Genomic DNA, 72,089 nt, shown 5'->3' with positions numbered 1-72,089 from the left:
GCAAGGATGGGAAAAAGCTTATGGAAGGCTCAGATTGCATGAGAGGAGAGCACATGGATTGTGCTTCCTTATAGCCAATCAAGGAGTGACACATGTCACATGGTGAGAGGATGGAGGAAAGGGCAAGGATGAGTCAACAAAGGAGGCTCAAGAGATAAAATCTTCATAAAGACCCTCATAATGACTTGTAAGAGCAATAAAAGGGCTTGTAAGAGTCATTTATGACCTAGTGGACTTCATAAAGTTTTATGGTTGAGATATTTTGAGGGTGATGAGAGCAAATTCGACTTGGACTTGATTAGAAATGTTTTAAGCTTGTTTAGGCTTGTGCAAATGATTAGAGGATGGATTAGGATGGTTTAGGATTAGCTTAAGGATAGGCAAGTGGATGGCATTTAATGAGGGTGGGTGAAAGAAGAGATATTTGTTAACTTTGGCTTGGGTTAGTAAGTTTTAACCCATGTTTAGGGAATGTGACAAGGTTAGGAGGGGATTAGGATTAGGTTTAAAGACATCTTCTAGAAGATTCTAGATTTTGGATGAGGATAAAGACTTTCTAGAATAGTCTAGAATTTCCTAGGATGAGGATGAAGACTTTCTAGAAGAGTCTAGAACTTCTTAAGGTGAGGATAAATTAGATTTTTAGGAAATAAATAAAGTTTTATTTATTTCAAGGGTTTGGGTTGAGGAGATATTTATTAAAACTTTTTTAATAAACACGAGGATTAATATTTAATTTTAATTAAATATTTTGAGTTGGGGTTAGGGGTAGGAAATGATGAGATTAGCCTTTAATCGAAATTAAAGAAGGATTAGAAGATTTTGGAAGAGGTTATTGGTCATAAGGAAATTGGCCAAGTTTGGGCAAAAAATAAATTTTTTATTTATTTTAGGATTTTTGGTCAATTTATTAATTAAATAATTAATAAATAAGGAAATAATGTTTAAATAAGATTTAAACATTTTTGGGAGGGATTCCTTAATTAAATATTTTTAATTAAGATAAAGGAATTTAATGGCATAAAAATTAATTAATTAATTAATTAATTAATTAATTAATAAATGATGATGTCATCAGGACTTTTTCAGAAAATAAAAATACTTTATTTTCTAAAGGTTTTTAGGTGTCTACATTTTTCCCCTCTTTGATGTGATGCCGCAAGTGGCATGACATCAAAGATAAGAAAATAAGATGCCCAAGGCTAGAGCAGAAGAGGAGAGAATGGACTGTGAGATGCCCCCTCAAGAAGGCAGCGGGGAGAGAAAGTGAGGCTCGATGGCTTCTTGAAAAGTACAAGAATATGGGATGAGCAAGGAGACTTAGATTGGCAAAGAGAAGGGGCTGAATTAGCTCAAACTCTCACTATGGGAGAATGATAAAGGAGAATCAGATGCACAAGAGGAAGCAAGCTTAAGACCTTAGGGAAGGTGGAGGATGAAGGAGCAGAGCGCTATAAAAAGGAATCCAGGATAGGGAGATGGATGAGGGGATTATAAAGCTGATGGAACAGGATTTCAAAGAGTTAGATTGGTGGAAGATGGGTTTCGGAGATCCCTAGGACTAGGATTGTGGATCTCGAAAGATGAGGCTTGGTGGGTTGATTTGGATTGGTGGATCCCTAAGACTAGGATTGTGGATCCCTAAAGCTAAGAGTGATGAGTGATTCAAAGAGATACTGATGCATCAGCTAGGGTAGGAGAGACAGATGCTGGATATGGGTGGGGGATAATGGAGATGAAGGAAAACCATTGAAGCTTTTTGAGCGGGGGGATACTTCAAAGAGAAGTACCACCATGTAGTTGAGCACTAGATTTGCTATAGGACTATTGGTTAATTGCCAAGGTTACCAAGAACATCAAGGCCTTTTCACCAACCGTCCAAAGGACTAACAAACTAACTCAAAACAAACACACAAGGATTGCCCCAGCATCACACATGAATCCTAGAGGAAGCAGCGTGGAAACGACACTGGAGAACCCACAAGCAGAAAAGAAAAACAAACGAAAGACCTGATCAAGACCTTACACTCTAATTGCCCCATTCGCAGCATACCATGATATGGAAGATCGTGGCAACCTTGAGGAGGGAACAAGGAGATTGCTTGGAAAAGATACTTCAAGACCCAAAAGGGGAGATTCCAAATCAAAAGAAAGTGAAAATCCAAAAGAGAGTTGTTTGCCAACGAGATGGGTAGGACGAGGTACTAACGGACCAAGATTAGACTTGAGGAAAGCTATATCCTGCAAGGACCTATCGGAGAGCACCTAAGTTGGTGGATCGGGATGAGTGGTGCGTCTGGCAAGCTGAACTAAGAAAGATAACACTTTGGTGACAGGAAATCTAGCTAAAGGATGCATTGGAATAGCTAACCAAGATGTGTGATGGGTGCAAGATGCTGATCAAGGAAAAACTGACATGAACGCTGGATAGATACAATGGTACTAAGTTAAAGAGGATGTACAAGCTGATGGACCAAGATATGTTACAAATGTACAAGTTTGTTCATGTTTTGGTTTTTGTGAGATGGAAATGTTTGTGAAGGATGGGATGTCTATAATAGGTGATAGGTGGATAGGTAGATGGTTTGCGAAAAGCTTAAGGAAAATGGAATTTTGTGTGTGCACGTGATAGTATACAAGCTAGGATACAGGATTATTTATAGGCTGGAATATGGTACAAACGTTGGACAAGATTTGGATAGACAAGGTATGGTACAAGATTTACAAGGTATAATACAAGCTTTGGTACAAGATTTACAAGCTGTACAGGAGGTATTTACAAGCTTCATCAGATTTTGGATATTTGGTTGGAACACCAAGGGAACAAGCAAGTGTGTCTTATGGGATGGTGGGTAAATGGATGAGGGATAGGATAGTGATAGATAATGGATTAGTCTTTAGTACACAAGGCGCCTGAATTACCAGGTTTTCACCAAGGTACCTATCCAAGGTGCTTGAATTGCCAAGTTTTCACCATTGGACGCTTATTTCTCTTTACTATTTTTTTCTTTTGTGTTTTTCAAAAGCTAGGTATACCAAGGATCTTCAAGCATAGAACTTCTTGAGATGAATGATGTTAGTAGGATCATTCAAGAGTTCTCCTTCTGGTGTAGATAGCTGATAAGCTCCAGAGCCAAAGGAAGCAGTGACAACATAAGGACCAAGCCATGTAGGTTCAAACTTGCCTTTCTTTTCTCGATCTACTTGGACTTTCATGTTTTCTTTGAGGACCATGTCACCTGGCTAAAAGTGTCGTGGAAGCACCTTCTTGTTGAAATTTCTTTTGAGACAAGTTTGATAGACTGTGAGATGATCATAGGCTTGTTGCCGCTTCTCGTCTAAGAGGTCTAGCTGGGTGAGTCGAGCTACTCTATATTCTTCATCTGATATTTGCCCTTGCAAAGATATGCGCAAGGAGGGAAGTTCAACCTCTATAGGTAGTACCGCTTCGGCACCATAGACTAGGGAGTATGGAGTTGTGCCTGTGGATGTATGGAAGGAAGTTCGATAGGCCCATAAGGCTGGATTTATTTGTAGGTGCCAATCACGGCCGGAATCATTGACAACTTTCTTTAGAATTTTGAGGAGGGTTTTGTTAGTTGCCTCTGCCTGGCCGTTACCTTGTGGGAAATATGGGCTAGAAAAGCAGTGATGGATGCGGAGGGAAGTGCATAATTCTTCCATGTTGAGATTTTCAAAGTTACCTCCGTGGTCGGTGAAGATGGTGGATGGGATGCCGAAGCGGCAAACAATGTGGTACAAGATGAACTTGGAGACCTGAACTCCTGTAGCTGAGACTAGGGGGACTGCTTCCACCCATTTAGTGAAATAGTCTGTAGCTGTTATTATCCATTTATGTCCATCAGATGAGAGGGGTGTGATAGTTCCAACTAGGTCAAGGCCCCAACAAGCGAAAGGCCAAGGTGGTGCAATAGGCTGTAGATCCTGTGCCGGAGCGTGCACAAGATTTGCATGCTGCTGACATGGGAGACACTTTCTGACAAAGTCACAAGAGTCTTCTTCAATGGTAGGCCAATAGTAGCCTGCTCTAAGGATTTGTCGCGCTAGGACAATACCACTCGTGTGGGCACCGCAAAGTCCAGAGTGTACTTCCTTTAACACCATCGCGGCCTCATTTTGGTCTAAACATCGAGAGAGAGTATCGTGATAACCCCGACGATATAGGGTATTGGCTATGATAACATAGCGGGATGATTTTTGGATGAGGTTCTGGCGTTGGGTACGTGTGAGGTGAGGGGATATGATACCATCGTTAAGGTAAGCATGAATCTCATGGTACCAAGGGGATTGGGGACCAACCAAGATACAAACACGGTTTGAATCCTCATTCGCATAAGCGGGTGTGAGGAGCTGCTCCACTAAAAACTCATATTGTGTAGCTGCTTGGGGAATTTCCAAGAGCGAGCCTATAGTAGCCATAGCATCTGCTGCTTTGTTCTGTATTCGAGGCACTTGTGTAAACTGAAGCTTTGTAAAATGTTGGGTTAGCTGATCAACTAGCTCTTTGTAGGGTAATAGCTTTTCATCTTTGGTTTGATATTCATTTAGGGATTGCTTGATGATGAGCTGAGAATCGCCAAAGATTTGTAGCTCAACAATGTTCCATTCTACAACTATCTTTAATCCTGCTATGAGGGCCTCATATTCAGCTATATTGTTGGTGCTAGGGAATTGTAGCTTGAAGGCTTTTGGAATGTAATCTCCTTGAGGTGTGACCAACAATATTCCTGCCCCTGATCCATGAGATGTGTATGAGCCATCAAAATAAAGTTTCCATGGGGGTTGTTCTTCAATTAGACAGATATGCTCATCTGGAAATTCTGTGATCAACGGATAAACATCTATTAGAGGTGCATCAGCTAGGTGATCTGCTATAGCTTGCCCTTTGATTGCCTTTCTATCCACATACTGGATGTCAAATTCACTAAGGAGCATAACCCATTTGGCCAATCGGCCTGTAAGTGCTGTTCTAGAGAGCATATACTTGAGAGGGTCAATCTTGGAGACTAGTTGGATGGTATGACTTAGCATGTAATGGCAAAGTTTTTGAGTTGAGAAAACAACTGCCAAACAAGCTTTTTCCATAGGAGTGTAATTGAGTTCATAACCAACTAGGGTTCTACTGATGTAGTAGATGGCTCTTTCTCTGTTGTAGTCATCAAGCTGTGCTAGAAGTGCCCCTAGAGCAGTAGGTGTTGCTGATATGTACAAAATCAGGGGACGACCAGGAACTGGTGGAACCAAGATAGGGGGATTGATGAGATATTGCTTGAGATGGTCGAAGCTGCGTTGACATAAAGGATCCCACTTGAAGTTCTCATCCTTCTTCAGTAAATGTGAAAATGGTGTACACTTATCTGCAAGCTGGGAGATGAAGCGCCGAACAGATTGGAGCTTTCCTTGAAGAGAGCGAAGCTGTCATAGTGTCTGGGGAGGAGGCATGTCTAAGATAGCCTTGACCTTCTTGGGGTCAATCTCTATACCTCGTTTAGAAACTATGAAACCTAGAAGCTTGCCAGATGTGACCCCAAAGACACATTTCTTGGGATTCAGCATGAGATGATATTTGGCTAACCTATCAAAGACTTTCTCTAGGTCAGCAAGATGATCCATGAAGGTATGAGACTTGACCAAGATATCATCCACATAATCCTCCAAAATGCTATGGATGAGATCATGAAAAATGGCTGTCATAGCTCTTTGATAGGTAGCCCCAGCATTCTTTAGGCCAAAAGGCATCATGTTGTAGCAAAAGGTTCCCCAAGGGGTAGTGAATGCTGTCTTATGCTGATCCTCTTCTGCAATCTTGATTTGATTATACCTAGAAAATCCATCCATGAGGGACAAAATTTCATGTCCAGCTGTAAGATCTACAATCATATCTATGTTGGGCAAGGGAAAATCATCTTTTGGACAAGCTTTGTTAAGATCTCTAAAATCAGTGCAGATTCTGATGTCACCAGAAGGTTTAGTGACAGGGACCATGTTGGAGATCCACTCTGAGTAGTCGATAGTTCGGATAACCTTAGCAGCTAGCATTCTTTCTAATTCAGCTTTGACCAATAATGCCACCTTGGGGTGCATTTTTCTAAGCTTTTGTCTGACGGGCTTGATCTTTGGATCAACTGCAAGATGATGAACTACAAGCTTTGGATCAAGTCCTGGCATGTCCTGATATGACCATGCAAATCGGCCAATATTCTCTCTTAAGACCTCAAAGAGGAGGTCAACTTGGTCTTGTGATAGGGATGCAGCAATGTGAACAAGTCTGGGGATCTCTGAAGAACCAATGTTGACTTCTCGAGTATCCTCAATTAGAATAGAAGACACCTCTGGTCGATTATCTTGAGGAGGCAATGCTAAATCCTCATGTTCTTCTTGTGGCTCTGGATTTTCTTGCTGAGGGGTTCTCTTCGTTGCCTTAGCTAGTCTCAGATTCACCTTAGTTCCAATTTTGGGTGTATCGGAACTAGGTTGGGGATTTTCTCCAAAATACCCCTTGGGATCTAGCTTGTAGATATAGGTAGAATCTGGCTTTGTTTTCTTGTGAGGAGTTTCAGCTCCCATGAATCTTAGAAGTGCCTCCTCTGATGTGAACTCATCGATGTGTATGACACTTGGTTGGTCCCAATCTATGAGTTGTGGATGGGCGAGTGGTAGGTCAATGAGGTGGATGGATAGTTCTTGGAGAACAGAGTCTCCGAGGGATATTTGGTCTAGGATATCGTCGTAGGCTCTCTTTTCAACTTCCTCAGGAATGTCTTCAATTTCGACAAGGTTGCGGTGAATGTTCGAAAAAGCGTGACCGTTCTCATTGGTGCCCCCAGTTGTGGATATGCCAAAGCTAAGACCTGACTTCGATTCCCACTTATGTGCATTGATGGGGCACTGCATGCCTCTTTCTTCTGGTCCTAGACCACCACCTTGATAGTTCCATTTGTCAGTGATGAGCTTATGTTCTTGGGGATACTTTTGGCTGAAGTGATCAAGGCGTGCTTGATTTCTTTGAGGTGCATCCTTATGTAACCATTTGTTGATATCTGGAGTGAGCTCCTCATGAAGAGGGATTTTTGAGGATACAAAGGTTGTTGGGCCAAACTGTTTGTATCGAGGAGGTGGAACCTCCTTAGTTTTGTGATATGTCGGTCGTCCATGGGCATGTGGATCAAGTGGGAGTGCCCCGACAACAAATGCATCTGACAGACTATACTCTCCACAACCTTTGTTATTGATCTTCACGGTAGACAGGGTAGAGGCGAGGATGGTTTCTGGGTCATTATAAGTGTGGGATGAGCTAGCGATGGATGTGCCAATATCAATTCCAGGGCAATGGTTTGTATATGAAGCTTCAACCGCATTGCAGTAAGCAAAGGGTTCTGGATCGGCATGGATGGTTACCTCAGTGCCTTGATGCGGAAATTTGATGCACTGATGGTAAGTGGATGGAACGGCTTTCATGGCATGAATCCATGGGCGACCAAGGAGGATGTTAAATGGTAGGTTTAGATCAATAACATGGCAGAGTGTCTCTTGGATGACTGGCCCAACCTTGATTGGCAGCAAAATAGTTCCTTCTGTGGTTCTTTCCAAGTTGTCATAAGCTTTGATGGTGATAACCTCACTGATGATATCTGCCTCAGTATACCCAGCTTGTTTTATGAATTTTAGGGTGCAAATATTCAAGGCTGATCCATTATCTATCATTACTCTTTTTACAGCAAAGTTGGATACCATGATGGCTATGCGAAGCGGAAGGGTGTGATCTGGCTCGACCACGGGTATGTCGGTGGGTTTGAATGATAGGGCACATGAGGATGAGAGGTGTCCAACAAGATTACGAAAATCAGTAGCATTGATATCAAAAGGGACACGAGATTCTATGAGAGCACTATCAAGGATGTTCTTGTACACAGGACTAGTGCGAAGAAGGTCTAAAATGGAGATTTGGGCTGGCATGTTCCCAAGGTGTTCCAAGATATTGTACTGGCTTTTTGATGGAGCTGATGGTGTTGGTGTAACAGGTGGGCCTGTGATGTTAAATCGCGCTCTTCGAGTGGTGACTGCACACTCATTGTTTGGTCCTTGGATATTGATAACATTGACGGCAGGCTCTTTCTCGGATATACAACCTATAAGGCTACCATAGTCTATATAGGATGAAGTGTGGTCATTGTTCTTCCCATGCTGTTGGTTTGGCTGACGGTTGTTGGTGTTGTTGTTGTTGGTTTGGATAGGTGCTTTTCCAGGATTTTGGTTGTGGTGTGGAGGAAAAGCATTTTGATAGATCTGTAAGCCTACATTGGGAGAGGTTTGGGCACCAACAGTGATTTCCTTCCGATCAATGAGGTCCTGCACATAGTCTTTTAGTTTCATGCATCTAAGGGTAGTGTGACCTTTTACCCTATGAAATTTGCAGTACTCATTATCTTTGTACCATGCAGCTTTGGATTGGCTTGGGTCAATTTGCTGGGTAAGAGGAAATTTGATGAGGTTTTCTTTGACTAATTTCTCAAAAATGACATCCAATGGTTCACCAAGGGGTGTATAGTTTCTAGGTGTAGGTTGGAATCTAGGCTTTTGTCCTGCAGCTACATTGATGGCATTAGCTTGATTGCTAGACCCTTGGAAGTTGGGTCTTGGATTGTGGTTTTGATAGCTTTGGTTATTCTGTTGTTGGTAGTTGATAGCTTGTTGATTTTTTGGTTGATATGGTGGGTTGGACTAGTTGTGAGAAGGACCAACAATATTCACATGTCTGGTGTCAGTGACGCCATCTGTTGCAACGTGCTTATTTTTGTTCCAATACCTAGACTTGTCATTGGAATGTGATTGATTTTGGTTGGCTTCCTTGTAAAGCTTGACCACACCATCTTTAATGAGTCCTTGCTCAAGGATCATTCCTTTCTCTTTGATATCTTTGTAGGTTTGCAAACAGTTCATGGTCATGTGGTGAGCCAAGCTAGGATGGGCATTATCAATAAACATTTTCACAACATGGCGTTCTGGCAAGGTGCAGGATATGCGGGTGGTAAGGGTTTGCCATCTTTGCAGGTATTCGGCAAGGCTTTCTCCACCTTTTTGCTTGGTGTGGACAAGATCAACTATTGATAGCTCTGTTTCAACAAGATGGGCATATTGGGCTACAAATGCCTCAGATAATTCAGCAAAGTTTTTAATTGTGCCATAGGGGATTCTATAAAACCATTCAAGAGCTGGTCCAGCTAAGCTTTTGGGAAAAAGGTGCAAGAGGAAGACATCATTGTATGCTACGTCTTGGCAGTGCATGTAAAATTCTTTGATATGTGTGACAGGGTCTCCTTTTCCTTTGAATTTGTCAAATTTGGGTACCTCAAAGTGTTTGGGAAATGGTGTCATGGTAATGGCTCTGTCAAATGGGTAAGGACACACATTCTCAAACTTGAATGTCTTCGGATCATTCCCTTCTTGGATGGCTTTCAGAGCTATCTTCATTTGCTCCCATTCTGAATTGATAGGTGATGGCTGGGGTGCCCCCAATGTAGGAGTGCCTTGAGGTAGGTATGTGCTGGATGGGGCCACTGAATATGGATGGCTATGAGGGATTTTTTGATAGGGATTGTACATTGTTTGGGCAGTTGCATGATGGATGACAGGTTGCTGAGGGGGAGGTGGCGCATATTGCTGCATGTGCTGGGAGGCTTGCTGTTGATATGGGATTTGAGGTTGGGATTGAGGAACATAAGCTGGCTGTGGGATAAATGGATTGCTTTGTGGAGGTAAGGTATAAGATGGTTGAGAGGCTTGGGGAAAGGATCGGGGGGCTTGTGGGGTTTGACCAATATATGTGGGTTGTGCCCCCATTTGGGATGGTATATGCAAATAATTGGGGGTTGGCTGGGGTGGTGGATTACCTCCTAGAAGTGGCATTGAAAAGTAGTTGGTAATTGGAGGTAATGGATTAGTTGGTGGTGGAGGTGGTGGGAATTGAAAGCTTGGGAATGGAACTGATGGGGTTTGATAGCTTTGTGGTTGGATTTGGAAGCTTGGTAGAGTGGTGGCAGGGGCTGGGGTCACTTGGGAGCTTGGTAGAAAATTGGTAGTAGCTTGTGGGATTTGATAGCTTTGTGGAGTGAGGGTAGTAGCTTGTAGATTTGTGGCTAATGGTATTGAGCTCCCAAGACCTAATGGAAATGATGGGATTGTGCTTTGGGCTGCAGTGAACAAGCTGGGGGTGATGAAAGGTTGATTACTTGGCCCCATGGGTGGCATCCCTGTTGTATATTGCTGAGGTTGGCCAAAGATGCTAGCACTGATTTGGGAGATGGGTGGATTTGGAAGGCTGGGTTGGGGAGCAGCAGCAGCAATAGTGAAGGGGGTGAACGGTGAGCTGTTTTGGGTAAAGGGGGTTTGGAGTGGAGAGGTATGAACTAAGGATGGAGTGGTGGTGGCTGGGTTGGCTTGCGGCATGGAGATTTCAACTTGGATGGATGATGGTATGTTTGGGTCTGTTGGATCATATGGATTGGCTGGAGGCTCTTCTTTTGGCATATATTGAGGATAATTTGGATCATAAGAGCCTATGGGTGGTGGTAGCTGCCCAAACAATGGGTGAGATGGATCTGATAATGGAGGGGGTCTTCCAAAGTCAAAGGTTCCTACATTTTCCCTTCGAAAATTAGCCATGATTGTCTCTTTGTTCTTGTCTATAATGGCATTTACCAATACTGCATTTCCTGGTTGGTTCATGAAAGCTTCAATGTCAGTACATGATGGCATAGCTTTCTCTGGGCTGAAGGATGGCTGAGTGCTCAAGGGGGGTGAGGTTGTTCGATCCAAATGATAGGGCTCCATTGTTTCTTTCTTCTTGGCTAAGCGAGTGACGGGTGGCATGAAAAATGCTCCTAGGGATGAGATGCAATAATGCTGATGGATGCAAAAGCGGGAAGGCTTCTCTATGCAAATGATTTCCTAGGTTAAGGCAAAGCTATATGACAAAACCTAAGGAGGATTGGGTTGGAGATTCAAACTTCAAAGATATGTTGCCAAAGCACGAAAGGTCTGCTTTCCTATGTGCAAGCTCGGTGGTGATTGTGTCAACTTAAGGATAGACTGATGATCCTTTAGGAAGAGCACGAGATTGACCACTTGTGGATCCCAACCTTTAGCTCAAGGTGATGAGGGATAACAAGTGACAAAGCTGGATTACCCTAGACAAAGCTCTGTCAAAGGGATAACCTTGGTGAGATTGATGGATTTGGAAGATTTTTAGGAGTGGCAAACTTTTGGCAAAAGTGACAACAATTTTTAAGGCTTGGATGTGAGGTTTTGATTGCTGGCTAGATGGTTTGATTCTAAATGATATGGATGAGCTAATAATGCTTAAGGGGATAACCTAAGATGGCTGGCTTTTCTACAAAAATGACTCTAAAGTGAAGCTTATCCAAGAAGATGTGGAGAAATAAGGGTGTCTAATCATAGAAATCATGCCTAGTTGGTAAGGCATAAGCAGGATTAACTCCTGGATGTTGGCTAAATTTGATGGTGCGCTCTAACCAGGCCTCTTGAAGTGCTTCGTCGGTAGCTTTTGCCTCTACTTTGTGGAGTTTGGCAATTCGTGGGCTTGGTGTTATTTCTTTTCTCTTGGCTGAAAGTTCTTGGTATGCTAGAGATGGTTTGAGTTTAACTTTGTGGAACTTTTGTTTGGGTTTGGGTTTCTCTGACATCAATTTCTGAATCTGCTTGGCTTTGAGAGATCTTGGTTGTTTTACCTCAACTCATTCAACTTCTGGAATAGGCAGTGACTACGCTAAGTATGCCCTAAGCTAGGATTGACCAAGTTTGGCAAATATTTATTCAACAAATAAAAGATCAAGCAATAGATAGAAACAACCAGATAGAAGTTTTTGATTCTCAGAAAGTGATACTTGCGCCAAGGAGTGTGTATGTTCTACAAATTTTTCGATCAGTCACCTCAAACACATTAACATCCTAGATGGTTGTCTACAGGGTTGACAGTTGGCTTAGCTAAGGAGTCCTCGATATACCCAAGGTACGTGAGGCCCAAATCCGTAGATGAGACCAAAAAGATGTCACACAGCCGAGAGGAGCGGTAACCCACTTCTCCTCTTTCACTTCTCAAGGGTATAAAGTTCCTTGAGGCTTAGCCCGAGTGACAAAATCTTGACCCCAAGAGAGGTGTCTTTCGATTCACCTTCCGATTCTTATACTCCGCCAGAACGCTGGAGTTGAGGTCGTCCAAGGGGTGATGAAATCCCCAAGCAGGCCTCCTAAAAAGAAACAAGGTCTTGGATCCTAATCTTATGCACCCAAGATGGCCTCGAAAGACGACAAGGGGAGAGAAGACTTGGATGACCTTGGGCTAAAAAACACACTTGTTTTTTTTTACCAACTGATGCTTAAGTTTTCTGATCTAGACTTTGCAAGCACTCATGTTTAAGATACAATGTTTATTCCAACTTGAAGCGCCAACAAAAGTAAATCGATCGAAGAATGAAAACAATAAGAAGAGTTAGGGTCAACAAAAGCAAACTCGCGCGCCCAGAGGCCCTCCACGTCAAGTATCGATTAATTTTCTTTAAGGCATTCAAGATTGAGTGTGAGTTTGTTTTAAGCCCAAAACAAAAGTGTGTGAGATTCGATTTCAAGCGCGCGCCCGGAGGCTCTCCACGTCAGTTGTTGTTCAATTTTAGTGCCCAAACTTGAAGTGTGATCGATTTAATCTAGAGTTTTGATCATTTAAGAATTTTGATAAAGTTAAAGCAAACATTCAAAGACCAAGTGAGTGAGTTAGATTGTGGAACATTTAACACCTTTTTCAAGTAGACCCATCCCCATAAATGGTGCTGAGATTGCAACCAATGGTTAATATTTGATGGGTGATTAGAAAAGAGGTGAGTCCAAGGAACTACTCAAATTGATTTTTGCAAATTTGTATTTTAACTTAACAAGGTTTCTTAAATGTCCAAAAATCAAACTTTACCTAGATTGCAAAAAGAGATTTGTTTTGTTCAATTTTTAGAAGCTCCAAATGAAGTGTTTGATATTGCAATGGTTAATTGATCCTTAGAATTCAAGATTGGATTTGTTGTTTTAATCATGCATTCAAGGAAAATTTGATTTTAATCCATGGCATTCAAGAGTGATTTTAGCAACATGCATTCAAAGACAAGTGGTTAAACATTCAAGTGTTTTCTTTTGAGCATTCAAGATTGAGATTTTGTGTGTTGTTTTAAGAACTTTGAAGTGCTTTGTTTTAACCTTAGATCATTCAAGATTTTGTTTTGGACTCAAAAGTGAAAATGACTCTTTGGACTTTGGTTTTCATTCAAAATTTTGTGTTCTAGTTTGCATGTTTTAAGCCCAAAAATGATATTCCTAGATTGTTTTGATGCATGAAAATCCTAAGAAACATTCAAGATTTTGCAATAAGACATTTGTTTGGAACAAATAAAAAAGCTTTTAGGACAATTTTTGGCAACCATTTAGGACTCTTAGTTTTCATGAAATTTTTTAAAAGAACTTTAGTGTGCACTTAGTGTTGATTTTGAACCTTTTGAAATAGAAACTTGAAGTTCTTTTTAAATTCCCAAAAATGAAGTGTTCCTAATTTTGCATGAATGCATCTAAAACCTTGATGTTGCAAGGATGCAAATGATTAGATTGGTTTAGTTTCCCTTGTTAAAAGATTTTTTCTTTTTTGCAAATTGTTAGTTTTTCAATGGATTTAAGTATGATTTGGGGGTTCATTTTAAGCACTAAAAAGAAGTGTGTATGATTTTGCTTCCTTAACAAAAAAAAGGCCAAGATCTCCCACAAGAAGAAGAAGAAGAAGTAGATGGAATAAGAAGAACATAGACAAGAAGAGGAAGAATAATCCCAAGTGCTTTCTTCACCTATAAGCTTGAAAAATCTGCAAACACTATGAGATTGACTATGAGTTCCTTTGTCTTCTTCATGCTCATGTAGACCTACAAAACCAATTTATACAATCCTACCAATCACAAAAACAAGAAAAATTAGCCAAAATCAGAAAATGACATACAAAACTTGACTAAAAAAGCTAATGAAGATGACCCATGCGGGGTCCCACCGGGCGTGCCAAAATGTATATGAGCAATGTTAGTATGCTAATAGAAACCAAATTTAAATAAAGCTTCTACAAACTAAACAAAATTCATAAACTTCAAGATAGACTAAGATGAGATCTCAATTGAAAATATGAGCCATTAATGGGCTCTCTCAATGAGAAGCTCTCTTGTTGAGTAGCTTTGTCTAAAAAGATAGGATGTATGCTCAATATGCTTCCAAAGGCTTCAATGGATGATTGTGGATTTTTGGTGTGGATAGATGGCTTTAGTATGGATTTGGCTCTCAAAATAGCATTATAACTTTACTTCATGGATTGTGTTATTTTGCAAAGGGGAAGGATCCAATTTATAGGCAAGAGGCTTGAGGGATTGAGGGCTAAGATGCAAGGATGGGAAAAAGCTTATGGAAGGCTCAGATTGCATGAGAGGAGAGCACATGGATTGTGCTTCCTTATAGCCAATCAAGGAGTGACACATGTCACATGGTGAGAGGATGGAGAAAAGGGCAAGGATGAGTCAACAAAGGAGGCTCAAGAGATAAAATCTTCATAAAGACCCTCATAATGACTTGTAAGAGCAATAAAAGGGCTTGTAAGAGTCATTTATGACCTAGTGGACTTCATAAAGTTTTATGGTTGAGATATTTTGAGGGTGATGAGAGAAAATTCGACTTGGACTTGATTAGAAATGTTTTAAGCTTGTTTAGGCTTGTGCAAATGATTAGAGGATGGATTAGGATGGTTTAGGATTAGCTTAAGGATAGGCAAGTGGATGGCATTTAATGAGGGTGGGTGAAAGAAGAGATATTTGTTAACTTTGGCTTGGGTTAGTAAGTTTTAACCCATGTTTAGGGAATGTGACAAGGTTAGGAGGGGATTAGGATTAGGTTTAAAGACATCTTCTAGAAGATTCTAGATTTTGGATGAGGATAAAGACTTTCTAGAATAGTCTAGAATTTCCTAGGATGAGGATGAAGACTTTCTAGAAGAGTCTAGAACTTCTTAAGGTGAGGATAAATTAGATTTTTAGGAAATAAATAAAGTTTTATTTATTTCAAGGGTTTGGGTTGAGGAGATATTTATTAAAACTTTTTTAATAAACATGAGGATTAATATTTAATTTTAATTAAATATTTTGAGTTGGGGTTAGGGGTAGGAAATGATGAGATTAGCCTTTAATCGAAATTAAAGAAGGATTAGAAGATTTTGGAAGAGGTTATTGGTCATAAGGAAATTGGCCAAGTTTGGGCAAAAAATAAATTTTTTATTTATTTTAGGATTTTTGGTCAATTTATTAATTAAATAATTAATAAATAAGGAAATAATGTTTAAATAAGATTTAAACATTTTTGGGAGGGATTCCTTAATTAAATATTTTTAATTAAGATAAAGGAATTTAATGGCATAAAAATTAATTAATTAATTAATTAATTAATTAATTAATAAATGATGATGTCATTAGGACTTTTTCAGAAAATAAAAATACTTTATTTTCTAAAGGTTTTTAGGTGTCTACAGTCATATGACAAGTAAAATCCATATACTCTTGCAATGATAAAAGATTACTTTCTTACTGAAAAAGGGTATGGGATATATTGGATGACTTTGAAGCCTTAAACATCAAATCCATTCCAAGAAGAAAGAATATGGTAGCAAACACTCTCGCTATCTCAACAAGTGCTTTATAGCTAGATGAAAGAACCAAGTTGAAAAGATTTTTAGTAGAATTAGTTTCTATTCCATCCATTCCTAAAAATATCACAAACTTTTAGGTGTTTCAAGATGGCCAACATATACTCAAGTTTATCATGTGTAGTCACCATTTTGAGGGACAAGAGATTGATGATGCACCAGATGATAGACCTGAAGATGATGGGCTTGAAGATGAAGATGGAATTCTTAATTTGAAAACCATAACTATTCTAACAGGAATGGTTGAGCTAGAATGCATCTTTGACCATGATGAATCAACACTCAATAGAAGGGAAACCTAGGAAAAGGGGATCGAAGAATGTGACTCGTACAATTTGGGTACTTATGAAGAACCAAGAATGGTCCAAATAGGAAAAGAATGCAACTCAAAAGAAAGGGAGGACATGCTCAAATTACTCACTGAGTATACAGATGTCATTGCTTGGAGCTATGAAGAATTAAAGACTTATGATCCTAAGATTATCACACATGATATCCCTTTGAATCCTTATGCCAAACCATTCTGACAAAGACAAAGATCGATGGATCCTCCACTGATGATGAAGGAAGTAAAGAAGCTACTAGATGCTAAGATCATATTTCCAATCCACCATTCCAGATGGGTGGAAAATTTGGTTCCTATGCAAAAGAAGACTGGAGAGATTCATCTTTGTGTTGACTTTCACAACTTGAACCTAGCATCCCAAAAAGATAATTATCCTCTACCCTCACTTTATGAGGTCCTACAAATTGTAAATGGTTTAAAAATGATGTCTTTCTTAGATGGATATTTAGAATATAATCAGGTGATGGTGTATGGAGAAGATAGGTCAAAAATGGCTTTCACGATGAAGTGGGGAACTTTTTCCTATAGAAGAATGCCCTTCAGACTAATTAATGTAGGAGCTACATTTCAATGAGTGATGGATGAAGGTTTCAAAGGATTGATTAATAGATGTATAGTCATCTATATGGATGACTTAAATATCTTTTCAAAAGATCAAGGTACCCACATTGCTGATTTGAGATAGGTATTCAATAGATATCATAAATATGGCATATCTCTCAATCCTAAGAAATGCTCATTTGGAATCACTAAAGAAAAGCTCCTAGGACATGTTATTTATGAAGATAGTATCTCCATTGATCTAGATGGAGTTGAATCCATTCTAAAGTTAGCACCTTCACACAATCAGAAGGAGTTGATGTCTTTCTTTGGAAACATAAACTTTGTGCAAAAATTCATAAGTGGATTTGTAGAGATAGTTCATCCCCTTAATGATTTACTCAAAAAGGGAGCTAAAATAGAGTGGTCTCTAGAGATAAAGAAATCATTTGAGGATATTAAGGTTTCCATTTCCATGGCCCTAGTTTTGGTGAGTCCAGATTACAAGTTATCTTTTTAAGATTTATTCCTTTGCTTCTGAACATTCTTGTGCAGGCATCTTGAGACAGAGAAGGGAGAAGGGAGATGAGAGACCAATTGCTTTTATGAGTTGTCCTTTGAAGAATGCAGAGTTGAATTATTCAAACCTTGATAAACAATCATTTGTGTTAATCAAGGCAATAAAGAAGTTTCATCATTACATAATAAGAAGTAAGGTGTATGCAATTGTACTTGATCTAGTAGTAAAGATGCTTTTGATGCAAAATGAACTTGGTGAAAGGAGAGGAAAGTGGATGACTATACTTCAAGAATTTGATCTCAAAAATCAATCTATGAGAGTAGTTAGAGGTCAAGGGTTGTCAAAAATGATAGCTAATAACCAAGATGGAAATGAAAAGGAATTTATGTTTGATGATGAAATGGATAAGGATGAATAGAAGAAGATAGTCATATCATAAGTTGATATTAATCAGGGAGTGGTGATGAATGTTTCATATCAAGACATTGTTTATTATCTCCTACAAGACCAATGCCCAAAGTGGATGAACAGTACACAACGTAGGGGACTTAAAATGAAGTTTGAATCTTACATGTTGCATGACAACAAATTGTACAAGAGAAACTATGAAGGGATTTATCTAAAGTGTTTAGGCCATGAAGAAGGAAAGAAATTCTTGGAACACTTTTATGATAAGTATGGTATAGGACATGGTTTAGTTGAAGCAATGACCCACATGATTCTAAGATTGAGTTATTTTTGGCCTTCGATATTCAAAGACACATTTGAGCATGTACGCTCTTGTCATATCTATCAAACCAGTGCCAATAGAGAAAGGAATCTAGAAATGCCCTTACAACCTATGTACAAGATATGCCCCTTTGCAAAGTGGGGATTTGATTTTATTGGTCCAATCAACCCACCATCATCAACTAGACATGCATTTATTCTCATAGCTATAAATTGTTGTACACAATGGACGAAAGCAGAAACATTGAGAAATTGCACTACTAAGGTGGTGACAAACTTTTTGGAAGAACACATTGTTACCAAATTTGGGATGTCATTCACCCTTGTGTGCAATAATAGCTCTGCTTTCACATTTTCATTCCTGACCTAGTGGGCATTTGAAAATTAAGTCATTATCAAGTTCTCCTCAAATTACTACTCACAAGGAAATGGGGTAGTGGAATCTACAAACAAGAACTTGATCACAGTGATAAGATGACTATTGAAGGATAATCCTAGGGATTGGCATACACAACTCAAATATGCTTTATGGATAGATAAAGTGAGAGTCAAAAAAGCCTTGGGGACTTCTCCATATTTTCTTGTTTACAAACAAGAATTAATGTTCCCACTAAATCTAAGGATTCATGTTTTAAATTTCATGAGTGGGTATGCTAAAGATGTTGATAAAGTACAAATCAGATTGATGAATCTTTTAGAGATGGATGAAAAATGAACAACTACATTGGAGTACATGGATAAACATCAAGTTGTTGTTAAAATATGGTTTGAAAAGAGAGCCACGATAAAATCATTTAGCATTTTTGACCTTTTTCTACTCTGGGATAAGGCAAAAGAAAATTTGGGCAGCCATACCAAGTTTCAACGCTTGTTGACAGGCCCTTATCAAATTATGGAAATTCTAGGAGAAAATACTTTTAGGCTCAGTTCCTTACAGAGGGAATTCCTTCCCTTTCCCATAAATGGGCAATTTTTGAAGCATTATTTTGAAGCCTAAAAGATAAAAAACAAAAAAAGTAGTTAGATTTTATTTCTGCATTTAGCTTAGATTTTAATTTTTGCAAGCGTGTTTATTTCTACAAGTGTGTTTGCTTTCATGTTATGTTTTTTCTTTCAGTTATGTGTTTCTTTCAAATTTGTGTCAATCTTAGGGGGTAAGGTGTACTTGAGATTTCCTCTTGAGATTTCACTAACCGCTCATTGGTTCCAATTTCAAAAAGAGGTATTTCTTTGTCAAAATATTTGGATGATTGTGTCTTATACCAACCAAGAAACTAACATTTCTTGTGAAAATAGGGGATTTTCAGCCAGGAAATCAAAAGCCTAGACCAAAAAATTCTCAACACTTTGAAAATTTGAAAATTTGATGATTTTGGGTGTTGTTGAATTGAATTCAAAGATGACAAGAGATGATCCAAACTTCAATTGGTTCAAATAGGAGGGGTCTCCTCAAAAGGTTACTAAGATTATTGATTTGGCATGAGATTTTCTCAAAATTTCTAAAAGAGGAATGCAAGGGATGTTCACAAGAGATTGAATCCAAGAAACAACATCAATGTCTTGACTACATAGCCTAAGCATAGTCAGGATATGAAATATATATAAATATATAAAAGAAAATATAGTGTTAAGTCTGAAGGATTATAAAGATCTAAAATGACAGATGATATGTTCTCAAAACAAAGTATCTAGTATTTCAAGTATTGTTTCATCAAAAGTAACATTTTGAACAATAGGGACAATTATTCAAATGGCTAGAAAAATTTAAAAGAACATGGTATCTTTCCAAGAGCCCTCGAACTGATTCTCTCATCTGGTCGATTAATTGATTCATGAAAAGCCTTCACAAAAATTCTAAATGAATGAACCAGGAGGAGTGGAAGATTGTTTTCGAGTTGTTAAAAAACTCTAATAGATAACATCTTGAGACATCAAAGGGAATGAATACATAACACACACACACTGAGTTTGAAGGTTTGGAATTCTGAAATTATGGTTGCTAAGTCACCCAAAAGATGCTCGAGGTGCTCGAAGCTTGGTTGGTATTTGACACATGTTGGAAAGAATGTTTGTTGATAAAGAAATGCCTTGGTCATTCCTTCCTTTTTTTGAGGCTATTTATTGTGGTGTCCACAACACACGCCCCATTCCTCACTAGGAATGGGGACCCCCTACCTTTTTTGACTCTCGAACTCCCAGTTCAAGAGTCAAGAGAAGAAATTTTTATTAGAGTTAGAGTTCTAGAGTTGTCAAATTCAAAAAATCAAAATATTTGAAAAAAAAAAAAATTAAAATTTAAAAATACAAAAACATTAGAAAAATAAAAAAATTTACAAAAAAGATTGAAAAAATGCAATTTTGTTTTAAAAAAATGATTATTAAATTATTGTCACACGCATTCGTGTGGGCATGTGAGTGGAGTGCACGCTACACACCTAGCTTGGCATGGGGCTATAAAACCCCAAACACATTCTCATTTTTTCATAACTTCATTTTTTCCAGAGATCACTTGTGTTAGGGTAAGTTCCTCTTGCATGTGCAATGCCCCCCCTTTTTTTGTGATGCCCCTTTTTGGTGCGCCAACACAATGCCCCTTTTATGATTCCCACGTGGCATGACCTAGATGGTGCCCCTATTGTGATGCTCACATGAAACAACTTTTGTGGCACCCCTTTTGTGATGCCCACGTGGCACAACCTGTACGACACCCCTCTGGGTGCTCACAACATGTAACTTGTGTGGCCCCCATACACACCATTTTTTTCTTTTCTTTAAATGTTTAAAAAAGAAAAAAAATTACAAAATATTAAAAAACAATAATAAAAAGAAAAAAATAATATTAAAGAATCTAGAATTTTCAAAAAAAAATTTAGATGAAAATAAATAAATGCCAAAACAAGGGTCATTTTTTAAATTTTTATTCATAGTTTTTTTACATTGGACTAATAACATTTTTTTTTTTTGTTTTCTCACAGTGTGTAGTTAATTAAATGGCATCCACATCTAGAGTAGCACCCAAGCCTATCATGTTCAAGTTCCAAGGTGTACCTTCAAACTCAAGATTCCATGATAACTATGCTAAAATTTGAGATACCAACCTTGGATACAAGGATTTAGGAGATTTCCTAAGAATTTGCAACAAGCCAACATAGAGGTTATCCTTGGTATTTGCATTGATTTGTTCTAGATTAGTGAGTGTAGCATCACATCCCTTGTCAGTATAGTCACCTAAACTAATCATGGCCCTGTCATAGCATTTCATTCCTAATGAAAGAGTGGTTAAGAGTGTCACTAGAGAAGTGGTGTTGGATTTGTGACCTGACAACATTGAGAGGGTGTTTCATCTTCCTAGAGCAGACCAGTTCATCTGACTCTCCTATGAAGTAGTTGAAAGATGGTACAGGGAGCATCAGTAAGAGGCTATTGACATTATACAATCCTCATACCTGATTGAGAAGCCTCCTTGGGGATACATGAAGGAAGACATTGGGTATTCTATTATTCTCCTAAGAAGAGTCATGGGCTTATTGGCAGTAGGTCACCTTAGCACATTCATGGTAAACTTCATTGAGACCATCAGATAGGAAAATATACCACTGGATTGGGTCACCACACTAAGTGAGAACTTGTGTGAGCAACCGAGGATGGTGAAGGATAAGAAGAAGTTTTACATGACTTAGGTGGTGTACCTACTTGCAAGAAAGGGTGACAAACTATCCCAGTTTGTATAAGAGAGGCAATATGCAAGACCCCAATGCCTGGCCCTATATAGTCTACCCTTAGCTGGTGAAGGAGAAGCTCTCAAGACAAAGCAAAGAATAAAAAATTTTGAATGATGTGTTCATATTTGCGATTATTTGATTCATCAAGGGAGATTATGGAAAGAGGTTATCTGATGAAGCCAAGGCACACGTCACAGCTCTCGGAGCCAACTTCATCCAGTTCAAGATGTTCACATATCTATGGCTAGCTAGTGCATCCATCAATCCTAAGAAGCTCTTGAGATATCCAAGTGACAAGTTGGTGTTGTTGGAGATCTGATAACAAATTGAGTTAACCTATGAGAATATAAAGAGGCAATGGAGACCTTGTTAGACATGGCCACTAATCATTGGAGCATATCAGATGAGGAGGAAGCATGAAATTTTTTCCTTTGAGTGGGAGTGGGAAAACTATTCTCTTGAAGAATACAACTTGTGTTGACCATACTTTGACAATGTTGGAAAAGTGGAGAGTTTCTAAAGAAAGGACTTCCATCATGAGGATGTTGTTGAAGATCACTAGATGAATGCAAAAAATGACTACGATATCCACATTAGAGACTATTGTAGGATGACTTTGTATCTAGTAGAAAAGGCTTTCCAGTTGAACATCTTAGATGAGATATGGCAATAGGATTCTAAGGAATTACTGGATCCCCTATTCAATGCAGATAAAATTGGTGAAAGACCTATTTTGAATGAAGAGGTTGACAAGGAGGGAGGAGATGGCATTAATTATTGAGCAAGACATGTCATTAGAATGACAAAGGAGTAGATCAAGAAACCTTTTCCACTTGATCCAATTCTAAACACATTGATTTTCCATGCACATGCTCACTTAGAAAGAGGTAGAGGAAGGAAAGTAACAATTCTTACCTTTCCACTCTAGTCTCTTATCAGGCTAGAGATAGTCTACCAGCTTGACCACCTGGTTGGATATTATCACCCTCCTAAAAGGAAGGGAAAGAATAAAAGAAAGATAACCTCTCCTCAAAGGATTTAGATAGAACAGGCACCTCCAAAGCACTAGGAACAGAGTCCACAAGGGTCTCAAGACACTAGAGCTGCCCAAGTCTAGGATGAACCATAGTTGCCTCTCATTGTACCTAGCCAACCAAAAGAGGGAGAGATTGCACAAGTCCTCATTCCTCCTACATAAGATGAGCCAACTTCTCCTTCTACCTCCTAGAAAAAAAAGAAAATAATTAAGATTCAGATGAAGAAAAGGCAAAGGATTGGTAGAAGATTAGTGCCTAATCCAGCTATTCCTCAAAGCATTCTGAAGGGAGATGAAGTAGAAGAAGAAATAGAATCAAAAGAGGAAGAGGAACAAGTGCCCTTACAAGGAAGAACTTGGCTAGCTAGATCCATAGAGTTGCAAAGGAGAAAGAGTGCCACGGGTACCCTGTCATGCACTCAAGAAAAACCATTAGAGCTCTCTTATTTGGAAGATGAAGTATAGAAATGGGTAGTTTAGTAGAGTGAAGAAAGTGATGATGTTTTCTCGATGTAAAATTTTGATTTCATGTGCATAGGTATAGATTTGATTGGAGATAAGATCAGGGACACCCTACAGGTGAACCTCAATAAGAAGACTGGACAAAAATGCTGCTAGATACATAGGATCTTGATCTTACTCCTCCATCTCCACCATGAGTTCCGATGGTAGATAAGTGTTTAGTAACTCCTCCACCTCAAAGTTTAGAGGAAGAGCATGTTCAGAAGAAACCATCATTAGAGGAGCAACTAGAACAAAGGGCTACTGATGAAGTATCAAAGGAGGGACAAATGGTAGAATATGTACAATAGCCTTCCCAAAGTGCTCAGGAGCAAGATACAAGATCCATGCAGACAGAAGCTACAGAAGAAGGGTCCTCACAATAGGAAACAACTCCAAGTAAGAGTAATAAAGGGAAGGAGGTAGTTGAACACACCCTTCATCATCAAGAGCCAAGGTCACAAGGAAATACATCCCAAGATGATTTTGAAAGGAAATAATGAGGAACTATAAGCCTCAATTTCATGCATCAAAGGTAAGGTAGTACCATTTGCATTTGTCACCACCATACAAAACTAAGATTTATTTACACAAGTGGCTCTCCCTCCTAAAGATACATGTGTAGAAAGCATTAGCCTTGAGGATTATGAAATGAAGGATGTTTTGTTAGGAAAGCCTAGATGGGATTCAACCCAAAAAATGATGATCGTGTGTGTTAAAGAGGTCCTTAGGCACATAGAGAAAGATGAGATTGAACTTCAAACACTTTGAAGGCATGTTTAGATCTTAAAGGGATATTTAGCTGAAGTCATTGGTCCTCTTGATCATGAACACCCAGAGCATACTTTGAGCACTGTACTTAGAGAAGGGGCAGGTGTAAAACTTGACCCATTTTTGAGAGCTTGTCTAGAATGGTGAGAAATTTTTGAGGAGAAAGGTGTCACCATCATCACAGGGAATTTGAAGTTACTACATGCTACGTAGGAAAACATGAATAAGATTGTAGCAATTTTGAAGCAGGACTTTTGTATCATGGATGAGGTACATGTCTGGAGTAAGGATTTGTATACTCCAAAATCCATTAAGGACCAAAGGTATCAAGTTTTCATTGATGTATATACCAAAGAAGAATTGGACATGATTGATGATTGGATAGAGAAAATAGTAGATAGCAATAAAGTAATAGAAACATTATATGAGGAGATCCATTGGCTCAAGGACCAAGCCCAAGAGTGAATTTTGGAAGTAGAGAGACATTGTAGTGATGCATGCTTACATATTTTTGAAGATGAATAATGTGAGAAATTGTAACCTATAGAGACATTAGTGGAAAATTTCAAGAAGATTTTTGTAGAGGTTACTGATGATGAAGACATCTGACAAGCCTTCAGGATAGAAGAAGCCCTGTTAGAGTTGGACACCAAACTCAGAGATTTTGCAAAGACTCAAATTTAGGTGGATAAATATAGATAGAAGGTCAAGGATAAATAAAAGGATTTAGATCTTCCTAATGCAGCTAAGATTATTGAGATGATAGAGAAATTCAAGGGAAAACATCCAAACATAGCTTTGGGATGAAGAAGAACAAAACCAAGATGCTAGAATTTTAGTTTTTACACTTAACAAAATTTTGAGATTTTGAACCTATCGAGGTCTATGGCTCCATAGGTGCATAGGTCCACAAGTACACATGTCTACAACTCTGCAATTGAGAGGTGCACTGACAATTAACTACTTGTTCCAAAAATAGTGCTTTCTATGCAATGAGAATGCATTTTGATGCTAGTTTAACTTCGACACATGCCTAGTAAAGGACCAAATTCTATTTTTGGCACCTCCAAATGCTCCTACTTCAACCGAAGGCTTTCTCCTACTTTTTCTCTCATGTTTTCTCTATTTTTGACATGTAAAGGGCTCATGCATCCAATTAATGAATAAAATATGGATGGAGTTCCTCTAACCACCAGATTAATTGTTAGTTTGTATATAATTAGTTTTTTTTAATGTTTTAAAAGCATTTTATTGCATGAAGATATCTCTTAGTCTCAACACAAATTGAGGAGACAATTTCTTATAAATACCCCATTGTAAAATGTATTAAAGGCCATTGTTATTATGCAATAAAATTATGCTTTTGGTTGTCACATTTGGAGTGTAGTGATTCTTGCCTAAATGTGTCATTATTTTGTAGATTTTATTCATGAGATTGTGATTGAGCCAAAGGTTTATTGTGTTGTTTCTAGTTGTGCGATCTTTTAGTTCTGGTGTTTGCTAAAAATTTACAAATTTTGCTAACGTAATGAGCTTGAGAAGAGAACATCAAATTTTGTTTGCATAGATTTTTGTCTTGCATGAGAACACTTTCCATGGCCTTGTGATTTGATGAAAGGTGAAACATCATATGATTGTTAAATTTTCTCACCAACAATTGCATCAGTGGATTCTAGGAAGCCCTGCTCTTATTTTCATTAGTTTCCTATCGATTTCTTTGAAGGTTTAACTTGCAGAGTGTTGTTCTCTGTAGCTTATGTTCATTTATGATTTCAATTTCATATTATTTGCTTTCACTTTCATTATTTTCTTTACTAACCCCTTGTTAGAATAGGAACTCATTTTATTTACACTATTAGAATTGCATTCATTGCAAAACCAAAAAATACAAAAATATCATTCTTTTGTGTGTTATTTTGAGAAAAAAAATAGATTTACTCCATTTTGAGTTTAAATCAAAACTAGCAAAGGCCTCCTCATGAACAATCACATTTATCTTCAACTGAGAAAATTTTGGTATGTCACAAGACAAATATTGAACCTTGGAGTTAATCCCCAAAAGGATTAGCTTTTCAAGAGAGGAATTGTGTAATGGATTGTTGCTATAGACCTCGTGCATAATGACCACCCAACAATTTGGTGGGTTTGGCAGGTTTGGAATGGTATTAACTACTGTTTAGTAATTTACAATTAAGCTTCCCTCTATCTATAATGTTCTACACATATCTATATTTTTCCTGCAACTCTAAAGCTACATGCTTCATTTAAATAGCTCATCCATTCTATCTTTTCTCCTCAAAATTTCCATCACTATATATTGAAAAATATTTTCCATCTTTACTTTTGTAAAAAATTTCTCCATGATTCAGAGGCTACATGAATGTTAGCTTTTATTTTTATGCCAGTGAAGTGACCCAATCTATATAGACATAGATAATAATCAAGAAATAGTATAGCACGATGATTTCTCTACCTTAGGTGCTATTTATTGAGCCCATATACCAACAATTCCCAAACATAGGAAACCCATCGGACAAATAGTGGCACTAACTAATCACTCATTTCCTCAAGTATACAAAACCAACTGAATAAGAACTTCAACACTTGTTGGTAGCTAAACTCTCTCAACTATAGGAAATGATAGACTAGAACTAAAGTAACCTCTATCAAAATGAAGACACAATAACTTACCTCAACTCATTTGAAAGAAAAAGATAACTAGAGTTTCTTTATCCTATTTTGCATCACTTCCTACTATCTAATCTTATACTTCTACCAATAGAAATCTACTCATGCTATAGATCAAATGGTACATTACATTATCCTCACTGGTGGCTATGAGAGTGTGTTGAAAACTAGATCATATATATTGTGCACAAGATGGTCTAGGTCATTAAAACCTTAGACAAGAAAGCTACTACTTCTAGGAAGTCAAGTTTTGTGTGAGTCATATACTGTAGGATGATTCTTGTATATTGGCATCTCTTTTCATTAGCTTACTATCTACTTTTATGCTATAGTGCTAACAAGTATTTTTTTTAGTTAAATTATAATCTATTAAAGATGTACTCCTTAGAATTTTGATTTGATGAGTTCATTGATAGAAGTTTTCTATAAGTGTTTTGAATTTATGCTATATGGCAGCTATTCTTGGTTAGCATTTGTATTCTTTTTTCTCTTCTAAGATATTTTTCTACACTTGCTCCAATATTATATAATAAGAAAAAGAAAGACTAATGGTAGACTTTCAAATTTGGATTGATATAGTTGTGTTAGAAGCCATCGATCAGATTTTAGCACAGAAACTAAGATATATTTTACCTTCTCCATTTCATAATAGAAATTTCCACATGTATCAATGGGTTTTACTGAGCCCTATATGTAATCCAAGGAAATGGATCTTCACAAGCATAATCACCAACTGCCAAATCATTTAATATTACAGATTGGTATCAGGCATGATAAAAAGTGAAGAAACAGTCTTTAAAATTTAATCATAAGTCAATGAAGCAAATAGTTTGAAATCATTTTTATATTTTAATATAAAAGAGAATATTGTGATAATAAGACAAAAATTTTTTTATAATAAAACATAAATGCAAAATTTTATCATATCAGATGAGTTTTCAAATTATAAATAGTAACAAAAAAACATCAATTCCTGATTGACATAAAAGTTAACTTAAAGAGTTTCCAAAGAAAAGAGTGGGGAGAAAAAATATTTTGTTAGATGGCTAACACATACCTCTTTAAGAAGCCTATCTATTTGGTGTAGTTCAATATCCCTCAAACCATTCCTACCCATATGATTTTGTGAAGATCTATGGTCCATTGTAGACTATCCTTTTAAAACATCTCTTCCATTGCCATCTTCTGATGACATAACCCCAAAGCCAAATGATTTCTTAATGGTACCCTAACCAAATCCTTCAGGAGCATGACCATCCCATCAAATATCCGAGGGAGACATCTAGGAAAAAGGACTTATCACAAACCAATTACTACAAAATTGAAAAGGCGATGACTCAAGAAATATTTAAAGATCTAAAAAAATGGTATACCTCTTTCAAATTGACCCATTCCCATGTTTCATGATCAGTATTGATATCATAAACTAGTGCATGTGTTCCCTAAAAACCTCAAGTTAGTGTACAAAAAAGTGAAATAATTAGGTGAAGATTTGATAGAATATGAGTACAAAACTAGAAGAAAAACAATTGTTATATATATAGATGACATAAATGGTTGGGTAAATAGCATGCATGGTAGAATGAGGTAGAGACCATGAAGCACTCATAATCTATGGCATCCAATGTTTAAAATAGACATCTTTTAAATACTTAGTCATTTACTTGTTCTCACTGAGCTTTAGTATAACAAGTGGTGAAAAATGGCATAGCCATGAGAAATGTGCACATGGAATCTATTATTAAAAGTTTTTTGAAGACATTTATAGTTGTGAGCTATCCTACTTCCCAATCAAACTGATCCTATTTTGGAAAGACATAATCACAAAGTGCATTCTGTCTAGGTAGGGAAAGTATTTAAGAATACATGATAGCAAAGATAGAATGAGAAAAAAAAGTTAACATATATCTTTAAAAAGATTGGTAAGGTTAAAAAAAATATAAACTAATATGATCTCATGCTAAAATAATTGAGTTAAAATTCCTCCTTGTAGGTATTAGCTTGGCACATGGCACAGAATAGTGTATTTTAAACGAGATCAATGAAAACATAAGCAATACAACTTGTATATTTAGATTGTCAGCTTGCTTAAATATCCATTTGCATGATTCTACCATACTAAAGACTCTACCCCTTATTCATTTTAAATGAAGCATGGTCCATAAAATTTTGTATTAACATTTAAGTTCCTTTACAAAAATGACTACTACTAAAAATTTAAACAACAATCTATAGTTTTAAATTCTCCTTCTCATAGGTGCATTTATAATCATAGAAGAATGCTTTTCCAAACTTATAAGTTAATAAAGGATGAATAAATTTCAATAAATCATTTCTAAATCTTAATACATAAAATGAAAAGCATAACTATGCCTACCTTGATATACAAAAAATTCAAATGTGTATGCACTTTCATAGTGATATAACTATGAATAATATTTAATGCTTCATATTATGATTAAATCTTGAAATATGAAGGACTAACTAGTTAGGGGAGGAGAAAATAACATATACCTGATAAGAGGAGTTGTTCCATAGAACAACTAGTCCTCCAGAGGCCCCATGAGAGAGAGAGTTCAAAAAGTCCCATGTCCTCCAAGATTTGAAGTATTTAGAGCCATTATCCTTTGACATTTTTGTTTCTTGTAACAAAATGATATCTACTCTAGCTTTCATCATTTGATCTTTGATCAGACTACCTTTGGTAGAGGCATTAATGCATCTAACATTCCATGAGATTAGATTCATTAAGGCCTTAGAGGGCCCATCTCTATCCTTCCTAATTATTTTTCAATTAAGGTTTCTACCTCTTCCTTACACTTTCTTGGAGCTTTATCAAAATTTAAAGAAAGTTGAACATCTGTTGTAATTACTTCTGAGATTTTCTTTGTCTTGGTTAGTCAACTTTTGTATCTTTTAGGAGGTTAAGAGTGTTAATCTTATCCTTTTGAGCATCAATTTGAGAGATAGAACTGATTTTGGGAGAGTCCAATACCTATAAGGCTAGGAATTCTATCCTCTGGTTTGAGGAAGTTTCATCAGCTTCAAAGTCCACTCATTCTTCCTCTACAATTTTATCTAGTTCTTTACTAGCCACATTGTACACTATATTATCTATAAACTACTCTAGGTTAGTTGGAGAAATACCATTAGTTTTTAACATATTAATGTCAGTTTCTGAGAGTTTGACATTTGTGAATGAACTTTCTAACTTTTGGTGGTCTCTTAAGTCCAAGGATTCTTGAGTATGTTGTGGATCATTAGGAGCTAAGTGCATGACAACATGTTTTTTTGAGCCTTTGTCTATCTCATTGACCAAAACTAGGTGATTTTTAGTGAACAACTTATTCTCTTGTTGGACTAGAAATAACTTTGTAGGTGGCAATTTTTCCCCATTCAACTCCTCTAGATAATCCTAATCACTAGCTTCTCTAGGGGGCATACTAATCGTAACTTCCAAAATTGGACATATACCAACACGTGTTCTACTATGGGGAATGTCATGATTAGTATCTAAATTCTAAATATCACTTCTATTGGAGAAGGAAGAGCTATCTGAGTACACCTTGTTTGTTGAGATTATTCCTGCTTGACCCAGATCTGTGGAGAGCTATTTGTTCACTTGTTGGTCTAAAAATAACTTCATAAGGGATAAGGTTTCCCCATTAAGTTCCTCTAGATTCTCCTAAGTAGCTACTTCTCCAAGGGGAAATATAATGGATATTTCCAAATCAAGGTATATACTAGAGCCTTCTTCACTATTGGGAATTCTACCATTACAATCTAATTTCTAAATAGTACATCTATTGGGGAGGAGGAGTTATTTGAAAACACCTTGAATTCTGAAACTATCCCTGATGGACACTGATCTATGGAGAGCTACTCATTAACTTGTTGGTCTAGAAATAAATTCATAGGAGACAAATTTCCTCCAATAAAATCCTCTAGATTCCAAAAGTTGAAAGAGTTAGAAGAATAGAGAAATATGCTACAAATATACTAGAAAAGGGTATCCCAGTTAAGTGAAGAGTTGAAGGTCGATGAAGAAGAAGCTCTGGTTATCTTAGTTTTTTCCTTCTATTTCAATCACCTTGTCATGAATGACCAAGAAGTCCAATCGAATTTACTCCAGTCTCCGTGACAATAGTGGAGAAAAGGTAACCAATAATAATGAAATCTTGCCTCAAGTTCCTTTTTCACCTCTTGTAGAAAGTTTAACAGTTGAGGATCATGATGATCATCTTTTTCTTAAATATTCTATTGAAATGCTTTCTAATAGTACCTTACAAAAGGATTAATCTTTAAATGTCATGAAAGATTGTAAGAATAGTGACTCTTTGTATGTGAATGTCATGGAAGGTCTCATTCTACAATCCTTTCATTGTAAAAATAATACAATAGTAGATATTATTGGTGATGCTAAAATTTTCTTTGAAAAGGACTTTGTTGCAACTAAATATTTGGCCAAAGGGTTGAATATGGAAATAAAATTAGAGAAAGAGTCCTTCTTGCTTAAAGAGATGTTTCAGCCTTAAGACAATCAGACATGGGTAGATAAGGACATTCAAGCTGAAAATGAAAACCATGGTAGCAGTGATAATAAAGATAAAGAACAATTGGCAGTGGAAAAGAAGATTCCCTAGTAACATCATCTTACTTCATGTCTCACAATTATGTAGCCATTGCTAAGCATGACGGGACTTAGGGACACATTAATGAAGGTGATCTTGAATTCTTTTCCTCTCCAATTTTAGAAATCTTTTTATTTGAAATCAATGATGATCATCTTGCTATAAAAGTTCCTATTTGTGCAAAAACTATTAATGATATGTGACTAGAAGTTGAATCTTTTCATTCTAATGAGAAGGCTAAAAGTGATATATATTATTGTGAAAATGGTGGTCAACCCATTAAAGAGCCCTTTCAATCTAAAAATGAAAGTGATGTTTGTGATGAGGTAAAGATGCCTTGGTTGGAGCTTCTCATGATGAAATTATTTTTGAAAAACTTGGTGATTTAGCCAACATGTTGAATGACACTCTTCCTAATGAAGAAGAAGACATCATATATGCATTTCTATCATCACTCAAATCAAATCATCTCTTTAATGATGACTTAGGTATTCATTCAAATCAGATTGAGAATGAAGCATTCATTGATAAATTTTCTTTTCATTCATCTATGTGGGGCTTTTCTAATTTGAATTGTGGAAGTGATGACACTTTGGAAAGGAAAGAAGACAACATACATGGCTTGTTTGATGACAATTTGATTCTTAAAAGGGATGAAGGGAACATGCACTCTAGAATCAACCCTATGTTGGATAAGGCATATCTTTTCTTGCAAGTTGATTATGATACCAAATGCCATATACAAATGGTGATTCTTTGTGATAGCATTTTTGGATATTGTGCATCTTTTATTGAGAAGGTCTCTTCTTTACAAAATTTTTAGTTTGAAGTGAAACCTAGCTAGATGCATGTTGAGGATAAATCCTTGGGTGAAAAAGAGTGCTATGATGATTTATGTATGTTCAAAAAGGAATTTTGGGTCAACATATTCATATGTGCTTTCAGTTTGAGGTTTGGCATTGAAGAAGTCTTCAATAAGAAATGGTTTGGAGCTGCTCTATTGAGACATGGTTTGCTAATGTAAAAAGGCTCCTACTTCCCCTAACCAATAAATGGATTCATGTGACTCTTTTTTTCTCTTCTATTTCTTATGGTCGATCCTCTTCTACCTTTGTATATATTAAAAATATGTTTTTGGTGTGCATAGTGTTAGTTTGAATAATGCACAAGCTTTATGCTTGCTAGTGGTTTAGGTGTTTTTGGTTAGTTGGATTTTCCCTACTCCCCTCTCCCCTCTCCCCTCTTTGCAAGAAACTCCCAATTTTCTCTTCTTGGTGACTCTATCACCCATGGATAATGCACTTGTCTTTTACCAGAGATTGCTAGAGTTCTCTATTTTTGAGTCAAAAACAATCCTATGATTAGAGCCCCTATTGGTACCCAATATAGACCCACTAATTAAATTTCAATTTTTTTTCTTGAACTGCTTTGAATAATAGTTTGAAGTGGTTCAAAGTAGTTCAAAGTGGTTCATCTTGTAGGTTCGGTATGAAAGTGTAGTGATTCAAGATTAATGGTTCAAAGTCCAAATCTTGGGTTGTGGATTCAAAATGTCAGGTTTCAAATTAAGATTCAAATCCCCGACCTGCAAATTTGAGTGCCATTATTAGATCCATAAGAATGAGATTTGAGGTTCAAGGTTTGACGCAATGTTGTGGTTTGAATTCAATGAATTCATGGTTAGTTCAAAAATGTAGTTTGTGAGTTTACAAGTCTAAAGGATTAAATGCTTGAAATGTAAAAGTAATGGTCCAAGTCCATTTTAGAAGTTTAGTGGTTCAGAGATTCCAAAGGATTAACAAGTCAAAAATTAAGATCCAGGTTCAAGAATTCATTCAGATCCCAAGTTCATAGTACAAGTTGATGATTCAACTGTTGAGAGTATAAAACATTCATAAATATAGAGCTTTAGAATTCGAGCATTTAAGGCATCTCGAAGGATGTCAATCTTCAAAGATTGTGATTATGGATTTCTATGTTGCTAGACACCTATAAGAATGAAAATTTAAAGAAGCTCACAAAAATCATGGCATGAATATCCATTATGTGAATGTACAATGCAAAGACATCAAAATTAGCAACCAAATCATCCATATGATCAAAGATGGTAAGGAAGTTCCCATCTGTTTGATAGAGTGCTTGATCTATTGACAAGTGCAATTATGAAAACATTGAGAGCTTTCATGATTAATTCCTCTACTCCATCATTGAGCCTTTAATTAGGCACTAGCTGCTATTTCAATGGAGTACATCAGTTATATTTTAGGATGAAGGAGTGGGGGTGAAATGTGATCTCAGATGAAGATGCTTCAAAAAAATCCATAGCTAATACATGTGCATCAAGAGGTAATTGGGGGTTCAACGAAGTCAACAACCATGGGTACCAGTGAGGCATCAAGACTGCGAAGAAAGTTTTGAAAACTCCAAAACTATTCATGCTCAAAGATAAAGAACTCAACCCATGCACATATGCCTAAGTTGATGCACTTGAACATGCATATGCCACATGGAGAGCAAAGGAGACGGCCATCTATTTGATTAAATAATTGTCAATAATTTCTTTGTGGTAAATAACTAGTGGTAGTGACATTGAGATTAAAGTTTGATTTGGGACATCTACTCCTTCATAATTCCTATTATGTCCACAAATCCATCCATTAGTCAACTTTGCAGGAAAGCATGGGCCTCCATTTGAGAGACACGTTGGGTCACAAAAGGTTATCAGGGAGTAGAAAGTGAGTGGTTAAACTGATATGGATATGCATGCCAAAAGTTTGATAATTGTTTGAAATAGGAATGCAAGTAGAGGATCAACCCCGATGAACCTCCCGGCATCTTCAAACAGTGGAAGCATAAAAGGAATGAGCCTAAACTCAGACATTGTCGAATGACTAGTGAGAAGAGTTTGACTAAATTTAGAAAAGAATTCTCAGCCTTAAAAATGTGGAGATAACTTTATGAAGATACATAGTCACTCCCATGTGAATAGTTGAGAGTATCCAAATAAGAAAAAATTAGTTGGATCTAACCAAGATTTTGAGATTCGTATACCATCAAAAGTGCAAGGACATGGATGAGATGATATTGATATTGTGAGACAAGGAAAGAAGGATCAGAACCATGCTTAAAAAATATATAGACTCCATTGAGGGCTCTAGCCACCTCCTATTGAAAACATACTTATTAAGATTGTTAAAATAAAGAACTAGAAAAGCCTTTCATTTAAGCTAGAAAACAAAGACTATAGGATCAAAATGAACTATTCAATAGGAGTTAAAGATGGAGGTCATTTGTGAATTAATTATCAATGAGTAAGATATCAAGGTCAATTTTCATTTGCAAAAAAGTCATTTGATACTTTGAGTTTTTATATAAAAAGGCATCGATTCAAGTTTCACTTCTTGGGAAATTAATGCATACAGCTTTCAAAGCCTCATATATCAACTGAAGGAGCTTCTTTCCTTAGTGTATAAGAGATTCACATGGATTATATTAGATTTTAAAACATTCATGTTCCTTAGAGTGGTAATTGATACATACAAAACTTGGCTCGCAAAGGGACCCAGTTGGAAACATTAAGTACAAGAAGTTTTGTTTTGAGGAAATATAGGGTATCATTCCAATAAATAACATCCATATTCCAAGTGTCATTGATATGGCTAAGGTAATAATTTGATTGAGTCCATCAAAATAATATAGTCATAAGCATAAGGGGAGTCAGTTTTAATGACTTAAAGTGAACTTACCAAGAAAAAGAAGATGTTAAATAAATCGCAAAAACATAGATAGAGGGTTCCAGTGTTTTTTTAGTTCTTTGGGGGGAAAATAGAGTAGACTTTGGGGTTGTGGAAGAGTAGAACTTTTGTCTTTTTTTTCTAAAATTTGTGTTAGGGAAAGGGGAAAATCTTGATTCTTTTAGCATAATATAAGGGAGGGAATTTTTGTTTCTTCTAGATGGTGATTTTGATGCAAATGTGTAATAATACCTATATAATCTTTTTATGTTTTAGAGAAAGGAGATTTGGGAGATAATTGCACTCCAAAACTTTGAGTTTGGGCAGTTTTCTTTCCACTGATTGTGACCTTTGTATAGCTTTCAATTTTCTCTAAATGCATTATTGTGTCACTATTTTTTGAATATGTTTTGATTTCAAGATATCTATGAAGCTTTGATTCTTCACATTTTTAGGAGGATGGAAGATATATTCCTTGTTTTTGTTCTTATTTTTATGTAAAATTTAGATAAATGGAGTTTGTGTCATTTATTTTCTTTTAGCTACTTAGTTTTTCTATATTTATTCCATGTTTATGGATAGATTTTTGTAAACCTTTTGTGTTTTTTGGTTAAAAGCATCCATATTTGTAATTCTAGTAATTCATTGTAAATCATACATGGGGAGCTATTCTTGGATAAATTCAGAGGGCGCTTATTCTTTTCAATAGAAAATTGACCCAACTATTAGGGCATATTTAGTCTTCCTATCTGAGATTTTGGGGTTAATTTATATACTTTTCTTTGGAAGATAATCTATTTACTAACACTCCTACAAGCTCTTGAATAGTTAACAAGCTACTTGAAAAGTTGTTATATAGAGCTGGACAAAACTAACTGAATAAATTACCAAATTCCAACAATTTCAAGGGTAGCAGCTCAAGGCATGCAAAGTGCTCCAACATTATTCTATATATATTTTTTGCCAAAAAATTATTGTTCTAGAATTCAAGTACCCATCTATTGCCCAAATCATTATGAGTCTAGAATTCAAGTGACCATCATAGCATTTTAGTTAAGTCACCTTCACCTATGCTTTTTCTTTGGAATCTTTTACAAATAAGAACTAAAAGATTCTTTAAACACTCCTTCATCAAGAAGTTGTTAGGCAAAAGATCAAACAAACACAAAGCTGCAATATTTTGGACACAAGAGAATTCTTTGTTACAACTATTTGGAACCAATCAACTACATTTTGTGATCTATTAGACAAAGTATATTAGGTAAATTTTATAGGGGTCATAACCTTAGTTCTTGGCAACAATCATGGCCAGTGGATAACTGGCCAATAGAATTCCCAATATTGCAGTTTATAAATAGAATAAAATAATAGTAAATAATTATTACATAATTTTAAAATTAATTATTAAACTGGGAAAAATGGTATATTCGGTAAATCCTGTTGCATTCACAACTATTTCAAGCTAACATGTACACTATTAAATGTCAATTAACTAAAGCTAATTTTAATAATTAATAGTTGACACAATCTATAAACCAGTGCCACATAGTGGCATGTACTTGCCATAAAATAATTGTAATAGAAACAACTGTTGAATATTATAATAATTAATGATAGATTAAAAAAAAAGAGGAATAATAATTTTTTTTCATTATATAATATATAATTTTAATATCATAAAATGGATTATAAAATAATAGATTTTAAAATAATATTTTATTTTAAATTTAATTTGAATTGAGTTGTGATTTTTTTTGTAAAATAAGAAAATATTTATAAATGAATTTAAGAAATAGATTATATTCATTAAATGGAAAAGTTGAAATAGAGAAATAAAATTTTAAAATATAATAAAATTTGTGTCATTGAGAAGAATTAAATATCTTAATTAAAATAAAGCACATATTAATTGAAACATTGATGAAAAAATTAGATAAATAGTTTGTAAAATATTTAAATTTGATCTTAAGATTATAATCCTAAAATCTTGTTGGAAAAAATGAATATGGAGTATGGCTCCAAAAAAAGGGGTTTTATAAGACCAAATTGATTGAGCCAATATAATTCAAATAAGTCATTTATATAATATTGCTAATTAGTAAATATTTATGGAAACTTTAGAAATATGTAATTAAGAAACACATGTTTATCTATGATCGACCGATAAGTGCAAAACTATTGATTAATTGAGTTGAACTGAATGCAATAGTACATTGCCTACGGCAAGTACAATAAGCTAACAAGAACTTTGCATATGGAGGAACACACATCATGGCAATGAGTTTCAAGATCGATATGATGTTCATTTATTTCCACTACAACAAATATTGGAAATTAGAAAATAGTTGGAAAATAAGAATTTTTTTTAAAAATATTTATATGGGGATATTCCATGCAGTTTATAAATACGACAACAAAAAACTCTATATGGTGATGAATTTCAAGTTTGATATATACTTTTTATTTTATTTCACTATGCTTGTGAACTACAGAGAAACTAGAGCATCACTTCCAACGCAATATATAAATTGCATCATTTTTTTATTTGAGTTTAATACAGAGATTCCACAAAAGGTTTTTTGCAATGTCACAACCCGCTATAATTCTATACAATTATTTCAAAAGAAATTATGCGTGGAAATAATTAAAAGTAAAATTAAATATTAGAAATTGAAAATTTACTAAGACAATGAGTAAGTAATAGTGAGGTTAGTTACATGGGAAATGAGGATTATAAGATAGTTATCAATCTTGGGAAAGGGGGTGATGATAGATAGAAGAAGACTATGGTAGAGAGATTTGAGAGGAGCTTGGGAAATCAAGGTTCAATGAGGAAATTGACAAACATCAGTCAACACCTTGTTCTTTCCTTTTATCTTATACAGACTTCTGATTTCGTGTTATTGTTTCAATACAATAGTGTATGCAAAAGGTAATGAAGTTCTTGCTAATGATTGGTAAATTTTCCTTGATATGGGCTTGAGAATTCTCTGTGTTGGTGTCTTTCTTCAATTTGTGAGTGTTGGGTATAATTGTGAAGGGTGTGAGGAATATAAATCAACTTCAAAAACTCACAACCCTAAACCTAAAATTTTTCTCTGCACAAACTATTGTCGAGTGCTAGTTTTTCTCAGCACATGAAGGTGCCGACTTGAAATTTTCTTGGCACTTAAAGGTGCCAAGTGATAGGCAACAGGTGCCGAGTGAGCTCGGCACATAGAAGAAAAATGAACTAGGTGTCAAGTTAGCTCGACACTCAAAAGAAATGCTCAGCAACAATGGAAATGCTTGGCACTAATGGATGTCGAGTGAGCTCTGCTCCAACTAAAATTTATAACTTAGAAAATATTAACAATAGAAGAGGATGCTGAGTGTTCTGTTTCAAACAAAAAAAATTATAACTTAGGAAATTCCAACATGAATGCTTTCACCATTAAAACTAGAGAGCCAAAGCTTTAAGCTTCCAAACAAAAATTTTCAAATGCAATGAAAGAGCAATGAATTCAAGTATGCTTGTTTGCTTTACTATTCAACTAAGATTTAAACTATTACAAAATTTGGGAGCATTTAGCTTCAACTAGAAAACCCTAAAATAACCCTAAACTGGTAAAACTTCAAACTTCAATAAACTTTAAACTTGCAACACTAATGGATGCATACAATGGTGCTTGGAGAAATCACTGCTTCAATAGGTCAAATCCAACAATGAAAAACTTACATAGTGAATAGGGGAAACATGTGCAACTGTAGGCACAAACTTATTTCCTTCTTCCTTCTGCATTCTGCTCTACAACTTTTCTCTGATATGCTTGATCACACACACTCTGAATAATCAATATCAAAATATTCCTTTTTGTCATATTTCCCCCCTCAATGTCCCAATTCAAAATCTCACCTACCAAAAATAAATGTTAGTCCTTCATGGAATGCACAGATAGTGTAGATGGGCATGAGGCTCAAGGACAACCTACTAGCTCTTCAACATTTAATTTTTCCAACAATCCTCCTTTATCTTGAGACCCAAAAACAAAGATCACTGCTGATCCAAATCAACTACACCAAGACACTCTCTTAGGTGTAAAAAAGTTCCAATGCCTAATGGCTTTGTGAAAATGTCTGCTAGCTACTGCTCAGACTTGCAAAATTCCATCTTGATATCCCCATTCTCCACCAACTCTCTGATGAAGTGATATCTAATCTCTATATGCTTGCTTCTTGCATAGAAGATTGGATTCTTAGACAATGCAATTGATGAGATGTTGTCACAATAAATTGTGGTTCCATCCTCTTGCCTTTCATTCAAATCATTCAAAATCCTTCTTAACCAAATAGCTTGACATGCTACTGCATTTTCTATTATGTATTTAGCCTCTACTATAGATTGAACAACAATATGTTTCTTCTTGGATGCCCATGAAATTGCACCCAATCCCATATGAAACATATATCTAGAAGTGCTCTTCCTATCATCTAAATTTTTAGCCCAATCACTATCTATGTATCCCACCAACTTGAAATCATCATTTGCAGTATATAAAATTCCAAATCCCTTGGTACCTTTCACATACCTTAGGATCCTCTTTCATTCTTGCTAATGGTAATCCTTTGGTGTTTCCATAAATTTGGAAATCAATCTTACTGCATGCATTAGGTCTAGCCAAGTTGCAGCCAAATACATTAAACTTCCAACCATACTCTTGTATAATGTTGGATCCACTCTCTTGTTAGAGTCTTCCTTGCTCAACTTCATACCTATTGCTATTGGTGTTGGGGCTAGCTTATTGTTCTACATTTTGAATCTCTCCAAGATCTACACTACATATTTTTCTTGAGAGATGAAGATGCCATCATGCATTTGTTTTACTTCTATTCCTAGACAGTATTTCAAGAGACCTAGGTCTATCATTTCAAATTCATTTTTCATGGTCTCTTTGAACTCACCAATTAGATCCTTGTCATTACCAGTAAAAATCAAATCATCCACATACAAGACAAAAATCAACACATTTCCATTTTCTTCCTTGATGTAGAGAGTAGGCTCACCATTGCTTTTGCTAAAGCCATTTCTCATCAATTGTGAGTCAATCCTACTATACCATGCCCTTGGAGCTTGCTTGAGCCCATAAAGAGCTCTCTTCAATCTATATACTTTATTTTCTTCACCTACAACTTCATAACCAGGTGGCTGCTCCACATATACTTCTTCCTTCAATAGACCATTTAGGAAGGTGGACTTCACATCCATTTGGTATACCTTCCATTTGTGCTGAGTTGCAATTGCTATGACAACACGCACAGTTTCCATTCTTGCAACTGAGGCATATGTCTCATCATAATCTCTTCCATATTGTTGTTTGTAGCCCTTGACTACCAGCGTTGCCTTATGCCTATCAATTTTGCCTTTAGCATTGCATTTGGTCTTGTAGACCCATTTCACTCTGATCACTTGCTTCTTGGGAGGCAATGTAGTTAGCTCCCATGTCTCATTTCTTTTTATAGCATCTATTTCCTCATCCATGGCCTTACACCATTTCTTCTCTTTGATTGCTTCTTCAAAATATATTGGATCACTATGAGAAAATAATGTAAAATTAACACTCTCATCATAATCTTCATACCTTTCATCTTGGTATAACTCCCTAAGACTCTTAGTCTTTCTTGGTAATAGGGAGGAGAGTGTGGGATCAGAATCTTCACTATTGCTACATTGCCAACTAGCTCAGTCTTCACTGGTACTCAGCACTGACACTCGATCATGCCTAGAGGATCTTAGCAATGACTAAACCTACTTGCCTTTTCTTCCGTTTCCTCCTTCTTCTCGTTGTTCATCAGCATCTTCTTCACTCATAATTGGCACTTTACTTGAAGTGCTCGGTGACTCATCAGTTGGGCCATACCAAGACTGATTTTCAAGAAATTCCACATCTCTTGAGAGAATCATCTTGTTGTTCAATGGATCATACAATCTATATGCCTTAGATTATGGGTTGTACCTTGTGATAATACATTTCACACCTTTTTCATCCAATTTATGCCTTTGCTCTTTAGGCACATGTGCATATGCAATACATCCAAATAGCCTTAGGTGTTCAACTGTCCATCTTCCTCATGACCATGCTTCCATTGGAATTCTATCACAAACTTCCTTTGTAGGACACCTATTAATTAGGTAAACTACTATTGCCATAGCCCCTCCCCAAAATTTAGTTGGGAGACCTTTCTCTTTCATCATGCTCCTTGCCATTTCAATAATGGTCCTATTCTTTCTTTCAGCCACTCCATTCTGCTGTGGTGTATAGCTGGTTGTGAGATCTTTCTTTATACCATGTTTCCTAAAAAAAATTACAAAATAATTGGAGGTATACTCCACTCCTCTATCTGATCTTAGGAATTTGATATAGTGTCCACATTCTCTTTCAGCCTAGGCTTTAAATTCTACAAAATTTTCAAATGCTTCAAATTTATTTTTTAAGAAATACACCCATGTCCTACGACTGAAATCATCAATGAATGTCATGAAATAAGTACTCCCCCCAATGGAAGTAACTTGCATAGGACTGATTAGATCAGTATGCACTAACTCTAATGGATATCTAGCCCTCCTATAATTTCTAGAATTAAAGGGAAGCCTATGTTGCTTATCCAAAATACAAGCCTCACACTTGTCACATGAATTTCCTATACGTGGCAAACCTTCTACCATTATTTTATTTGATAATAAATTTAAACTAGCATAGCCAAGATGACCATACTTGAGGTGCCATAACCATGAGGGGTCTTCAATCACACTCCTTAGGGCTGATTGTGTGGGAGGTGCAGCACCAACTTGAGATGAGAAACATGTCTCTATCCTCAAGGGAAACATTCTATTCTTCGTCATTTGAACTGCTGCAAGTAAGTTCTTGCTCCCATCTTTTTCATGAATGACACACATGTCATTCTCCATCAGCACTTTGTATCCATTTTAAATGAGATGACCAATGCTCATCAAATTGTGCTTAATACCAGGAGCAAAATACACATTTTGTATTTCCTTCTTCTCACTTTTCTTAGTGTGGACCATAATAGATCCTTTGCCAACAACTGGTAGGGTTCCATTGTTACCCATCTTAGTTTTTGATTTGAATCTCTTGTCAATGAATGAAAACAAGGTTTTATTACCACTCATGTGGTTGCTACATCCACTGTTGAGGTACCAAACCTCAGGGCTTCCTTCTTCACCAACATTACACATGATGAAAGCAATGCCATTATTTCCACTTCCCATGTTCACATTAGCCATGTTTTCTTTTCCTGACTAATCATTTTGCTTCTTCTAGCATTCATTTGCATAATGCCCATATTTATGATAGTAGTAGCATTCTACATTACTCTTATTTGAGTTTTAGTTTTTCTTACCTCCTCTTGAGGTATTTTGTGAGCTACTTGCTCCATCTGCTCTTCTTGAGCTTTTTGCTACAACATTCCTTTGTCCTCCATTACCTCGACCTCTACCTCTGGAGTTTCTACCTAAGTCATTTCTTCCTCTCTCCTTTTCTCTTGGATTTGATTGAGCCTTGAATACTTGCTCTTAGGAAGAAGAAGATGTAGATCTGTTGATCCTATGTTCATAGGTTTGAAGAGTAACCATCAATTCATCCATTGTCAAAAAAGTGAGGTCTTTTTCCTCTTCTATGGTCATGACCAAATTGTCATATTTATGAGGTAAATTCCTCAATATCTTTTCCACTATCCTCTACTCTTGATAGTATTCTCCATTTGACTTTAGTTGGTTAATAACATTGGAGGTCCTTGAACTAAAATCTGCAACTGATTCATTTTCCTTCATCTGAAGGTTCTCAAACTCCCTCCTTATATTCTATATCTTTATAGTATAGAATTTATTAGTTTCCTTGAAATTTTTCTAAAGGATATCCCATGCTTCTTTTTCATAATTTGCTGCTGCAATCTTAGGGATTATTGTCTCTATCATTGCTACTTCAATCAAACTTAATGCCTTAGCATCCTTCCTCTTTGACTCCTTCAACTAATTCTTTTGATTATTGGTGAGTGCAGCATATTGTGTTGGGTCTCTCACATCATTGAACCCATTAATTACAAACTCCCACAAATCATTTGCAACCATAATGATTTTCATCTTCTTTTCCCATGTGTCATAATTTTTTCCATTGAAGGGTGGTGGCTACTACCATATTTTTCCTGTATCTACTATCATGTCAAATATTCCAAGAAAAAAAATTCCCTAACTCACTATGGATGTGGGGCCTCAAAGCTCTGATACCATGTGAGGAATATAAATCAACTTAAAAAATTCAGAACCCTAAACCTAAAATTTTGCTCAGCACAAACTATTGTTGAGTTCCATTTTTTTTTTAGCACATGAAGGTGTTGAGTGGCAATTTTCTTGGCACTTGAAGGTGCTGAGTGATAGGCAACAGGTGCCAAGTGAGCTCAGTAGACAAAATAAAAATGTAGCAGGTGTCGAGTTAACTCGGCACTCAAAAGAAATGCTCAACAACAATGGAAATGCTTGGCACTAATGGATGCCGAGTGAGCTCGGCTCCAACTAAAATTTATAACTTAGAAAATATTAACAATAGAAGAGGATGTGAAGTGTTCTATTTCAAACTAAAAAATTATAACTTAGAAAATTTCAACGTGAATGCTTTCACCATTAAAACCAGAGAGCCAAAACTTTAAGCTTCAAAACAAAACTTGTCAAATGCAATGAAAGAGCAATGGATTCAAGTATGCTTGTTTTCTTTACTATTCAACTGAGATTTAAACTATTAGAAAATTTGGGAGCATTCGACTTCAACCAAAAAACCCTAAAATAACCCTAAACTGGTAAAACTTCAAACTTCAATAAATTTTAAACTTGCAACACTAATTGCTACATACAATGGTGCTAGGAGAAATTACTACTTCAACAAGTCAAATCCAACAATGACAAACTTACAAAGTGAACAGGGGAAACATGTGCAACTATAGGCACAAACTTCTTTCCTTCTTCCTTCTCTTCTCTACTCTACAACTTCTCTCTGATCTACTTGATCAAACACACTTTGAATAATCAATCTCAAAACATTCCTTTTTTTCAGTTTCCCCCTCAATGTCCAAATTCAAAATCTCACCTACCAAAAATAAATGTCAGCTATTCATGGAACACACAGACATGGTAGATGGGTGTGGGGCTCGAGGACAACCTGTTGGCTCTTTGACATTTAATTTTTCCAACAAAGGGGACCCAAAACATTTAAAACTCTTTTCTAGGATTCTAATTAGTATCTGGAAAGAATAGGTGTATCATTTTATAGATTCCAAATTCCAAAGAGAAACAAAGTCAACCTATAAAAATTACATAGCTTAGACATTATATTATCTTATTCACACTTATAACACATTGTGTAAACATCTAATTTTATATGCCTAGCTATAGAGATCATGGCCTTTGGTTTATATAGAATGTGTTGAAGTTAATTAACTATCAAGCTTGTAGATTTCTTTAGAAATTATCAGTAATTATTTTATTTTCCCTCCAGCAAAAGCATCTGTGTATTACATCTCATGATATATTTTTTATTAAGTATTCCTTCAGTCATAACTGTGATGTCAACTCTTGGATGAATGCCATCAATTATAAAACCAACAACTTCTACACTTTTCTCATCCTTCCCTACTTAACTACGACCTATGCAAATCAATTCTTATGTTGGCATTTTTCCTTTCTTGTTGATGGAGTGAGTACATGGAATATAAATAAGCATACTATTGTAGTTTCCCATTCTTGTTGATGGAGTACGAGGAGTAGAAATAATCATATCACTGTTGTATTGATTTCCACGATGTTAGGTTGGAATCTAACAAAAATAATGATAACTTGAACTATAATGACCACCAATTATGACTGTGGGATGTCAAAGATTTTTCAAGTGTCAATTGAACGGTATCACATGAATGATAACTTATTTAAAAAACCAAACCTATTTTTTTTAACCCAAAAACCAAATGCATTGGCTATAACTAAATGTTTATTTTTTGGTGTGCTTGTACTTTTCTCTGAAGCTTATGGTGAAGATTTGAATAAGGTCTATAAAACTTCTCTCCTCAATATGTTTAACTTTTAAAAAAACTCATACAAGTGCTTGTTTCGATGACCATTAGGTGGCCATTGAAATATCAATCACATTGATCATGCATCATTAATTGTGGGAATCACTGCCTATTAAACTATTGTTACTTGGAATAAAAATGCATGTAGAACTCAACATTATGATAGATAATACTAAAGATATTTATGTATAAGTATTAAAGTGAAATATTTATGATAAAGAAATCTATATTTTGTTTCAAAATTGTATTGTACTATGTGTATCAAAATAGTGAGTAGCTCAATAGAGATAATGAAATATTTATGCCTATAAGGATTGCTCATTTTTTAAAGTAAAAATTCTCTTGTTGATTTTTTGCTTCCTACTTATTTTATGATGGAATGAAGAAGTAATATGACTTTTTTATCAATAAATAGGAATAGAGAGTTGACAAGGTCCTTAAAATGTTGGACTATGATATGATTTCTGTTCAGCCCTTCTTTCTTTTTTTCACATGAGTCTGCTAGTTGTCACTCCACTCCTTGATGTGACTCTTTTATATCATTTTCCTATCCATTTCTCTATTACATGGGATTTTACCCCTCTCATAATTATAAAACATAGTTTTACCTTAATACTTTAGTGTTGTCCCATTTGCACATGCCGCTCATATTTTACAAACATGGAACCTTGAACCTAGGCCCCACTCTTTCTCCAAGTGGATTTAGTGGTGGAATGATGCAATCACTCATATTGCAAGGTTTCTTTGCATTTATGGGAGGTAGTTGGCCATGTACTACAAGAGATCCTATGAGGCCACTATTAAATATTTATGTACGGCCATTGACGCTCTTTCCATGAATCCATTTGATATGGATCTCCAAGTTCAATTTTCCAACCTTCACCATCACAAGCAAGTTGCAGACAATTATACTACTTGAGGAGCTCAACTCAAAGCCTACCTTCACTGGTTGGAGGTTGGTGATAAAGTTTCCAAGTAATTCTTTAATGCATTGAGGGAACACCACTCTATAGTGGGGATCAAATGCATTTGAGAGGGTCAAAACACCCTTTGTGAGCTTCTTGACATTCTTCAAGCTTTTGTTCACCACTATGAATTTTTTTTCATAGTGTAGGGTCCCTTGGTGGCCTAAAACCAAGCTTTGCAGGCTTATTTGGTTGTCATGCCTAAAAGAATCACTCCAAAACAATGTGTTATGTGAGTAGAAGCTCACTCTAGAGGACCTCAGGGTAGCTATTTCTCCATGGTGGATGATAAGGGCCCTGGTTGTGATGGCTTCCCTTGTGAACTTTGAAAAGCATTTTGGGATGAGATTGGTCCAGACCTACATAAGGTTTATATTGAGGCCTACAATTCTCATTCTTTGGGAAATATTATTAATAAGGGGAATATCAAGTTCATACCTAAGGCGAGCAACCCCAAAGACATCTACAATTGGAGGCCTATTATGTTGTTGAATGTCTCCTATAAGATCATTGCTAAGGCTCTCTCTCTTAAAATCTATCATCTTCTTCCTTAGATCATTTGCCCTAAACAAATGGGTTTTATCAAGTCCTATTAGATCTTGGAAAATTTAATTGCTATGTGGGAATGGATGGAATGGGCTCAACATTCAAAGAAAAAAGCCATCTTTCTCAAAATTAATTTTGCAAAAGCTTATGATAGGATTGAGTGGCCTTTCATTCTTGTAATCCTTCAAGCTCTTGGGTTTGGCCCTACCTTTCTTCAGTCAATCCAAATTATTTTTGGAGATGCCTCTGCTTGCATCTCCATTAATGGTCATCAATCTCAAGCTTTTTGGATTTATTGGTCAATTCACAAAGGATGTCCACTGACACCCTCTTTATATGTGTTGGCAATAGAAGGTTTTGTATATTTGCTTGCAAATGCCATCTCCCAAAGAAGGGTCTAGAGTATTTCCCTTCTAGATTCCTCTAATCAGCTTGTAAATTTTAATTTTGTAGATGACTCCTTCACTCTCATAGAGGATGAAGAGAATATTGACTCTTCTTTGCAATGTCTTGACACATTCTGTCTTGCTTCAGGGTCTACCATGTAGTGGCACAAAACCCTTTGTTACAGGCAGTCTTAGCTTCCCTATCCTACTTGGCTTGAGAAATATCAATGGAAATGGGTTCAACATGGAGAAGTCTTTCATTTTCTAGGTATCCCATTCACCTTCCAAGCCTTAATTGTTGAGTTCTAGAATGTGCTTCTTGCCAGAATAGAGAAGAAGCTAGAGTATGTGGTTCTAGATTTACTCCAAAGTGTTGGCCACCACCCATGTTTATTATTCTTCCTATTGAGTTCCTTCAAAGGCCTCTTACCTCAAACTTAAGCTCCTTTTATGTGACTTCCTCTAGGCATCCAACGCTTCTCACTAAGGCTTTCATAGAGTTGCTTGGGATTTCTAATTCCTTCCCAAGGAGTCTAGTGGCCTAGGCTTGTTGTCCACCTAGAAGCAAGGTACTACTTTATGTGCCAAATGGGTGATTCGAGCTTTTTATAGAAATGAAGCCTCAAAGATTTTTTTAAGACATTGCATTTCCTCATGCTTTCTAGTTCACTAGCCAACCTAGAAGGGGATTGGGTTTCAAACACTTCTTATTACCTCTAAACCTATCCAAATTCAAGGTAATTTTTTTGCCAAGAGTATTTGGAGATCCTAAGAAGAAGTTAAGTCGTAGCTTTGCTGGGTTGGCAATGGGTTTAGAGATGGGCTCTCCATGAACTAGCATAATTTCTAGTGGTCACCTTTATTTTCTATCCAAGGTGTTTCCCTAGCTAAGGTGCACAAGGCTAGTGCTCTATATTTTTTTAAACATGGCATAAGGAGCCCTAAAGATCTTTTTTCTAGAGTTACTATGAGCTTATGATTGTGGGAGGACATGAGAGTGCAATTCTGGCTCACTCATCAAGATTGGTAGACTTTTGATCTTCTAATTTTTGCCGTGCCTTCACATTTGTTAAATAAAGTGGCCATTCAATCTTCTCACCCTTGGTGGAAGGATTGGAAGTGTTATCTAAAAAACCTAGTAACTAGCTATAAACCTAGGCTAGGCTACCAATGGTTGGTTCCTCACTTGCCCACGATTGACGTTCTCAACCAACATTGGCATTTGCAATCTTCGCATCACACCTAGAGTCATAGGTTCTCCACTATGTGGCTTACCATTATTGAACCCAAAATTGTGCATTTTTCCTAGTGTATTCTTTTCCAAGGCTTGCCTTTAGGCCCCTGACTCTGGCACCTGGGAGTTCCTGACCCCTATTGCCCTTTTTGTGGTCAACCAGAGTTTTCTTTGCACATTGTTTTGTTAGATAGGCTCCATGTTACAGGCAATGGATCCATGATCTCTTTCACCCCTTCTACTAAGAACCTTTTCCTTGGCATATGGTTCTTCTAGGTGATAATACTATGATACCCTTCAAATATGCCTAGATATGGCATGCTTTTAGATTGGAGATCTTATTTACCATTTAGAAAGATCACAATGCAGTCATTTATCCTAACAACACACTTGACATTAATGTGGCTATGTACACTAAAGCATATATTTATAACAATGTCATGTTGTAGATTCAAGTGAAAATGGATATAGTGGCTTTAGATGTGGCTTACTTACAAGAGCTTTTGGCTCACTAGGGAAATTCCCCCTGTATGGTTGCTCATGTTCCACTAGATTTGGCCTTTGATGACTGGACTTCTCCTCATAGTCACCATCAAGAATGTAGTAGCCCTGCTCACTGCTTGTGCATGCTTCGCTCTTAGCCACACTACTATCCCAATGGTAGTGCTTTTGGTCGACACCACTCTTCTGGAGGTTCTAGTGGTTCGCACTACTCTGCCTCACCTCCCCAAAGGTCTAGTTTGGGGTGGTCCCCAATGTCTCCTCCTATTGCTCATACTACCAATTGGCCTTCTACTCACCCAAACCCCAAGTGGGTGTTTCCCTAGCTGGACTTAGCCATTTCTCCTCCCAGGCCTGAGGGATTGAAAGATTAAGATAATTTTGCTGCTTCTGATGATGGATGGGCTCCTCCTAAGCCATCTATTCACCCCACCCTTAGGTGGGGCTCTAATGATAAGGATCCTCCTTCCTCAGTTAGCGTTGTGCTAGTGGCATGAGGATTTCTTTATTTTCTATTAATTTCTAAAAGCTTTTTTTGATGAATAGTGTATTTCCAACCTATGGCTTATGAACTCATGGGGTGATCTTGTTTCCCCTAGCCCCTTGTTTTGTGAATATGTAACTTTATTGTGTTTTTTTAATATAAGGGACTATTCATCAAAAAAATAAATAGGAATATGTTATTTCAGAATTAGTAATCAAATCATGTCAAAATGTATTGTTGATATATATTTACTAATATTGATATTATATTTGACTTATTATTGAGTTTAGGCTACATAATCTTGGAACTTATTGTGTTCCATTATGACATATGGTGGTAGGTTTATCCAAAAGAAACTACTTTATAAGGCATATGATGCTAATGACTATTCATCTATAATTTCATCACTTATAATGTGATTATGGTTAATGAGTAGGCATTTAATCTAAGAAACTTATGTGTGATAAATATATATGATATGATCTTATGTGATTAAAAATATTTAAAAATGGGTGAACCTTGAGCATTACTGATGCAGTATTATATTGGGTAATTGATTTTGTTCCATGTGGAATCAATACTGGCATTAAAAGGTGTTTGTCTACTTTGGATAAGATAACTAGAACTAATATACCCATAATTTATTCTTTCATAGTATCATATTAACAAAGTATTGAAAGTGTGGTTTGTATTTAAGTCTTTTGTGACATGGTTAAATTGCATTGTGATGATTATGGGTCATTGTGAGAGTGATTAAACTATTTGATTATTATGAAATGAAGCTCTAATTTTTGGAAAGAGTTCTCATTATCTTGTAAAGATGGTTTTTTTTTATACATATGCAACATTTGTAAATGGATGGAAATTTATTATTATATTCTAGATAATGCATGTCACACAACTCTATTACTCATCTTTTGGTTTTACTTATTTAGACTATCTTTTCATCAATTTGGGTATCTTTCATGTCAAGAAAGATTCTGGGGGAGCTTAACAGCTTCATGGTAGGGTGGTAAAACACTACTGCAATATTCTCACCCTTATGTTTCTTGAGCAGGTTTTGGAGCTTATTTCATCTTGGTCATCATGTCTAAACCATATTTGTCTTCTAGTATCTAGTATCTAGTAAATTTATTTCTTTAAAATTTACTGATAATTAAGAATTAATGTTTATTGGTCAATATTCAGAGGGTCTTGACTCTCATTGATTTTTTCATATTTTATACAGAATTTTCATGTGGCATTTTTTTTGCAAGAGCAGTCTTTACATGTGGTATTAGATCTCTTGGTTCTACGCTCAGGCCTTGAGTTCACTATGTTAGACACACAATTGTAAGTCAACTAGCTTAAGTTATTTTTATATGAGTTGATGACATGAGTTACATGGTGTGTCTTCTAGTTATGATTACTTTGACATGGAAGGATAAGGTGCTCCTTATGTATTTCAATATTTTGGGTTGACATTGCATTCTTTTAAAAATTGTCAAAATGGAAAGTTTATGAAATGGGTGGTAATTTTCATACCACATATGGTTATGATTATATTTAAATTTAAATTATCTAATGGTATAATATGCATATTGTTGTATTATACTTTAAGTACTTATTTCTCTTGATGTGTGATGAAAGAAGGGTTTGAATCCCTATTAAGTGATGAGATAGTCAAATGATGGTTGACTTTTGAACTAGGCTATGAGTGCCTAGCAAATCAAGACTTGGCTTATAATAGCTATGAAAATATGTATTTTATTATGTAAATAGCATGTGATGCACATGTGGTACAATTTTATTTTATTTTTTATGCTAGATTTATGTTGTTCATTTAGTAGCCAAGTATGGTGGTACATTGAGTAACCAAGTATGATAAGTAGGAAGAACATGTGTTTGTTGTAAAAGTATTGCATTTTTCATTATGTATTTAGAAATGTGTGATTATCAAGATAAATTGCATGTGAAGTTTGGTTATATTCTTAGTGGCCCTTAGAAATAAGGTGTTGTTAAACATCTACTCCCTCTTCGTGAATAGTAAGAGTCATTGTGATTTAGGTGAATTAGGGTTTTCATTTGATTATGTTCTATTCTTATGAACTATGATGTGATGAGGGTCTAGCTTGAAATTTTTTCTTGTGACCACGTAGCCACCAATTTCTTATGTAACCTATCTTTTGTGACTCTTGTTCACTTTTATTTTATTGGTTTTGTGCCTCCTTCTTGGACTTTGATTTGAGAATTATGAATCTTGATTTTAAGATTTTTTTGATCTTGGAGTGGCTAGGGTCTATACCTTTGTGATGCTAGTCTTGTGTTTTGAAGTGATGGCATCTATTATGTTTGGTATAGAGTAATCATAGGATGTATAATGGAGTAGATTTTGAAGAACATGTCATTATTCCTTTCTCATTTATTTTTTATTTTTTTAAAATATTTGGAATGCTTACCTTCTTGTGTGGGTGTTGAATGTGGACAGACAAAGAGGGGTAGTGTTGGAAATAGTCAAGACTAACAAGGTTATTGAGAGGGGAGGGGTGAATCAGTAACTCTAAAACTTTAAATCAATTCTACATAATAACATATGCACCATTCATCCATCTAATCTACTGTATGCATGAAAAGATAAACATTTATAACACATGTACACACAGATTTGGTGATGTAGAAACCTTCCAATTAGAAAGTAAAATTGGGGTGGGGGTGATGCCCACAAAACTTCAATACTGTAGTATAAAGTTGGCGTTAAGGCTTACAATGATCACTTCTGATGATCTTCCCTATTAGGAGCAAGTAGGATTGCTAGATCCACCTTGTTAGAGGATTTACAAACATACAATGAAGTATGCACTTTGTTAGGAGATTTACACAAGACTATTAAGTCTACCCTATTAAAGGATTTACAAACTAATTCACCTATTAGAATGAAGCAGTGGATCTGGTTACAATTGATTGCTGATAAGATCCTTTATGCTATGATCACTTAATGTGATAGATATAACTTTTCTGCATCTATGTTGACCTTGTTGTATTCCTCTGTTCTGCTACTAATTTTCTTTCCCTCTTCTCAAAATATTGCAATACAAAATCCCATCCAATTTCCTTATCATATATGTACAAATGATATAATACACCACATATATACCATTCCAATATTTACTTAACAATGTCAGCCAAACACAAGTGAAGAAAAAATTACTGAGTTAGCTAGATGGTAGAAAACTCAAATTCCTCAAACTGACTCGATGACCTTTTGATACTCGGCATCCACTACAATACATTGCATCATTATGCACTTGGTAAGAGTAGAGGCACTGTTCATACTGACCATTCTAAGTAGCTTGGAACTCAGTAACCATTGGTCACTTGGTGAATATTGTGTTACTCGGTAAAAACTGAATCCATTGACAACCTTCTTCACTTGGTAAATACTAATTCCTTCATTTACCTTGATCGCTCGGTAAACACTAAGTTCTTTGTTTACCTTGATCACTCAATAAACACTAAGTCTTTTGTTTACCTTGATCTCTCAATAAACACTAAGTCCTTCATTTACCTTGATCACTCAGTAGACACTGATTTCAATTGATGACTAGGTGAGCACTGAGAACTTACTAAACACTGTGAAGCTCAGTGACCACTAACTGCTTGGAGAACACTGTCCTACTCAGTAACCACTATGAACTTGGTAAACACTGCTGAACTACTCATAAGCTTGGTTTCCAAAGCATTTCTCAGTATGAGCTTGGTAAGCATTCAGAATCGAATAAGTGTTGTAACTAATGACAAATATATCATAATTCCAATAATATCCCCCTTTGGCATTAGTGACAAAAACACTTATGAACCAAAATTATATACAACATTAACATACTGATGACTGATTCTACTGAATATACATGGCTTGCTTACATATAACTCCCCCATACAATATACACAAGGTATTTACATGAGTTATATGACTTTTATTCATAGTATCTCTTTGTCCCTTTTGTACATTTATCTCACCAATATTTCTTCCTGAGTATCTCTTTCTCCCCCTTTTTGACAATAATGCCAAAGAATAAAATAATGTATTTACATAGAGACACCAAAACATGAGATAAACTCAGAATGTACTTGAAGAATGAGTTGTAGAGTCTTATCCCAATTCTCTTGCAAGATTTTGCATGTGGATAGAGCTATTTGAACTTTTTCAGAGAGTTCAATCACATGGTCTGCAACAGAGAAATTGTTGTGATGGATCAATTTTTTTGAATGTGCAATGTGCTTCTGCATTGTATCCATGATGGGAAGGATCATATTCTGAATATCTAACAATGTAGATCAGATCCTTGCCTCTTCCCTCAACAATTATGCTTGCTTCTCTAACAAAAATTTGATCCTAAGGTGATGAGATGAGCTTGAACTAGGGTCAAGCTTTAGGTTTTGTGTGCTTGCCTTCAGATCCTAATCTATCTTATTCAATTTCTCTCTTATCTCCTTAGTATATTCAGTAACATCACAAAGCTTAGCAAAAAGAGATGTTACATTATTAAAAGAATTTTCAATGTTAGCCAAAACTATGGTTAATTCAACCTATTTTATTGCTATATGCTGAGCAATGTGCTCAAGCACCTTATTATCAAACTTCTTTTCTACCTTCTCCATCAACTTTTCTTGACCGGAGGTATCTTCATTGAATTTATTAACTGCCTCTTCTAATTGTAACAAAATGTGTTGAGAGGTATCAACATCAACACCTATAGCCTCAATAATAATATTCTTCACTTCATCAATAATTTTAAATTCTCTATCTCTCTCATTCCTTAGTTGTTTCTCCTTTGACTTTAGTTCTATGCGCTGATTGAGCAGTCTTAGTTCATCAACTAAAGCAGTATCCATATCTATCTTGGGAATGACAATTTTATTATCCAAGTCTACAACCTCATCTACTGTCTTGCCTGTAAACAAAAGTTTTAATGGAGTCTTTGGTTTTTCTGTTGTTCTAACATCTTTTCCTTTAAAAAAAGAGACAATGGTTGATGAGGTTGGACTGGCTATCAAAACTAGAATAGGACCAACTAAAGGAAGACTGAGAGAGGGGCTAAATGTATCCAAAATTGATAGACTTCCTAGAATTGATGTGCATACTAGAATATTCACAATTGAAGAACTCACTGGTGCAAAAATTTGTGCTAATGTAGCTAAAGTTGACAAAATTGAAGAGCAAACTGGAAAACTTACTGTACATACTGCAAGAGGAATTGATACTTCTGATGTAGTGACTGCTATAGTAGATGACTCGATAACTAAAGAAGTTTCCTGCAGCTCAGTAGATGAAGTGTTTGGCAATTGTATTGGGAATACTTGGAGCTAGGAGGAGATTGGTGAAGATTGAGCAATTGATGTGGCAGTAGTGCTCACAATCTCACTAGTGGAAGTTGTCTCTATAGTAACAGATTTTGGTGGAGTGTGAGGAAGAGATGTTATGACTGCTACTACAATTTTCATAGGGTCATCCTCTTCTTTGTCTTCCTCATCAACTTCTTCCTCCTTTTCTTCTTCCTCCTTCTCCTTTATCAGATCTTGAAGATCTTCATCAGTTACATCCATGGAGATGGAATCATTACCTTGCTCATCATCCTTGATTTCAATAGGTTCATCACTTGGCTTATGCAGTTTATAAGTATCATTCCAGACATTAGTTGCATTCTTAACAACTGGTTCAATATTCTTTAATAATATGAGACATGTATTGAATCTCATATTCGTTCTTCCTTCCTAATCCTTCATTTCCCTTTTGATTTTTGCATCTGTCAGGCTAGGTACCAGTTCTCTCAATTTCTATTAAAAAATGTCTTTAATAGTTTGCTCGGTGTTCTCCTATCTTACCTTTATTTTATCAAACAATATTGCAAGAATTTGGGAGACAAATTGGTCTAGGAAGAATTTCCAAGTTCCCAACTTCTCCATTACCAAATCTTCAATTTCTTTTTGTTCAGTAGGAGTCTTGGTTTCATACTTTAATGCTTTAAAGTTGCTGATTCCTACACCAATCCTGAGTTTTTGTAGCCTATCTTCAAATGTGAGAGGAGGCTTGCTAAACACAACTTCACTTTCCTTTTTGCCTTTCCTCGTTCTCCTTGTGAATACTGTTTCCTCTGGTTTTACCGCTAAAAGATTTAAATTCAAATCCATGGCCTGTTCAATGGTTAGCCTAAAAAATTGTTGTTTTAATGCCTTGACCCGCCAAATTTTCTCTTTCGTCAGATTTTAGATGGATCGACGGTCGGCGCAATCTCATCATCGAAAGTTGCATGGGAGATAGTATCGGCAACATCGTGCCCAATTAACACGTGTTTGATGGGGCTCGACGGTGGGTTACAATGGAGGGCGGGTCGGGAAAGTTTTTTGGCGCCGCAGGCGCTATGGTGCTATCGCACACCAACTAGAAAATCTCCATGGTGACATAGCGCCCGGCGGAGATGCTCACGTCGGCGGGTGTGTCACGTTGCCGAAAAAATGTTGTGACAGTTGGGTAAAGTTTGGCGAGCTGGAGAAAATAAACAGCGAGAGCTTCAAACAAAATATTGGGCCCCATTATGTACCTCATCTGCCTAGTTGGTGGAGCCCGGTGCCACAAAAGCAAATCAAAAGGAGCCATGCACAGATAGGGACATGTCATCGGTTGGGTGCTATGGTGCTATGGGAATTTAACCTCAATTTTTTCCATACCAACATGGCGCCTGGTCGAGACATGGTCACCCTATGAGGCCAAGTCGCAAGATTGTCTGGTGGTGTTCCGCTGGGTCAGTAAGGAACCGCCGCGTGTAACCAGGCTAGAGTCTCTGTCAGTACAATTAGCATAGTCAAGGTTTGCGATCTCCACTATCATATTTGATTGCATCAACGGATAGTGCCATCTCGCTATGGCAGAGATGCGCAGATGTTATCATGGCGACATAGCGCCCATCCGCCGCGTGGCCATTCTATGGATCAAGTCTCAGGTTCACCAATCAGATGATGCCATGTGTATATGTTAGGACACGGCAACCACAGGCCCAATAGTTTTCAAGAGGGACGATGAGTGAAGTATGATGTTGCTCTGATCGTTAGATCTGCAAAGATCTACAGCTAGCACTATCTCGCCATCGGGAACTGCCCGAACTTTAGCATCAGCGACATAGCACCCGTGCACCATGTGTCCTGGCGGGGCTGCATTTCATGCCATTAGAAGTAGTTAGGGTGGGATGACTAACAAACCAACAGGAGGATGCCATGTATTAGCAGGCCCGACGAATCAATAGGAACGGAGGGTTACGGGAGGTCAGGTTCGTGACCGTCGGATGAAAAAAGATCAACGGTAGGCGCCATGTCGCCTTAGTAAAGCTGCAAGATTTTTACCATGGCGACATCGTGCCCAATTGACATGTGTCAGTGGGGTCAGGTCTCACTGGATGCATCATTGAGGTGGCACCGATTCAGATGGGGCCCAGTCACACGAAAGAGAGTCCACGGCGAATCAGAAACAACCACGTGTGTCGAGTCAGAACACAGATATGTCAAGGGGCCAAATTTTTTGATACGACTAGCGCATTAAGGGGTGGATTCTCCACCATCAAATCTACAAAAATCTAGGGTCAACGCTATCTCGCCATGGAGGAACTGCGCAAATTTTACAATAACAAGTTAGCACTTAGAAGACACGTGTCCTCACGGGTCCAATTTTCGATGTTGCGATTAGCTAACAGCCAGTGGTTAGATGGTAAGGTTGGTAGGGTTAGTTCGCAGGCAGTCAACCGCAGAGGGACTCTCCAGGTGGCAAGACAAAGGATTACGATTTGCCCACATGGCCTAGTCAGCATATAAGAAATTGGGTCGACTAATAGGCTAGTTTCATTCATGAACCAAGATGCAAAGGTGATCGACGTATCTTGCGATCTGATCTTCGCAGTCATTTTCGACCTACCAGGGATGAATGCAGGACATAAGGACACTCCACCCATCTAGTCAATCCATCTACCATGTCAGGGAATGTTGTGGTGCCGTTTCTATGTTCTCCAGGCTCTTTTCAGAAAGAAATGAGATTTCTCGATATGCAGGCCAGGATTTCAATTAGATCCCCGATTGGATTCTCAAGATGGGAAGTTAATGCCAGTAGGTAAGAAGTGAATGTAACACAGAAATCTTCAGTTATGCTTGATCTATAAAGTCAATTTTGTGATATGTTCTCAAGGTCAACTCTTCCTGATTTTCTCTGCTACTGCTTGCAGACTTGCAATGTAAAATCCCTTTGTCTCTGAGCCATGTAATAGCCTGCATCATCTCTTTCAGCCATCGGTGTGAATGTGCATCACTTTGCCTCCCATTGGTGTATTATTGAGATCAGTCATCTGCATACTATATCTATCTTTGGCTTGTTGGATAATACACAAGTGAAATCTCCTTTTCCTAGTGTCATTCGGTTGGTTCTTTCTGATCTGTATGAGATTATTGATCGATAAAAGTCTGAACGTGTATGACCTTTGTATGTTATTCTGGTCTTGTAGTATATATATGGGTAGGAATGAGTCTGAACACTCTGTTTTGGTGCATCATCGCCTTAGATTAGACTAGGTAGATTTGCTTTAATGCTCTCTCTCTCCCTTTCCCTTCTGAGAATAGATAGGTGCGCCCCGACAGTAAAAGGAAGCCGGCCTTCTCTGGAGACTCAACCTCGTAGTTCAAGTCCCATAGCTTGGAGGTTGTTTCCATGTTTCACTAGGTTGTCCTCACGCATAGGCCTTGGATAAGGGAGAAAACCTAAGTGACAACAATTTTTGGCATGCCCGATGGGACAAATATCAGAAGATTTCATGTCTACTGGTGTCAAAAGAAGAAAGAGCTTCTGAGATTAATGCTGAAGAAGTAGTGTTGGCTTCAGTATTCAAGCCTTCAAGAGGTTGATTCATCAAGTACTTGGTGACTCTGAGCATCAACAAATCTGGTTTCAGGCCAAAGTTGTAGAAATTCATGCCCAGAGCTGAAACAAGGGCATCTTCTAGAGGTAATTTTCATTATCAAGAACTCTCACTTTCAAGTCCTAGAAGAAGGAGGGCTAGGGCTTCATTATCACAAGTTAGAGGTGGAGTAATAGTCAATATACCTATGAGATCTGTCTCTGCTCCTCCTACTGTCCAAACTCAGCCTAGATTGCCATCAACACTCATCAATAGAACACTTGTTTATATGGCACAACCAAGAGTTCATCCTTTTGCCACCTTTAATGGTGGAAGTCCTCTATTGTTAGCCCAAAGACATGATATACCAGTAGCTGCACTAAAAAGCATACCTGATTTTACTGGTGAAACTTCTATTTCCCCCCTAGAGCATATCCAAGAGGTAGCGAATGTCTGCAATATTCATGGTATTACAGAAGATGATGTTGCCGTCAGACTTCTAGCCTCATCTTTAAAAGGAAAAGCATTACAGTGGTATAGAGGCTTATCTCATGGTTCCATAACTGATTGGGATGGACTAGGAGCAGGATTATGCAAACATTTTGAGGATAAGAGTGACCATTTGTCACTATTAGAGTAGTTGACTACAATAAAAAGAGCCCCCCATGAATGTATGACTGATTTTAATTACAGATTCCAAAAGACATGGGATAGAATACCTACTATAGTGAAACCTACCCCTGGTAATGCCTTCTTGCATTACCTTAGAGCTTTTAACAGTGATATTGCCACTACAATCCAAACTATGGGAGGAGATACATTACCTAATGCTTATGAGACAGCCATAAAAGCTGAGAACATTCTAATACAAGGAGGAAAGTTGGCTCCAAGGCCTCCTTTGCCTTTCTTTCCTGATTTTCCTAACCACCAACCAGCAATAGCCCCTCTCCCTACAAATTCTACATCGCAAGCCCTTACTCCAGTTCCCCAAGCTTCCACATCCTCAAACGGAATAGATGAACTCAAGGAAATGCTCCAAGGTCTAGTATTGAACGCAGATAAAAGAGAAAAGACCCTAGATAAAAAATTACAAGAGCAGGGGAGGGAGTTGAAGGACCAAGGGAAGAGACTAGAGGATAGTTTTTCTCTAATACAAAAGATGAGTAACAAGGTGGTGGCCTTAGAAAGGCAGCAGGCCCAAGGTGGAAAGCCGCCCCAATTGCAATATTAGGCTCCAAGCAGTGGTAGGCCTCCTAATCAATGGAATAGCTCTTTTGATCAGAATAGGCAGAATAGTCATGCTTCTACTTCAAGCTCAAATCAGAACAGAGCTATGGTTCCTCAAAATAACTTGGCCCAAGACCAAGATTTTTGTCCCTCATGTAACTATTCTTATACCTACTGCCTGTGTCAGAAAGCAAAATCTTATTTGGCCCTAACTGTGCAGGAGTCCACATTAAAGCAATCACACAAAGAAGATCATCCCAAGGAAGCCTCATATGTTCAAAGGCAGGGTGATTGCTCTTTTATGAATCACCAGATGGAGGAACATTGTAATGTAAACCAGGACTCCGTTGCTCATAACACAAGAAGCAAGAAGAGAGCTATGGAACATGTTGCTCCTCCTTCTCCTAAGCAGGCCTCAACTTCAAGAGTTATACCTAACACACAAACAGAAAATGAGAAGACAAACACTTCACAACAGCAAAAGCAAGGTCCAAGAAATGAGGATGCAAGTGATCCTTTTGTTGCCCCATCTCAACCTCTTATAAGTGCAGCCCCCAAAGTTTCTACCAAAATTCCTAGTGCACCATTGAGTGTGGTAGAGCAAATGAAGAAGACCAATGTAAACATTTCCATGTGGGATGCTGTTGCTACCATACCAATGCAGAGGAGGATGCTGCAGGAAGAATTGGAAAGGATTGAGCCCAAGGATCATTCATCTACCATGGAGAGTGCCACTAGTTTAGTACAGCCAGCAGGAGATGTGGAGGCAAATAAAAAGGTTAGACCTCCTCCATTTTATGTTTCTCTGATTATAGGGGGGAAATTAGTCCATAATTGCATGATAGATTTGGGAGCTAGCAGCTCAGTAATGCCTAGGTGTGTTGTTGATGCTTTAGGGATGAAATATGAGCCCATTGTTAGGGATGTGTTACAACTAGATGGGAGTACTGTCAAAACCGTAGGCATCCTTAGAAGTGTGGAAATGGCCCTACATGCATGCCCTGGTTGTACTGTGATTCAAGACATATCTGTTGCTGAGGTTAAGCCCTATTTTGCCATCTGTCTTTCAAGAGATTTCACTACTCAAATTGGTGGATTCATATCTGCTGATTGGTCTTACATGTCATTTAAGACCAAATATGGGGCCAATGCTTCAATAAGAGCAGAACCTCAAGCCCTTCATCACACTGAACCCTACACTCCCAACTTCATCAATATGAATTGCCCTATCCTAGAGGTGAACGAAAATAACATAGTAAACGAGCCTGTCACTTCCATAGTAGAGATTCCTGATTTCTTCTTGGATGAGTGGGCAAATACATGTCAGTTTGAACCTATGTTGGAAACCCTTGAGACGGGCCTTAGTACATATTGCATAATAGAGAAAGAGGTTCAAGTTCCTGACCTTGTTAGGACTAATGACGACATAAATGGAGTATGGAGTATGTACTTTGATGGTTCAAGGAATAGAAATGGATCAGGGGCTGGTGTTATGTTGATCTCTCCTACACAAATAAGATACTACTTCTCTTTTAGGTTCCAATTCAGTTGTACCAATAATGTGGCCGAGTATGAATCCTTGATCCAAGGTCTCCTACTTGCCCAAAAGAGGGGAATTCAAGCCTTGAAAGTATATGGGGACAGTGAGTTGGTTGTGAACCAAGTGAGAAATCAAAATATCACCAAAAATGGCCTGCTCAAGTCTTATAAACATAGAGTCTGGGATTTGCTTGAGGGTTTCAATGCATTTAGCATTCAGAGCATTCCTAGGAAAGAAAATAGACATGCTGACAGACTTGCAACAGTGGGTGCATCTTATGATGTGCCAGGGAATCTTGAGGAAGAAAAGAAACAACAAATAAGGGTAGTGGTGAGGCCTACTGTTCCTGATAATAATACTCATTGGCAAGTGTTCAAGTCTGACGAGAAAATTGTGAGCTTCTTGCAGAATGAAGTAGAATTTTCAGAGAGAAATCAGCTAAGGCTACAAGATCAATATGGTTATCAGATCATTCATCTCAGTTCCAACAAGCTGCCCAAGGGTCTCATTACCTTGGAGAGTGTCTTTAATCCTAATGATCAAACAAGGGGCAAAGGGATGAATCTAGCTGCAGAAATGGATGACCATGCCCCAGTTACTATTGCTGATGGAAAATCTCTTAACATGGGGAAGGTATGTTCTAAAGCTGAGCAAGAAGATTTCATTCATCTATGTCAAGAATTTAGTGATGTATTTTCTTGGACATATGATGATTTAAAAGGGTTTGACCCTAGTTTGTTTCAGCATACCATAGATTTAGTTGATAGGGTCAAACCAGTAAGGCAAAAATAGAGGCCAGTGAATCCCAAGATTGAACCTTTAATGAGGAAAGAACTATCCAAACTGATTGAGGCTAACATAATTTTTCCTATCAAACACTCATCATGGGTAGTTAACCTTGTCCTTGTGAGGAAGAAGAATGGAGAAATCAGATTGTGTGTGGACTTTAGGGATCTCAATCAGGCTTCCCTTAAAGATCACCATCCTCTCCCTTCTATGGAGCAAATTCTATCCAAGGTCAGTGGGTCAAGGAGATTCTCTTTTCTTGATGGGTTTTCTGGTTATAACCAAGTGCTGGTTAAAGAGTCTGATAGATACAAGACAACATTTACTGCTAAATGGGGCACCTATGCTTATTACAAAATTCCATTTGGATTAACAAATACAGGTGCCACATTCCAAAAGGCAATAGAGGTAGCTTTCAGAAGATTAATTGACAAGTTTGTCTTGGTATACCTTGATGATATAACTGTGTATTCCAAGAATGTGGAAGATCATCTTGATCATTTGAGACAGGTATTTCTAAGATGTAGAGAGTTTGGGGTATCTCTCAACCCAGCCAAATGTGTCTTTGCTACAAACCAGGGAAAACTATTGGGACACATTGTATCTAAGGACGGATTGACCGTTGATCCAAAAAGGACAAAAGCAATACTTGCCCTTCCTCTCCCTAAACACAAGAAAGGGCTACAAAGTTTCCTTGGTAGGATAAATTTTGTAAGAAGGTTTATTCCTAATCTTGCCACCATGGTGAAACCCCTTACAGCCATGCTCAAGAAAGATATGGTCTTCTCATGGACCGAGGAGGGGAAGGAGAGTTTTGAAAAGATCAAGGCAGCCATAGCATCGGCCCCTACCCTCATGAACCCAAAATTTGAGAAAGATTTCATCCTCTACACTTTAGGTGGTGAGTCAAGTATCTCTGCTGTCTTGACCCAAACAAATGACAAGAATGACGAGCAGCCCATAGCCTTCTTTAGTGAAGGGCTTAAGGAATATGAAGATAAGTATAGCTTTGTTGAGAAGCAAGCCCTTGTAGTCATTAGAGCCTTGAAGAAGTTCAGACACCTCTTATCCCATAATAGGATCCATTTGTTGGTGCCCCATGCAAGTGTAAAAGATTTCCTGTTAAATAAAGATGTCAGTGAGAAGAGAGCTGGATGGATCACTAGGGTAATGGAATATGATGTTGACATTCAGATTACCAAATTGGTAAGAGGAAGAGGGTTATGTAAAGAAATGTTATCAGATCAGAACTCAGATGAAGAAGTTGCCATGGTGATAGCAAAGTAGTAGGAGGAAAGGTATGCTGACGGTCCAAGGAGCTAGATAAATGACATGAAGAATTTCTTATTAGGGAATGGATATCCTCAGGGATTGGATAGAGCTAAAAGAAGACAATATAGACTACAATCCATTCTCTATGTTGTGATTGACGATATCCTATTCAGGAGGGATTTTAATGGGACCCTATTGAGATGTGTTGAAGAGGATTAGGCTGAAAGGGTGATTAGAGAACTCCATGATGGCCCTGATGGCGGCCACTTCTCTACAAGAACAACCGCTATGAAGATCATGAGGGCTGGATATTATTGGCCATCTCTGTTCCATGATTGTTATAGGTATATGAGGAAATGTGAGAAATGTGCTTTTTTCTCAGGCAAACAGAGACTTGCAACTCTTCCTCTTCATCCTATTCAGGTGGATCAGCCCTTCACTCAGTGGGGGTTGGATTTTATAGGCCCCATTAATCCTCCATCTAGTGCAGGTCATAAATGGATCTTAGCTGCTACTGATTATTTCACTAGGTGGACAGAGGCAGTTGCCTTGAAGGATGCCATAGAGCCATCAATTGTTGAATTCATTGATGGGATTGTATCTAGATTTGGTGCTCCTTCTACTATCATCTTAGATAATGCCAAGTCTTTTGTTGGGACCCAAATTTGTGCATGGGCCATGAATCACAATATCTACCTGAGCACATCATCGAACTACTACCCTCAAGGTAATGGTTTGGCTGAATCTTCCAACAAGAATCTGATTAGAATTATGAAGAGGGCAATAGAAGACAATCAGAGGACCTGGCACAAGAAATTAAGGACTGCTCTGTGGGCTGATAGGGTAACACCCAAGAGATCTATTGGGAATTCACCTTTTGTGCTAGTATATGGTAGGGAAGCTAGACTCCAAATCTCATTGGAGTTCCCATCCTTGGAGTTGGCTCATTAGCTGGAACTGGTTGAAGATGATGCCATGTCAGTAAGAATGGCAGAACTAATTGAGTTGGAAGAAAAGAGAAACAAAGCCATGAAAACTCTAGAGATTAACCAGCAACAGATGAAGAAGAGTTTTGACAAGAAGGCAAGGACCAGAATCTTTAGAGAGGGAGTTTTAGTTCTCAAGTGGGACTCAGACAGAGCAAAACCAGGAAGGCACTCCAAATTTGACCCATTATGGAGTGGCCCTTATCTAATTTCCAGTTGCAAATAGGCCAACGCATTCCAACTAAGCAGGCCAAGTGGTGAAATTCTACCCATTCCAGTCAATGGGATCTATCTGAAGCCCTGTTTCTGAAGGGTTGTGAATCTATGTACATAGTTAATCTAGTTGCTTCTATTTTGCAATAAGTGCACGAGCACATGGCTCTCTTCGTGAGTCATTTTTGACATGTCTCACGCTGCTGAGGAGGTCCTTTTTTTGTTTCCAATCATAGAAGTAGAGCTAGAACCTTAAGGGTTTTTAATGTTTTGATTTCCTCTTTAAGGGTTAGGGTTCTTGCAGCTCTCAGCTTTGTGCCTCCTGGTCCTCTTTCTGACTCCATAGCCCAATGGATCATTCTTAGGCACTGGTCATGCATTGAGTAGGCTCATGCCCCCTACGAGTCGCCAGAAGTGTTGCCTCTGGTTTTACTACCAAAAGATTTAAATTCAAATCCGTGGCCTATTCAACGGTTAGCCTAAAAAATTGTTGTTTTAATGCCCTGACCCACCAAAGTTTCTCTTTCGTCAGATTTTAGATCGATCGACAGGCGGCGCGATCTCGTCATCGAAAGTTGCATGGGAGATAGTATCAGTGACATCGCGCCCAATTGACACATGTTTGGTGGGGCCCGGCGGTGGGTTACAACGGAAGGCGGGTCGAGAAAGTTTTTCGGCGCCACAGGCACTATGGTGCTATCGCACGCCAACCGAAAAATCTCCATGGAAACATAGCGCCTGGCAGAGATGCTCACATTGGTGGGTGGGTCACATTGCTGACAAAATGTTGCGATGGTCGGGTAAAGTTTGGTAGGCCAAAGAAAATAAACAGTAAGAGCTTCAGACAAAATATTGGGCCCCATTATGTACCTCATCTGCCCAGTTGGCAGAGCCCGGTGCCACGATAGTGAATCAAAAGGAGCCACACATAGATAGGGACATGTCATCGGTTGGGTGCTATGGCACTATGGGAATTTATCCTTGATTTCTTCCATAGCGACATGGCGCCTGGTCAACACGTGGTCACCCTGTGAGGCCAAGTCGCAAGATTGTCTGGTGGTGTTTCGCTGGGTCAGTAAGGAACCGCCGCGTGTAACCAGGCTAGAGTCTCTATCAGTATGGTTGGCATAGTAAAGGTTTTCAATCTCCACCGTCAGATTTGATTGCATCAACAGATAGCACCATCTCGCTATGGCAGAGATGCACAGATGTTATCATGGTGACATAGTGCCCATCTGTCGTGTGGCCATTCTATGGATCAAGTCTCAAGTTCACCAATCAGATGATGCCATGTGTATATGTCAGGAAACGGCAACCACAGGCCCAGTATTTTTTAGGAGGGATGGCGAGTGAAGTACGATGTCACTCTAATCGTCAGATCTGCAAAGATCTATGGCTGGCGCTATCTCACCATCGGGAACTGCCTAGACTTTAGCATCAGCGACATAGTGCCCATGCGCCACGTGTCCTAGTAGGGCTGAATTTCATGCCATCAGAAGCAGTTAGGGTGGGATGACTGACAAACCAATAGGAGGATGCCATGTATTAGCAGGCTTGGCAAATCAATAGGAACAGAGGGTTACGGGAGGTCAGGTTTGTGATTGTCGGATGAAAAAAGATCAACGGTAGGCGCCATGTCACCTTAGTGAAGCTGCAAGATTTTTACCGTGGTGACATCACGCCCAATTGACACGTTTTAGTGGGGTCAGGTCTCGCCTGATGCATCATTGAGGTGGCACCGATTCAGATGGGGCCCAGTCACAGGAAAGAGAGTCCACGGTGAATCAGAAACAACCACATGTGCCGAGTCAAAACACAGATATGTCGAGGGGCCAAATTTCTTGATATAACTAGTGCATTAAGGGGTGGATTCTCCACCATCAGATCTACAAAAATCTAGGTTCGGCGCTATCTCGCCATGGAGGAACTTCGCGGATTTTACAATAGCGAGTTAGTGCTCGGAAGACATGTGTCCTCGCGGGTCCAGTTTTCGACGTGGCGATTAGCTAACAGCCAGCAGTTAGATGGTAAGGTTGGCACGGTTAGTTTGTAGGCGGTCAACCACAGAGGGAATCTCCAGGTGGCAAGACAAAGGATTATGATTGGCCCGTGTGGCCTAGTCGGCATATAAGAAATTGGGTCGACTAATAGGCTAGTTTGATTCATGAACCAAGATGCAGAGGCGATCAACGTATCTTGTGATCTGATCTTCACGATCATTTCTGACCTACCAGGAATGAATGCAGGACATAAGGACACTCCACCCATCCGGTCGATCCATCTACCATGTCAGGGAATGTTGTGGCATTGCTTCTATCTTCTCTAGGCTCTTCTCAGAAAGAAATGAGATTTCTCGGTATGCAGGCCAGGATTTCAATCAGATCCCCGATTGGATTCTCAAGATGGGAAGTTAATGCCAGTAGGTAAGAAGTGAATGTAATGCAAAAATCTTCAGTTATGCCTGATCTATAAAGGCAATTTTGTGATCTATTCTCAAGGTCGACTCTTCTTGATTTTCTCTGCTACTGCTTGCAGACTTGCAGTGTAAAATCCCTTTGTCTCTAAGCCATGTAATAGCCTGCATCATCTCTTTCAGCCATCGGTGTGAATGTGCATCACTTTGCCTCCCATTGGTGTATTATTGAGATTTGTCATCTGCATACTGTATCTATCTTTGGCTTGTTGGATAATACACAAGTGAAATCTCCTTTCCTAGTGTCATTCGGTTGGTTCTTTCTGATCTGTATGAGATTATTGATCGATATAAGTCTGAATGTGTATGACCTTTGTATGTTATTCTAGTCTTGTAGTATATATATGGGCAGGAATGAGTCTAAACACTCTGTTTTGGTGCATCATCGCCTTAGATTAGACTAGGTAGATTTGCTTTAATGCTCTCTCTCTCCCTTTCCCTTCTAAGAATAGATAGGTGCGCCCTGATAGTAAGAGGAAGCCGGCCTTCTCCAGAGACTCAACCTCATAGTTCAAGTCCCACAGCTTGGAGGTTGTTTCCATGTTTCACTAGGTTGTCCTCACGCATAGGCCTTGGACAAGGGTGCAAACCTAAGTGACAACAAATACTACCTAAGGTTTGGTGATAATCACCTTACCTTTCTTCTTCATAGGCTGTTTGAAATGTCCCTTTTTTGATGTTATATGATATTTCAAGCCTCAAATCAGATCTTTAAAATAAAAAAACCAATATTTCAAAGATCCACCAATTTCTCAATAAACCCCAAATCGGGTATGCCAGAAATAGTGCCAAAAGCTTCACAGCTTCACCTATTATTAATAAATCTCTAAGTGGAAATTTTTATAGAAATTTCAGAAGCATAACAGCCTACAAAATGACATTTTCAGATCTGTATAACATTTACACAACAGCTCCCAAACGGAGGATAAAAACAATGCTCATCGGGCTCCCGAAAACAACATAGAACAGCCCAGAAACACCACAAAAACACTAATAATCTATCACAAAAGTATAATCATGAAAAAATACATATATTCAGCTCTATATTAACATTTAAAAGTCTGAAATATGGCAGCAACCCAAACTGATATGAAATACTCAACCGAAAACACCAAACTCTTACAAAAAACACACCCGAAATCTCACAAGTCTGCACTGATTAGCACAAAGGAAAACTTTGCATGAGCATGCACATGGAATGGCTTCAAAATCCCATCCTTATCCTTTCTAGAAACCTATAAACTCCCATTCTTGGGTCTTCTTCTCCACAGGTTTGGCAGCCTCTGAAGAATAACAAAGAAATGAGCAAAAATCAAATTCTGGAATTTAGCCCAAAATGCCTCCAAACTCCTTAAAAGAGGGCATAACCCTAACATCCAAGAGGGGTTAATAAAACATATTTTAATAATAATCTTCATTTATTAGTCCATTAGCTTCCAAAGATTAACCCCTTTTTTTGAAACTTCACCTTTTTGGGCCTGCTTGCCTTAGCAAAGATTATTATTTTTAATTTTTTGAAAAGGGGACATGACAAGTCCTCCTCTTCCAAATATTGCTTTTCCTCAAGAAATGGATGAAAAATAGACCAATCAATCCACCTAGATCCCAAATTTAGTCATGAAATATACTATTTTCAATTAACACAGGCTCCTATAATATCCTCTACAATATAACCAAGAGGAATCCATAATCAAACTGACAATTACTGCTCAACCAAACTCCAAAGTCACAACTTCCACAGTCAGAAACCCACGAGACACAAACTCTTAGAACATCAAAACTCAAGTAAAGAGGAAAAATAAAATTGCCAACATAGTAAATACCATCAACGCATCCCACTAGCCTATATAGAATGTACAATCCAACTCTGCAACAATGGTGAACGCTCCTGAATGAAATCGTACCAAGTATGGAGAATCCACACACTATACAACTCTTGCAGTCAACAAAACTCTACAGATCACCAACCACTATCTCATAACCATAACTCCCATGCACCCCTGATGGTGAAAAGCCATCACAAGATAAACAACAAGAAATGGAACCCAAACCAAGTTTTTTTGCCATCAACTCCTCAACACAAGGATCAAATGCTAACTAATGTACATACCCTGCAATATAATATTGATCAAAAAAACCAACCTCAGTCAATAGCTCACCATGAAAAAGTGATACAACCCATTGTGACTGATCACCAGGTAAGTTAGGAGATTTCATAGCCAAAGGAGTATAATCAATAACAACACCCGCTGAAGCATCACTCCAAAACTCCTACTCTAAGTCATGTATTATCAAGATGTCAACTACAGGACCTATCACCATGTCATGCCCATCACAACTCTCATCCCAAGGCATCAAACTATCCCATAACTGATGATAAGAACTAGGAACCAAAGTACATCTCTATATCATCATCTCATCAACATGGTCATTAAAGGTGAATTGATGAGCATACCTAACAATGTAATGTCGATAGAATGCACCAATCTTAGTCAGTGGCTTAGACTGCAATCCAGATGTAACTAACTACAATTGATCACTAACCAAGTTGGAACTGACTACTACCTCTAAAGATATCACCAAGGGAGTAGTATTACTAGTAGGAACCATGCCAACTATTGGCTCACCAATATCACACATGGTCTTTGATACATCATCTCTAGTCTTCATGACATTAGTACTAGAGGTCACCACCATGTCAAACATACCACAATAATCTGTTGCAGCACCCAACTCAACTGAACCTGACTCTAGTGGGGAAAAACCCAATATGCCAATGTCAGTATCAAGGATGGATGCATCCCCATTTCCAATATCTTTGACAATCTTGACCAGGGACATCCTTGAATCACCAGACACCATAGCTTGTGACTGTATAGAATCTAGCAAAGACTATAGTTTCTCTAACTCCATGGTCACCTTAGCCAAATGAAACTGTGACTCCTTGAAAGCCAACGGTGTACTCTCAAGAAACTCAGAAGTCACCTCAAGCTACTAAGTAAGCTCACTCACCTCATCTTCCTTGGCCAACAATGCATCATATGCTGTACTACCCCACTCCATAAGATAATCTCTGTCGGCTACCAACTGAATATAATCCTATCTCAGAATTTGGATAGCCTCCCATAAAGAGTGGAACTCTATCAAGAAAAGATAACTACCTCCCTGCTCATCACTAGTAGGAGAACCCCATCCATAAATAGCTAACAACTAATGAGAAACATCAAAATGCTGGCAAGCGATATCAATGTCTAACTCACTAACTCTCAACTGATTAGACACATGATGGGATTGGTTGGACTATCTCCTACAAACCTCCTCTAATGCACTGTCTAAAGGAGTATCCTCAAAGTTACTAGTCTCTAGAGTATTACCATCCATATCCTGTGAATCAACTCCAAAGCTCATATCAACATATGGAGTATCAAAAATTGTAGCACTAATGTCTAACTCCTCTATACCAAAAGAAATTACCAAGGAAACTAAGTCTTCAAAACTACCCATTGCATCCTATTGGATGTCATCAATGCCAATATGATCCTGGGACTCATCTGTACACATTGCCAAATATGAAAGATCATCAACACATTCTAGCAAGTATGGTTGACTGGCTATATGAACAAAGCCCAAAACCAGTGTATAAAAACTAATACCAACATCAGACAAGCTGTTGGCACAAGAAAAGACAACACCGTGCAATTTGCTAATCAAATCCATGATAGCACCCAAAAAAACACTGCTACCAAAAAGTGTTAAAGATCTCTAGTCAACTGAATCCCAAATGCCAATATAATAATCTCGAGTCCATATCTATAAACTAGAATCAGCTAGTAACTCAAGAAAACTCCTCAGTTGAGTAATATGACCAATACCAACTAACTCCACATACCTGTCATGATGAGATAATGAAGTCACGATACTGTCTTTGTTCACTTTTAGCTGGCTGGAAAAATCATGTGAAGTACTACCAGCCTCAACCTCATTTGTCGAAGCATCTAACTATGCCTAGTACTCTTTCTTAGCAAAGTCATGAATGCTCAATGTCTACTCATCTCTACTAGGTATCTCACCATCATGCACAACAATATCCTCATAATCATCATCTGAACCCACTACGTTGTAGTCACTACCTGTTGTAACTATACCATCCTGAATACCTGTGACATCACCCTTTAACGACCTATATACAATTGTCTCAATTTGAGTATCAAGTTGACCATTACTATCAATCTGCATAATATCTTTTCTCACTACCTACTATGGTGGAGTAGAATCTAAGACCTCAGCCTCACTATAAGCTAGTTTCTCAAACTCTTCATGCAAGTTCTTGGTGATTGTGTCATCTGCCTTGTGAGAAAATCTACCAAGTAGAAATCCAATCAACTTATCCACCTTAGCTAGGTCATACAACATGTCATTCATTATACGGCAGTGCTCAACCAACTATTCAGACATGTCATGGCTTATTTTCCTAAGTTTATCTTGAATGTCTAAATAACTAACCTTTCTATTGTTCTGACTCTGGATATCAATTGTCCAAGATCGTGTCCTCTGAGAATCTATACTATACCTGTCCATTTTGAATAAAGTAGAGTGTAACCCCAATAGGTTATAAATTCTTCAAACACCAAGAACTAACATGCAAATGATTAGAAGTAGCATGCAACCATAGATTTTGACATGCAGCTGATTAGAAGCAACATGCAACCACCAAATTCACCAAGAACTAACATGAAAATGATTATAAGTAGCATGCAACCATAGATTTTGACATGCAGCTGATTAGAAGCAACATGCAACCACAAAATTCACCAAGAACTAACATGCAAATGATTAGAAGTAGCATGCAACCATAAATTTTGACATGCAAGATTTGGGTAGTTGTCAAAACTGACATGCAAACTTCTACAAACCCTCAAGCTGGCAAGATCATAGCTCTGATACCACTGAAATGTCCCTTTTCTAATTTTATATGATATTTCAAGACTCAAATCAGATCTTTAAAATCAAACAACCAATATTTCAAAGATCCACCAATTTCGCAATAAACCCCAAATCAGGTATGCTAGAAATAGTGCCAAAAGCTTCACAGTTTCACCTATTATTAATAAATCTAAAAGTGGAAATTTTTATAGAAATTTCAGCAGCATAACAGCCTATAAAATGAAATTTTTATATCTATATAACATTTACACAAAATCTCCCAAACGAAGGATAAAAACAATGCTCATCGGGCTCCCAAAAATAACATAGAATAGCCCGAAAACACCACAAAAACACTAATAATCTATCACAGAAGTATAATCATGAAAAAATATATATATTCATCTCTATTTTAACATCTAAAAGTCTGAAATAAAGCAGCAACCCAAACTGATATGAAATACTCAACCAGAAACACCAAACTCTTACAAAAAACACACCCGAAATCTCACAA

The sequence above is a fragment of the Cupressus sempervirens genome, chromosome 2, assembly GCF_028749045.1.
Source record: "Cupressus sempervirens isolate cs-2001-9-10 chromosome 2, ASM2874904v1, whole genome shotgun sequence".
Lineage (NCBI taxonomy): Eukaryota > Viridiplantae > Streptophyta > Pinopsida > Cupressales > Cupressaceae > Cupressus > Cupressus sempervirens.
Note: the sequence above shows the minus strand (reverse complement) of the source record.